Genomic DNA, 72089 nt, shown 5'->3' with positions numbered 1-72089 from the left:
AGATTCTCATATATGGTTTATTAAGGTTAGCAGTTATTTTAAACTGTTGCGATTTGGTAGTTCACATCATCTTGCGAATGATGGTGAGCGTTGGCAAAAATTGCGAGTGTGTAGAAGAATTCAAATATCAGAGATATACTTCTGTAGGTCTTGAACAACAGCACTTTGTCAAACGTACATAACTCATTAACAACAATAACTCAAGCAAGTTTGCAAAGTATACGATTTGTAGAATTAACTTTTGCAAAACATCAAGGTGTTAATTTCCAATAATGTATTGATCTAGATAATGAAAATCGATTTGATTTTATAAGACTTTCTCCTTTATTTGGACGTATATAAGCTTGGGACTTTTACTGTTTGTCGTTTTTATTATTACTGCAACTATATAGCCATTGATTAGTATTTGCCTAGCTTTTTATATGTTATCAATTATTTCACCAAATAAGGAATATTATAACTTTTTATTTCGCTCTTTCCTTGGGGTTTTTCAATCACCGTCTCATTAATGCTCAACCGATTGCAACAAATGAGGTCTTAAATCAGAGCTATTGGGTACAGTTATTGGCTACTGGTATTAAATTTGACATATTCGTTTTTGGTTAGGATATATAGGGGTAAAAGTAGCAGATACATTAATTCTTTAGCAGTCTGTATGTCCGCATGTCAACATATTAAAAAACGGGTAGTGTCTACATATTTATCTTTAATGGTGATAGCACTGGTCAAGCACATTATCATCATTGTTTAAGGACCGTCGTATAGATTCATCGTCCAAATCACTTAATGTTAAAATGAGCAAAGAAAGGAGCCTCTATACATATGTTCTTGCCTGTGGTGAGCTTATCTACATTTGTCATTAGTATTAATGGTGAATCTTGCTCTGTTTAATATCAACCACATTGGAATTAATTGTGGAATGAATGGATCATTATGGTCATAGACGATCTTTGACTAAAAGCATCCGGTATTGAAATGGAGCATTCTAATAATAAATCTTGCCATTTGCCATTGTCCGTATTTTGGGAATCTATCCAGGTTTGCTTCAGTATTACGTTTTACTGTTAAAGATTCCTATCATATTGCTTTACATGCTTAGTTTATGTTACACATATAAAATCTAATACTTGTATTCCAACATTATTTTAATATAATCTTGCACAAGTTTCTGCAGTATGAACATTATTTTGCATAATTGAGTCTATAGCATCGCTACAATAGAATAATGTATTATGTAGTTAATTCTTTTAAAAATTACCAACCGTAAATGCCCATTTTCTCATTTCAAATGAATCTTTATACAAGGGTAAATTAAACAGGAGGAATTTTGCAATTAGCTTGAAAAAGCATGATTCGTCAATATTAACATACTTGATGAGCGCTAATCACAATAGTTTACACAGCTTAAATTCCCCAAGGGTGAGAATAAAAGAAACAATTCACATTTACGCCTAGTTAAATCTTTGAAGGAAACTGTTTCTTTCGTTTTGACTTATTATAATTGCTATCAGAAGTCAGATTGTCTAAATGCCGTACGTGTCTTATTCCAAAGGCGCCGATTCATCTGATGGCATAAAGTGACATTGGATTTATTTAACATTCCTCTTACTAACAAAGTACCCACACCAACGTGTCAGAATGCCTTAAGAATGACTATCACTTCTATATCGTTTTAGTGAATTAAGGGGGTACTACACCCCTGGCCAATTTTGTGCCTATTTTTACATTTTTCTCAAAAATTATAGCGCATTGGTTACAAGAAAGATATGCATATTATAGGGGCAAGGACTATAACTAATGCACTGAAAATTCAGCACCTCACGGCAAGTAGTTATTGATTTATTGATCAAATATTGGTTTTCCCTCATTTTTGACTGTAACTCCACAACAATTGTCTGTGTTGAAACAACATTTTCAAGTGCAGCAGTTGCAGTGCTTGCCCCTATAATATACATATCTTACTTGTCACCAATGCGCTGTAATTTGTGAGAAAAATGCAAATAATTATAGGCACAAAATTGGGCAGGGGTGTAGTACCCCTTTAAAGGCAACACAATGTGGAATATTACGTGTTTGTAGGATTTACATGTGAAAATCAGTGTTTGAGTATTTGTTAATCAGTTAAAACTAACCAAACTAAATTAGACAAAGCAGCGGCTTCTTAATCCATACTACGTGCCCAAATAGCATTGGAAACGCAATTATGGCTACAAGGTAATCCGCGTAAGCAGCCAAATTATCCTAATGCTTGTTTTGCTCTGTTAAGTGTCCTCAATTTTATGTATCCTGCAAGCAAACACGAGAAATAAACATTGTTTCGATCTGCCGTAACAGGTGTAAGTACCAATACAAATCATAGCTTACCGAGTCAAATCGATAGTTATTACCAACTGATTGTTATTTATATGACAATACCAGTGGCTACAGTGTGTCGGCTTCCATGTTTGTGCATTTCCCAGTGTTGCAACTTCGATTTTTGAAACAATTGCCGCAGGCAGGTGGCGGCAGATGCAATATCGCCTTTTTTTGACGTCGCCATTGGATTACTAGTAACACATATAATCATGAAATCTTCAAGCAATTCTAAATATGTTATGTGGTGTCAAAGCAAAATTATGTTATTCTAAAACCGTTGGGGTGCGACAAAATACCCCACCGTAATATGTTGTTTTCTTAATTTGTAACTGCTAACCGTCTATTTTGAACAGGTTGTCAGCCTTGACATTTCGTCAGCCTCGTACGTCACGTGTCGTATGTCCTATACCACCTGACCTTAGGCTACCCTTTGATGCTTAAAAGTTGGCACTAAACTAAAAACCTTTTTGACTCCTGCGGATGATAAAGGATTCTTAAAACTAAATATTGGTTTTTTAGTTGATTTTAGTATCGCATGCGTCATTGTCTTGTTTCCAAACAATAAACAATCTCATATACTCTACCAATTGCTAAAATACAAAATATGTTTACATCCATCGCATTGGAATGACTACCAACAGAATTCTTTAGGGCATAGTTAACGACAGAATGGATCAATATGTACTACAACTGCACGTAACTAGGTCAATACCAATGGCTACAATGTGTCGGCTGTAATTGCTTATAAGCTTAGAAGTTATGGTCCGTATGCACAAAAAAGTTAGACCAGGTCTAACATTAGACATAGTCTAACTATGGAGGTTAGACTTAGGAAGAGGTGTAACACAATGAAGAAAGACGATGGGGCTTACAAGTTTGGAAACATCATCGAGAACAAGAACTTTTGCCAATTCATCACACATCAGATTACTTGAATCTGAAAAAAAACCTGGTCTACTTTAATAAACTATGAATGTGAATTTGTTTCAACAGAAGACATTATATATTGAAATCAATGTATTCGAATGATTGGAACTCGCAACAAAATGTATTAATTAACCTATAATACATGCGTCTTTATCGAAATATCATGTTGACAAAACACAAAACATGTTTGTTTAAATTCAAAACATCAGAATAAACCGACCATAAATCATCAATATATTTATAACGAACTACAGAGTGGTTGGAAATAGCTGCTAGCATTTTACATAATAAACTACTATGTTTTGGTGTGTCAAATGCATGTTTTATCATGTATGAAGAGCTTCGTTGCCTTAAACTATATCTCGACTGATCAGTGGCAGAAATGGGTAAGTGCAATAGCTGCCATGTGTAGATGAGTACAATATAACGTGTGTAAATTGCCAAATGTTCACAGCGAAGCTATTGCACTAACCCACTTCTGGAACTGAGCAGTCAATCTCTACATTATTCAACGACTGTAAAACATATCCTGTATTGGTAATGCCCAGAAGTAATATATAACACTTTGCAGGGGCGTGGTTACGAAGGGCTTTTATATACTTTCGAAGAGACAAAATGATTGGAAATAACAGATGTGTTGTGCACGTTCTGAATTAATTGATGAACTATTTGATTTAATTAGTTTTGCAATCAACAACCATGGGGTGAATTTTATGATCCGAAGTAATGTTTAGATAATATTAATGCTTTTAAAAAAGCTAATAGAAAAATGAGAGTGAAATATTGGAATTCCTTTCAAGATGCACATTTAGAACTGGTTCACTTCTTCTGTTCGCCGCAATGCTCTCGAATAGCGCGGAAGCAGCCAACGAGCCCGTGATGGTGGGAAATTGCTTATAGCCAAGGATGGTTTGTGAGGGTGGGGGTATTTGATTATTGCCAATGATTGTTTGTGAGGGTGGAGGGCAATTGTTTATTGAGAAGGATGGTTTGTGAGGTAGGGGGCACTTGCTTATTGCCAATGATGGTTTGTAAGGGTGGAGCTGGAGGGCAATTGATTATTGCCAAGGATAGTTTGTGAGAATGTGGGTAATTGATTATTGCCAAAGATGGTTTGTAAGGATGGAGGGCAATTGGTTATTGCCAAGGATGGTTCGTGAGGATGGAGGGCAATCGACTATTGCCAAGGATGGTTTGTGAGGGTGGAGGACAATTGGTTATTGCCAAGGATGGTTTGTGAGGGTGGAGGGCAATCGATTATTGCCAAGGATGGTTTGTGAGGGTGGAGGGCAATTGATTATTGCCAAGGATGGTTTGTGAGGGTGGAGGGCAATCGATTATTGTCAAGAATGGTTTGTGAGGGTGGAGGGCAATCGATTATTGCCAAGGATGGTTTGTGAGGGTGGAGGGCAATTGATTATTGCCAAAGATGGTTTGTCTCTTTCCTGGTCACATCCAGCACTCAACCAGTGCTAGATACACGTAACCAGCTTATGTCAGAAATCCGCTTGTAACACCTTTATCAGCAGGGACAGGCGATTTGCGCGGAAAAAAAATAGCAAATTGCGCGGAATTGCGCGGAACTCATTTTTCAGTGCAAATCATGTATACCTGCCTATAGGAAAAAAAATGGCCAATTGAGCGAAATTGCGCGGAAAAAAGTTCCGCGCAAATCGCCTGTCCCTGTTTATCAGTAAGAATGTGACCTGTAAGGCAACAGTATTATAGACGAGGTGGCAAATATGTCCTGCCCTATATCCTGACTTGTTTACATTTTTATACGGTATAGTAAGCAACATGATTGAGAGGTCAAAATAAATACACTAGATTTCGAGCCTGTTAAGTACACAGCGTAAAGAAAATGTGTGTTAATTTATCTTCCTTGTATGGTTGACAGGAGCCAAGTTAATCATGTTAATAAGAAACCAAATCAATAAAAGTTTATTTCATTGGTCATCGCAAGTATAGTAGGGCACTAACTCATCGACAGGACAATGATCCAGATATTCACTTCGCGGGTTGAGAACCAGAAAGTCTTAACTTCGGATATGTTTTAATATTGTTGTTAACTAAACCTATTTACAACTCAAAATGTTAGTGTTAGCGCCAAGGACGCATCATTTTATATTTTAGGTGGGATATACCCGACGGGGACCCAAATATGGCTGCCATTGAGGTGTAGCAATGCGTGAAATTGGATTCGATATGACCAAATTTCACGCATTGCTACACCTCAATGGCAGCCATATTTGGGTCCCCGTCGGGTATATCCCACCTAAAATATAAAATGATGCGTCCTTGGCGAGATTTAAACTGCATTTCATCACCCGTGTTACATGTAGACAATAGAATGATGAAAGTTCACAACACAATGTCGATTTGAAGTGGCTTTAAGGTTATTTTAGACTGTTGCGATTTGGTAGTTCACAGCATCTTGCGAATGGTAGTGAACTTTGGCAAAAATTGCATTGATCAATTCATAGCGAGTTTGTAGAAGAATTCAAATATCATAGATATACTTTTTTAGGTCCTGTGGTTCTTGAGTAATGTTGTAAAGAGGGCTGAAACAACAACATTTTTGTAAAACGTAAACTCATTAACAACCAACAATCAAGCAAGTTTTCAAAGTATATGATTTGTAGAATGAAGTTTTGCAAAACATCAAAGTGTTATCTTTCAATTATATATTGATTAAGATAATGTAAATCGGTTTTTTGTTTGTGTTTTAACATGTCTTGAGTGACTAAGAGAACAGTATTGACCATGAAAAAATCATTGACATGCACATGTATTTAATTTACAGCAGAATGTGAAATATTTATTTATCTTTTAATCTGTTTTAAGTGGAAAAAGAAAATCATTATTCCTACATCATGATAAAACAGTAAAAAAAATTATATCATGTAATTGATGCATTCTTTTGATTTCACGAAGGAACTCTTGATAAACTTGATGCTACCACTGATTTACATGTAAAGCCCTCTTCCCTAGGAAAAGTGGCACACTTGTGATTTTACCATTTCGTCGTTAACTAAACATATTTGAACAGAACAAGCGGCATTTGAGAGTTAAGACTACGCCCTTGACGTTGATGTAAGCATCGTGTCATAACGGTATTTTCCAATTGCCAGAGAGGGCGCTTTTCACTTGCACAATTTTTTTTTGAGACAGGCTGTATGTATGTCTGCGGTTCAACAACAACCATGTATATTTGCTGGTCTGCTTGGTCGTTACATCCTTTTAGGCGAAGCGTCCAAACAAATCCCTTTTGTGAAAAGGAAATCCCTTTGGAGAAATCCCTTATATTTTTTCGAGGAATCCTCAAAATGTGTGTTTGTTGATATGGGTATGGGTAGTGGCTGGAAGGCCTCGAATCCCTTAGCTTGATATTGAGTTGAAGTTATACGACATAATAGCCACTTCAGATGGTCAAGTGGCTGTCTAGCTTTGAATGCTACCGTAACACAATAAAACGTCGTTGAACAGCAACCAACATCTGTTTGAAAATAAATAATTTGATCCAGTTTCTGTTGTACCTGAATCCTTTTCCTGTATTACTTCACGTCTTAAATCCATTTGGTTGTTTTTAGTGTTCTGTAAGTCTTTACCCCCAACACGGTACGCCTATGTAATCCATTTTGTCATTTGCAATGATGAGAATCTAGCCAAGTGGAACGACCTTTTTTCTCGACTGCAAATTGCATTCGATAAACGCTATAGGTCGCGCTACTAATCACACCATTTTAGATAACATGCAGTTGCAGTTATAGCCTTGTTCAAGGCCCTCTAAGTCTCCCTCATGACCGCACTTGAATCCTATCACTTTTGAGCTCGCCATGCCTATGATATGAGGGCCATAGACTGCGGCTGCTTATAATCATGCGTAAGTTGAACGTAGGGTGAGAAGAGGCGTTTTGGCGGTTCGTAAACTCAGTCCGAGCTCAATTTTTCAACGTACGCACGGTCATTAGTAGCCGTAATCTGTGGCCCTTACTGACTTGGCGAGCCCGAAAATGGATTCAAGTGATGATCATGAGGGATGGGAGTAAATCTTAGAAGGCCTTGAACAAGACTATTGCAGTTTTAGTCTAGAGTTCAATAAAGAACATCACATTGCTTCACTACCCTTATAGCCATCTTCTATAAATCATGACTAAAGTAATCATAAATTAATTTCTTCAGGCTCTGAAGTTGGTAACGACGGACTTTTATAAAGGTGGAAAACGAGCAATCCTATTATACATTTAGGAAATAAAACAATGCTTAGAATATTACTTCACACCTTCGCACTGCCTTTAAAATGTATAGCTTCGGCCTGGAGTCTAATCCATTTTAATGTATAATACGTAGCCCTAATGCATATGGTCTACCTCTGATATGGAATACACATCAGGACGACAGTGCAGTAAGCCATTTTACTAACATTTTTTAACACCGAGTGCATGTAGAGTAATGTATCTTCGAACTACCCATCCCATAGTGTACAGGTGTGTCTATAAAGTACCTGAGGTGTCCCCTCATAGGATGTGTAAAGTACCGAAGAGGGTTTACCTAGGCAGATAATATTGACATTCACGTATTTATTGAACTCAATTCTTGTTTGAAGAAAAACACAATTATTTTATCATTATCATTTTATACGGAAGCCCTGCAGGAGTTCGTGTGATAGAGAATGCAAAAAGAAAACATTATGACGTCCAAATAATTAAACTATTTTGTGTCCGGTCATGTCTTTGCAAAGGTCGGTAAAAGGACAATGTATGTCATCTGTCATATAAATTTTCATGGTGATTCTTTATTCTTTATTTTTGAATCATATTTCATATCATATCTACAGGGAAAAGTAAGACTTTTATGCATACGATTTTCAAGGAACTATAATAAAGTGATAAAACATCATGACACAATGCCAACATTTTGCCTTTGGTCACTAAAGATAATTGCGTTTGTGCCATTAATGCACCTTTGGTAGTACAGTGGCCGGAGTCAATGACCATCAGATTAATATTCTTCTACTATTTGAGGCTGTTCATACTCTATAGATAATGTATTGTTTTCTGTTAATTGTTTGTTTCAGCAATTCTAATGGGAAATATTGTCCATTACGATGGTCATTTTGTTTGTGCAAAGTTTTAACAAGTGTTATGCTATGCCACTTAATAACGATTACCTGCCCGCAGAAGACAATAAATAATAATAACAATAATGATAATAATAATAATAACACTTATAATAATAACTAATTGAGTCGACAACAATAATCAATCGTTTCGGCATCATTAGACAGAAGACGGTTATTGAAATAATAACAATAATTATTGATAATAATAATGATAATAATAATAATAATAATAATGCTAATACTACTACTACTACTACTACTACTACTACTACTAATAATAATAATAATAATAATAATAATACTGCATCATAACTCCTCAAAGTTGCTATTTTCATTATTTAAATCAATATATTTGATTAAAAAATAACACTTTGATGTTTTGCAAAAGTTCACTCTACAAACGAACGTTTTTCAAAAGTGTTGTTGTTTCAGCCCTCTTTACAACATAACTCAAGAACCACAAAACCTACAAAAAAGGTATAACTGTGATATTTGAATTCTTCTATACGCTCGCTGTGAAATGATCAATGCAATTTTGCTAAAGCTCACTACCATTCGCAAGATGGTGTGAACTACCAAATCACAACAGTTCAAAATATTGCTAACCTTAACATTCCATACGGGTATCTACTCACTTGTAGAAAAGTGTTATTTGTCTTTCTCGGTTCCTTTTTTCCCTGTATATACGTTTTTTAACAATATAAAAAATAATCCATATGGAACAACTATCAAGGAGTTCATCAAGAAAAATATGTGTGTAAAATTTAAGACTTGGACATTTTTAATTTAATTTTTAAATTTCATTAAAATAAAATGTTTTCAAATGGCATACAGGTAGTTACAATCTAGGAAAGTCAAGTTTCCTCTTTAAAGGCTTTAAAAAGTTCTATTATACCTCACTGCTAAATGTCATTAAACATACAAATGCAAAGGAAAACATCGTTTATTTAAACAGATTGTTGAAAATCAGGATCACAAGTAGATCCGGTTGTTTTTATTACGCCGGACAAAATACGGACTTATTGTTCTTCAAATATTATAGAGTAGTTGACCGATTTTGTTATGAACATTAGCTTGTCTTGTGATGTAAGGGCGACTACTTTTTCCTGCAATGTACGTGCTCGGCTATTTGATTGACTGGCGATCCCGGTTCCGATACCCACGGGTATTCATGCTCGTCGGAAATTTCGGGAAATTAGGGTGTGTTTTCTTTTCAGATAATTATAAAGAAACGCGATTCGCGAAACACAAAAATCACTTTTTTTGCGAAATTGAAAGAATGGTGCTCTTCATTCACCAATCACATGTGTAAATCATCGTAGTTTCATTATTCAGTTCATTAAGGGGGTACTACACCCCTGTGGTAAATTTGTGACTATTTTTGCATTTTTCTCAAAAATAATAACACACTGGCAACAAAAGTTATGTATATTATTGGGGAAAGGAATCCAACTACTACACTGAAATTTCAGTGATTCAAGACAAGTGGTTCAGTATTATATGATGGGAAATGAGGTACATCCTAGCGGTACCTTATTTCTTATCATAAATAACAAACCGCTTGTCTTGGGTCACTGAAATTCCAGTGCAGTAATTGGCTTCCTTGCCCCTATAATATACATAACTTTTGCTACCACTGTGTTTTTAGTTTTCGAGAAAAATGCAAAAATAGACACAAATTTATCGAAGGGTGTAGTACCCCCTTAATACAAATCCCAGTTTCATTCCGTTCGGCGCACATTACCATGGTTACACATGTTACATAAGCAAAAATAAATTATACGATGCATACAACCACGGTTGCCGTGCATTAATTATTATGCATTTCCATCAGGAAGAGGTATAGAAATATTTGTTCGAGATTTAGCGCAAAAATATGGGCATTGTAGAAGGGCAAAGATTCGCGAAATCGCTAAAAATAGGATTTTTTTATCCTGAAAAGTTCGCGAAATGATATTCAAAAGGCCGACGAGCAGGTGTACCCGCGGATACACGGAATGCCGGAACCGGGCTGGCGATATCAATTACTTAGCGTACTGCATTGCATGCCAACGCGCTACATAAACGCGCCTCGACCAACATGTTCCGCGACGACGTGGTCACTGTGTCGCCTCATAGACGATACCCAGATGGAGCCAATCACATATACCTCTTAGAAGCTAAACCAAGCTCATTGAATAAAAATACATTACTAGTATAATAATTAAAATCGTCTACGCGAAGTATCAAGTGTGTCTCACATAAGCTGGGAGTTGAAAACCGCACCTAATGTACGCTCGGCCACTTGCCTATTCCCATCTCTTATACGTGGGTTTCATTAGCCAACTTCTAACGCGCACACACACACCAACTGAACAAGCGCCGTTTGATGGTGATCTTCCCAATAATTAATGGACATAAACACGAGAGATGTGATGCTACCAATGTCATGAAATATTGTCGTAATTTAAATTTGCTTTTGACACACAGAGGATATTTTAGGTTTCACGAACCATTTGCGTCTTTCAAAGAGATAAAGTGGTATCAATGTTTTAAATCGCCTGACAGATTTTACATTGCCGTGGAGACAAAGTGTGTTAAATTATTGGCATTTGGATCGTTCTATGTGTACATTTGAACAGGCTTGGTTTGAGTAATATAACTAGGCTAAATATCGGATATGGCAAAATAACATTCTGGATCACCTTTATTGAGACCCTTTCCTACAGATAAAGGCTGCATGCCTTCAGTTATTGAGACTCATAATATCTTTACGGGGTTGTATTTATTGAAGCACACACCGTCAAAGTATATTTTGATGTCTATTTGAAGTAAAGTCTGCACAAAAAGTAAAGCAGCTGCTATAAATACACCTATAGCTTCAGAACTAATAATTGTTTTCACAATATTTTAACATAAAAAGACGGATGATTTATTTCCTCGTATTGTGATACCCAGTTTGTCCAATTTTGTTCAATATTAACAATACAGCAGTGTTTTGAAAGAAAAATACCCGAATTTAAAAGTTGCGGTTATTTGTATTGATTTGAAGTAAGCGCGAAGATAATGGCGAGCTTTACGTGTAACAGTGCTGGCATAATAACTATTGATCGCTGTAAACTGCAACTTTTAAATTCTGGTATTTGCTTCAAAGCACTATTGTGTTGTTAATATTGAACGACATTTGACAAATGGGGTATCAAAATGCGCGTAAATAAATCATCCTTATCTCTATGTTGAAATATTGTGAAAACAATTATTAGTTCTGAAGCTATAGGCGTATTTATAACAGCTGCGTTACTTTTTGAGCAGACTTTATATAGCTTTACAGTTAATTATTACGTAGCTTGTTTTATTGCTTTACTGATACCCGTATCTTCAATTTCAAGAAAAAAGATTGTCGTAAATACTACAAGTATTATATGTAAACATTTGCAAGCAATTAACGAATAATTACAGTTAATTATTTCGTAGCTTGTTTTGTTGCTTTACTGATACTCGTAAATACTTCATCAAGTATTACATGTAAACATTTGCAAGCAATTAATGAATAATTACATTTCGTCTCGTCTCCACTAAGAAAATGACTGCCATGTTAATCTAGATTGTTTGTCATGTTTCAAACATCAATATTTTCTATATCGAACATAATCTGTGCAATATTTTTTGATTATTATTTGTCCCCCACAATTAAAGTCATTTTAGGTTTCACGAACCATTTGCGTCTTGCAATGAGATAAAATGGTATTAATGTTATAAATCGCCTTGCAGATTTTACTTTGCCGTGGAGACAAAGTGTATCAAATTATTGGCGTTTGGATCGTTCCATGTGTACATTTGTACAGGCTTGGTTTGAGTAATACAACTAGGCTAAATATCGGATATGGTAAAATAACATTCTGGACCGCCTTTATTGAGACCCTTTCCTATTGACAAAATCTGCATGCCTTCAGTTATTGAGACTCATAATATCTTTACGGGTTCTTTAAATTATTGAAGCACACTCCGTCAAAGTATGTTTTGCTGTCTATTTGAAGTAGCTTTACAGTTAATTATTTCGTAGCTTGTTTTATTGCTTTACTGATATCCGTATCTTCAATTTTAAAAGAAAAGATTGTCGTAAATACTTCAAGTATTACATGTAAACATTTGCAAGTAATTAATGAATAATTACATTTCGTCTCCACTTCCAGAACGTCTTCACTAAGAAAATGATTGTTTGTCACGTTTCCCACCTCAATATTTAGACAATGTCTGCAATTGTAATGTTCTATATCGAGCAAAATCTATGCAATTATTATTAGTCCCCCGCAATTAGTATTAAACTTTAATGTTGGTATAATGTTATATGCAATATGTTTCAATTGCTTTTATTTGTTTATTATGTTTATTCATTTGAATCAGGATAAACCTTTTTCATTGCCTTATTTTGATAGCGCTACAAATTAATGCTCAACTTGTTATATAGCAGTCTAGTTATCATACTCAGCTACTTATATAGCATATATTGCAGTCTAGTTAGTCGTGTTCGACTATGGTGCAAGAGGTTACAGGCTCGAACCCTGGCGGTGGTTAATACGCTCCTGAGTTAAACATTTAGTTGGCTTGCTCCTGGACAAGTAATTTACGGCTAATTGTCTCGTTGTAACCCGTACGAAACTTGGGTTGCTGATCCTGGCTGCGAAGATCAATTGTAGAATGTCTAGGGTATGCGCTTCTTAGCTGCAAGTCCTTGTATTGTTTTTAATGGTTTATGGAATGATATGAGGCCGTAGTGCTCAGTGATAACCTGTTAAGTGTGCTGAGGCTTGTGGATCAATATCTAGGCGTTGTACCTGTGCGTAGCACACTATCAATCACAGCGCTTATTTTATATATCGTCAGCCTGCTACGATAATTGCCTAAGTATTTTTTAAGTTTGATAACTAAGTACAAAATAGGGTTCAAGCATGCATTAAAACTTATTTATTCACCAATCTTGTGCACAAAAACAAATAATAATGAGACAAATTAAAGGGAATAATAAGCAATAATTCGGGTGATTACATAACTGATGCATGCTAGAGCCATATTTTGTTCTTTGTTCTCAAAATTACAAAAACTGACTCTGACAATTATCATAGCAGGATGACGATTTTTCTTTAGTTTCATGTTTTGTATTTTAAGGTAATTGGAAATGCAATGCCATGTTGTTGAAATTTTTTTTTCAAAATACTGTCAAACATCTCTATTGTATGCCTAGATGTGATACTAAAATAGATTAAATCAGGATCAGTTTAGTGGGAATTCACCTTCTGTGCATATGAAGCCAAAACAGTTTGTAAGCACAGCCTCTGAAGTGATTAGTTTGGCTCATTATCACCCCCGAGAAGCAAGTTTGTAGCTTACTAAGCACGTCTTTGGCTTTATCAATAAATTCAAGACCATTTCCCCCTCGGGTGTTATCTACATTATTTAAATAAACCGGGCAGTTTTTCTGTCACATAGCAAGATAGGATGGTACAATAAACAGCCCAGGAGATTTTTCATGCGAGCCCTAGCATTGCGCTATTCCAATTAAAATCCACACTACCCCTGTGGAAGATTTAGTCTTCCATAGAGGGAGTATGACTTTTGAATACAATAGACAATTGAGTAACTTGTGGAAGGTATAGGTACAGCTATAATACAGGGGAGTAGGGGATTCAAAATGATTAACCCTGGCCAATTACATTTGAAAAACATGCTCCCTCTGTAGAAGGTACTTCAAAAATCTTCCACAGGGGTAGTGTGGATTTCAACTGGAATAGCCCATTTGGACAGCCAGGTTGCATACACCTATTTCCTCAAGACGTGTCATTTCGGATTAAATACGGGAAAAATAGACAGAGAACTTACGTCGTATTTTATTAATGCCAATACTGACACTGGATATTCATATTGGTTGAGTTGTAGACTAAGGCAATTTTTCATACCTTATTAATCGAATTTTCTGAGACAGAATTGTCAATAGTTTCTTCATTTTTTTTTTTTTGCCAGACAACAGATGATCAAATTTTATTTACCCACATCTGTCGTGTCAAAGAACCTTTACACCTTTTTATAACAACCTACTTCTATGGTGAAGGACGAAATATTGTAGTGAGTAAAAATTCACTTGGTTTTGTCAAGCACAAATGTTAGCTCGTCTACTTCTATGGCTTATACTTATTCAGGTAACTCTTTTGGCAACTTTTTATGCTGACCTGTATGCAGTTGATGTATTTTTCAAGAGAAGTGGGTTCCAGTGTATGACTAGGGTATACATTGTATACACAACAACAATAGATTAGGACCAGACTTAAAAGCTTTAATCGAATCTCTGGAAGTGTATACATACTTGGTCAACAGTCTATAATATCGAATTGATTAATTCGAATTAAACAATTCATCGAGTGGCCATGGGCAGCAGCGCCATTAGACATGTTACAAGACTACCAAGTGACAGGTGATGGACCGTATCCACACAATTGAATAGGCACTTTTCATCAAGGTTACTCAAAACTTGCCTAGCTAATTTATTATACATCAAGGGTCTCTGTCTTTTTAATATGTTATGAAAAACTTAATTTTAAAAATATCTACCGACGGAAATAAAAATCCATTGACGGATAGTCTTGTTATGCTCTCACAAACTCACAAAAATCCAAAATTTTAGTCTAAAACATGCCCAAGGTTACTGCTGTCCCATTCAAAAGTACAGGAAGACCACCTACAGCGTTGAGGTCAACTTTCTAGACTTCCTGTCTACTGGCAGTAATGGCTACTACCCAGTGCTAACATCAATGAATTGTTTAATTCGAATTAATCAATTCGATATTATAGACTGGTCAAGCAGATGTAGTTTGTGGACTAAAGGCAAAATGTATACAAACTTTTGAATATTTCTTTTTTCAAACATGCATTTTGGTATATTTGTTATGTCTCACTTTAATACACTTAATTGGAATCAGTCAACTTTGTTGTGAAGGGCAGATACTATCCCTCTCCAGATTTGTGTAATGTCGCCATTTAAACGTTAAAAAAGAACTACCAAACGTCTCTATGTAATTATCCGACAATCCTTTGCTCTGAATAATGAGTAATGTTGAAGACCAAGTACATTTTTGTCGTCTATTTTTGTATGGGTATGGGATTTCCTATTTTGGTATAATTTGTAGTGGTTTAGTGGTAAACTTTAGATTGTCAAACCACATATATCAATCTGACATAAGAATAATAGTGATATTAATCAACTTTGAGATATTTTCACAAAGTATCAAGAGCTATGAACTAATGAACTTATACTGGGTGTGTTTGTACTTATTTTAATGCTAATTTCAAATATACTGAAAAATATTCGATTTTCAAGAACAAATTAAAACGTACCGTCTGCAGTCGACACCGCGTGGAGAGAGTTTAGGATTTACAACTACTGGATAATAAAATTCCTCTTAAGTGGTCATGTACCAAAATACAGATTAGCCAAGTGACTGACGATACTATTGCATTCAAAAGAGACCATAAATCAACTTTTAAAGTCATTAAGACAATTATATTAAGACAATACATTACTTTGAATATGTTAATTCAGATGGAATCTGAAAAAGCAAAGATAATTCTACTCCCATCAATTTGATTAGGATATGATATGATATGATATGATATGATATGATATGATATGATATGATATGATATGATATTATATGATATGATATGATATGATATGATATGATACAGGGTGTATCAAAATGATTGGTACCGAAGACTTCTCATTATTTGCCGAATTTTTTAACTATTTTTTGTGCCAGTTTGGGGTTAATTGTTTAAATATTTGTAATTATGGTAGTTTTATCTTCTCTAAGAATTTTAAATCATAAAGATAGCACATTCTATTCAGAAGTTACATGATTCTAAAGGAAAGTAGGTGTTTTTACACTTTTCATCGTAACGCTGGATCAGTAACGAACCATTTTCAAAGCTCTATTTTACTGCAAATACCTTGTGAGCATGATATGTTGAAAATCATGGGAAAGTTTAATATTTTCCTTGCCTATTTCTTTATTCATAATATATATAAATGTTATAATCAATATTTATTGCTAGAGAGTAATATTATTGACTTGAATAATTTAGGTGGGGTGAAAGAAGTTTGTGTATCAACACCATCCAGGGCGGTAATTTAAATTGTATTATTGAGATTACTAAGTAGATGGTGTGGCAGAATGGCTATAGACTGTATACAGTGTAGGTTAGTTTAGACCTGGTAAAAGTTATTGGAATGGCTTCACGGTATTCCACACTTCAGTGTGCATTCATAGTTAAGAATCACTGGTCGACAGGAAGCTATGGAGAAGTGCAGAGAATATTTAGGAGACAGTTTCTAAGAGCAGGGAGTATCCCATGCAAACATGCTATAACTTGCAATGCTTCAAAATTTGTTATGGGCAGTAACAGAATGGACCCATCCCAGGTGATAAGTTCATTCAAGATAGGGCTTCACCTCACACTCCCAGAGTCGTAAAGCATGGACTTCAGGCACTATCTTTCTGAAAGCATGTGTAAAGCAATTTTATGTTATGTATACTGAGTTTAGATATTGAAGAGTATGTATGCAATAAATGGTTCAAGCAGTGAACATCTTGTGTTGTGTAAGTCAAACCACGATTGCGTTGATCTTCGTTTAAATGACAATAGCTCCCAGATGCATCAACCTATCAACTTCAGATTAATAGATCAATAAGTTAGCATATGCCCCTTTCTATTTATAGTACAAAAACTATATCAATTAGCAATTTTATATTTTTGATACATTTTTGAAAATGTCATATAGCCCGGTACCAATCATTTTGATACACCCTGTATGATATGATATGATATGATATGATATGACAGAGTACAATGGTCCTCCTGTTAATCTCTCAATGTGGCGTAGCGAGGGGGGCTGGGCACCACTTTTAAGGGGAAGCCGAATTGACAAATTCATCATCGATTCTGCGGCCTCCCCCAAGCGATGAACTCAAAATGTTTACTGAATTTCATTATAACCAAAATTAATTAGTGGCATTCGCGCAATCGCGCGTAATTGTTTCTAGAATAGGTGGGGGACATTATGTATTATTTGCCCCGGGCGTCACAACTCATAGCTACTGGTTATAATTTATCTTAACAAAAACTAGATCCAAATATTAAATTGGGAAAAGAAACTTGAGAAGTTCAAGGTCTTCCCTTAGTTTGGAGGAAAAGATATTTAACAATTTATAGTAGAGCTGTGAAGTGCTTTCTCTATCACAAATATTTTATATTGCGAGTGTAATTGACACACCGGATTGTGCAATGAAATTGAAACTACTTTCATGATTTTAAAAAGAAACAAGACAAAATCAAAAGATTTGTACAGTTAGTGATTATGATAAAGGTGGTATTAGTCTGCCAGATATTCAATCAAAATTGAATGTTAGTTTGGTTAAAAGACGGTACGGCGGATGCGATATCGCCATTCTGATGTCGCCATTGGATTAACCTATTATCATGAAATCTTCACAAACAATTATAAATGTGTTGTTACGAGTCCTACTGACTCAAGGCCAAAATCACCTTTTACCCGAACTCACAGGAATGCACAACACAAATACACTGTTTGATTTTAAGCTAACAAAATCTAAATCTTTAATTGAAAACAAAGTATGCTTGGTACATATAACAACAATTACCATAAAATCACATACTCAGTTTTATTATATAGGTACTTAACCAGCGGTCTTCTTGTTGGTGATTCTAGAGTTCTTGCAATGTTCTGGACGACTGATGTAATATATCCTTATTCACTTGTCCTGCGAAAATCAGCGAAGTCCAGTGTACACTTGCGTTTATAAATATCCTTGCGTATGAAATCCTCACACGGAAATGATGCTGCTTGCTCCTATTACTTGTCTTCTTGCGCTGCTTTCTTCACAATATATCTCCTTGCGCTGCTTTCTCTAATAATGGTGTTTCTTTCACCAATCACTCTTTTTCCAGGGAACATGTTTCTTTAAGACAGCTCCGCTGTTCTTTGACAGATGCGTGGCCTTCACAAACCCAGCAAACTCCAGCAATTCGACAGAAGAACTTTAATCCTTGGATGAGGAAGAGCACATTTGTTTGCTCGCTATCTCCTTCGTTGCTGTATTAAAATAGCTCAATTATTGGCTATATAAACTGGTTAAAATGTACTTCTTTTTTGAAGCACGAAGACCATCACACACATGTGGAGTTTCTCAATCTCCCATGGCATTCTGTAAAGTCAAAATTCAAGCCTCCAGCTTTTTATATCAGTACTCATGCAAAAAAAACCGTCATCTATTAATAAACCATTACTTCAATCACATTTTCACAGCATTGCTGCAATCTTGGGATTTCCCAAGATTAATTATACACATTCACCTTTCACATTACATCACTTCCTGGGGGGTTTTCCTGATGGTGCAATAATGAACTGGGGATTTCCAAGCTCCAAACATAAATCTGACTTTGTTTACAATAATTTGGGGGAATTCCAAAATGACTTTCCACACCATTATCTTGCACGTACAAGGGGTTTCCCATCTCATGACATACTTTCAGCTTGTAAACAAAGTTAAATAATTAAATTAAATCAAATTACTCAGGGCACATCACAGTGTTACGTGGTGTTAAAGCAAAATTATTAGTTGGCTGTTGACAGAGCATTTTCTATCATTGCCCCTGTTTATGGAATGGCTTGCCTTCTCATATTCCTGACTCTGCCAATTCCTGACTCTGACTTCACCTAATGTTTCCTCCCTCTTGTATTTTGTCCTTTTCCGTAGCGCTTTTTTTCTTCATTTAAAAGCGCTCACGAAGTCTGTGTATTATTATTATTATTATTCTAAAACCATCTATTTTAATCTAACCGTCTATTTTGAACGGGCCGTCAGCCTTGTAGACCTAGCTTCGTCTGCCTCGTACGTCACGTGTCGCGTGTCCTATACCGCCTGGAATTTGCAATAATGATGAAACGCAATTTGGTAATTTTCAAAATGAATTTTAACAAAACATCTTTCTAATGCAAAATCTTTAAATTAAGGTACAAAATTCTAAAAGAGACCAACCCATTGGTATCAAAATGACAGACATCGGATGTTTTATAGCAAAAACCCAGAGGCGGGTTGCAATAACTCGCCGCCACCCGTCGTCAGTCGTATAACAAAAGTGCCTTGATGTTGTTTGCAGTTAGATTATGATTAAGGCTTCCACTCATTTTGCATACATCTCATTATTTTCTGTTATTTTTTTCTCTTTACGTCCAGGTACAACATATTACGTATTCTCTTCATATATCTGGTACCATTGTTAATAATGGCAGTATGCTATTCTATTATGGGTGTCAAATTATGGGGAAATGACGTCATCGGTGAACAGGTACAAAACAGAAGTCGACAGATAAAGGCAAAACGAAAGGTAAGTAAAGAACTTGACTTTTTGATTTTTACGACATTTTCCGCTTTCTCTTTTGTATGCCTATAAACACCTTTCCTTATTTGCACCGCCGTAGATGGGGTAATTAGGTGCTGATTGTAACAACCAAAACCAAGATCGAAGGATATCCACAAAATATGTGACGTGTCATGTCAAAAGCAGACACTTTGGGTTTGTTGCAAATTTGTGATGTTATTAATGTTAAAATTATTGTCTGATAGTTTCAGACCGGAATATAACTGGCATCTTGTATTTTTGAGACATTTTTCAAGGTAATTCCTACTCTCAACATTGTCAATAATATTTTTAAGGCCGATATCTCAATTTCCAATTTTATATTACCATAACTTACGAACTCAATATCTTCGCTTAGGAATGTCCGATTTCATTGGGGAAAATGGCGGTATGGAGCAAAATATCTCTACATTTTTAATATATGTAAAAACCTCAAAATTTATTACCTGCCCAAAAGTGTCTGATTTTGACATGACACGTCACATATAAAGACTACTCTACCAAAGTTTAATATCTTAAATCTTAAAACATGGTCCGTTTCTACAAGACACACACTTTCAAACAATAATTCGCTGCGACAGGCATTGGGCCGGAATTGAAACTCTTGCTTTTTGTGTAAATATGAATTGCATTGCGTTTTTGATAACCATATATTAAAGGCTGAAATCATGTTACGGATCCAATGACCTTAATTAGGTTGACAATGAAAGCATATAATACATTTTGATACATAAAAGATTATCTTTATCCCTGCAGTAAGAAAAGACCTAAATCACTCAGAGTTTCTTACTAGTACTGTTGTGGCAAATTCCCCCACAGGAGATTTTTCCACTTATTCGATGTATAATGTGTTACTTTTGTAAGGATCAAACCACGAGAATTTGGGTAATGTGGTAATACAATGGCGGGTGAAAGAACATCACAAATGTTTATTTTTATGAGCCTAGTATACTATGGCCCTATTTGGGAGAGTATTATCCCAAAATGTCGAGCTATAATAGCTCGACATTTTGCCTGTGTTGTGCAGCAAGAGAATTAACAAAGCAGCGAAGAGTGCATAATGTAGCATTTGGATACGAAGAAACAAGCTTTAAATGCCATATATATGTATACTGGTCATTATCGATTAGAGAAGTGGTATGGCGTCAGCGGGAATTCCTCCAAGTGCATAGAGTCCTGCATGTGTGATAGTCACCGTTGGCAAAGTAATATCATCAAGCATCTATTACGTAATGGAGTTCCACAGGGATCCAAAATTGAACCCACGTTTTTCAGCCAAGCTACAACCATAACCGAATTTGTTTGTACACACGTCTACCATCGACTTTGATTACTGTCGGTTGCCTCTGAGTGGAGTCAGCAAGCTACATCGCACTCAGAATGCTACAGCACATCTTTTGTTGGTCCTCGGAAGTAAGATGAACATGTATTCTGGTTAATTATATATTACATTGCTAGTCTATAAGCTATTTAATAGATTTGAAGCCACATATTGACGAGCTTTGACCCGAGAATTTCCGTCCCGCACTTTGTGTTCAAGCTCTCGTCGTAGAATCTTGTAAAATTCACTCATGTCCTTTTTGTCCAGTGCTTACATTTGTATTCAAATCATGAAATTCAAATCATGAAATCATTTGCATTCAAATCATGGTTTTGTCAGAACGGGTCACATATATATGTATAATTCATACCACGGTGACACTAAACATTTATAACCGACTTGTTCTTGCATTCCGTAGTGCACACTTTCAGTTGCGGCTGAAAGCACACCTTGACGCTGACTGCAAATTAACTTAATTTGTTATTCGCATGCGCAATGTATTAAATTATATATGTACTGTATATTTGTTACATGCTGTGCAGCTTCCTGGCCTACATTAATTGAAACTAAGTTGTACGGGCAAGAGAGTGTTATAAACATCTCAAAAAAAGTAACTAACCCCCCCTTAAATAATGACCATTATTCAAAAACGGACGATTGTATTACAAATCTGTAAAATGCGTTGGAAGCAGAATTTATGTCTGCGCATTTTGACACCTCATTTGATACGATATCCCAGAAAACAATAAAACACGGGTCATTTTAATGTAGTAAGGTCCAGATTTGAAATTTGCACTTACATGCAAATTTTTACAATACAAAAACACTCAGATATCATTGCACAGATTTCCTTCCATTATACTAAATGAAAAATCAATAGAATTTACTGCAACTTTCAAATCTTGGGCTACATTGATTTAAATGTACGCTGTGATGTCAATATTTTGTCAATTGCTACAAATGAGGTGTCAAAATATGCAGAAATAAATTCTGCTTCCAACGCATTTTACAGATTTATAGTACAATCACCCGTTTTTGAGTAATGGTCATTATTTAAGGGGGTTAGTTACTTTCTTGAGATGTTTACAATGACACAATCTGGTGTTTACATCATGTCTGGGCATTGTTTCCATGACAAAATAATGAATGTGTTCATCTTGGGCAAAGCTTCTAAATATCCAAAGCTGCACGAACACACGGTTCTATTGAATGGAATTTATACAAATGATAATAAATTGTTTCATTAACTTGAGAACCGTGTTGGTGTGGAAACATATTGATGTTTACTACTACGCTTGTAATCTTTGCTATTACGCTTCCGTATACAGCCTCTATTCTTTAATTTGCACGTTCTGTCTTCTCTACCTTTTACCCCATCGCTGAAATATGGAGAGAACTAACGTGTTTGTTTGTTTTTGTTTTGTTTTTGTGTGTGTTTTTCGTTTTATTATTATTATTATTATTATTATTATTATTATTATTATTATTATTATTATTATTATTATTATTATTATTATTATTATTATTATTATTATTATTATTTTATAAAATTGTTCAAATCTCAAAACAAATCTTCAAACTAATTAGAATACATGTAGTTAAATGTTATCTGTAAATACAAACTATGACATTTGAGTTATAATTTGATCTACTGATCTAGTGGCAATATTTCACATTCCTCGGATGCATCATCAGGCAATTGATGTTAAAGCGGCAACAGTTCGTTGACCTATGAAGAGGATGTTACGTCACAGGTCGAAGATGGGCCAGACCTGAGGGATCTTCTTTATCGCTGAACAACCTTCTTTATCGTTGTTCAGCGATAAAGAAGATCCCTCAGGTTTCGCTCAAATCAAACGTTAAAAAGATGTTACCATTCCTTTAAGACATATATTCCATTTTATGTGGCTTATGACTTGGCCTTTCTTGAAACATAACATTAACACCTGTATCCACTGATCCTGTCTAGCATTAAATCGTAAATGCATCAAATGTGACATTAACTTAAATGTCATTGAAGACAGATGAACTTATCTTCTTCTAAGTTCACGTCAGTATCAGTGGTAATCGGTGTCATTATTCGGTGGATACAAGCAATTTTGGTATCGATAATAAAATATAAATAGCCACAAATGAATGTAAGTGGTTATTATATATATTCAGTAGAAGTAAATAGTTCTCCAAACAGAGTATCATAGTGCTCGATGGCTTTACCCAGCATGCCCAGAGTGTATTTATTTAAAATAAAAATGTAATAGTTTCGATCAGGCAAACTTGGAACTAGTTGATAAAAAAAAGTAACTATATACTTATTACCACACAACTGTCAGATAACAGTTCTATAGTTCAAGTTGATATTGCTCAGAGGAAATTTGGCATTATTTTCACTTCTGCTTAGAATTTGTTACAATTTTCATAAATCAAATTATCTTATTTATTTGCATTCATAATTCAATTGAATGAATTAGATTGAAAACTAAAACAAGACGCGTTAAGAAGGTATTTTCTTATTTTACTTCAGTAATCTGTGGTTGAGGTCAAACTCAATCTTTTATGCAGGGACACTTTTGACAATAAAAGACGCATACGACCCAGCACGGTATATTTGTTCAAGCCACTGCGGTCAACCAGAATTAGCCGTAAATAAATAATACGCATAAGTAAATAAAAGCTCTTCTGTTTCTCAATTGGTGTTGACCAATGTGCCGTAATAACTTAACGATATGATCAGTCTCTTTCTTTTTATTGCAAGTTGTTGGTAAGCTATAAACTCTACATATTACAGACATGTAATTAAATCAGATTTACGAAGAGCAGTCCGATGACCACTCTACGCTTCTTTTTTATGTACGTACGTCACAGGTTCTGGGTTTGAGGGCAATTGACAGGTGCGACCTTCAATGGTCAAGTTGGCCGTTGGTTTAATTAAAAGATGATAAATAATTACGAACACGTTGGGAAAGTTAACATTTGTTCATCCAATTAACTCGGATATTATTAAGTATGATAATTTTATTTCTATTTGAGTTCGTATAATTGTTACGAGTATTCAATCGGTAGTTCTGATACCTCAGCTAGGAAAGTAAGGAATATTATTTGAAACTAATACCACTCTTCTCCGGCCTGCCTCTCTGGCTCAATTGGGTAGAGCACCGTGCTAGTAATGCGCAGATTTCAGGTTCGAATCCGGCTAGATGCACTTGGTTTTTTTTAACATTGATTTCTGACTCTGGGAAAAGATTGAAATTAATTTTGTTCATCCGTATCAGAGACATACGTACATGTATTATAATTTCAGTTATCAACATAGCTTGCAGTTTGAATGACCTGATCTGATTCATTCTATCCAATGTTGAATCTTGAGTTATGACACTCGTGTTTATTATTATTATTGCTACTTCATAACACCTGCAAACCTGTTATTTCTAGTGGTCATGAAAATAATTCATTTATCTATTTTGTTGTATTTTCATGTTTTATCTGCCTTTTTTGGTCTTTTGCTTTTGTTATTTTTGAATTTAAAAATGTATCGACATTTGTCTAAGTGGATCAGATTGCATAAAATATAAATAATTCTTATGACTCGAAGATATAAAGACAGTTATCTTCTTGTTTTCTCTCTTTTTTGGTGTATTGATTAATATTTTGATCATTTCTTCCGTCAGCAATAAGGTCACTTACCTATGCTTCCAGAAATAAAACCTTCCGTCCGAGTTCATCGTTAATATTTAATGCCTATAAATAATTAAAATGCGTCAAATTTAATTAATCATCAAGATAAAAATGACGATATTTTAAGGGCTCTTGAATTTTCAATATTAGAGTGACTTAAATGCGGTAGAAAAAATTACACATGAACTTTTATAATAATTCCCTCATTTCTATAAACTAACAGCAAAACAGTTTAAAGAAGCTCTCACAATATTTTATGTATTCTTACTTTTCTAAGCTATATTCAATTTCTTAATGTCAATTAATGCAAATCAAACTGGACAAATTTTTTTGAACATCTTCTATTTATTTTACCTGAATCCGTTAGAACAACCCTCCAGAAATGTTATGTAAATTAAGCCAAATTAATCGATGCATAAAAAATCTAATTATTACAAGTGTGCATGTCCTGGTATTTATGATCGCCAGAAGCCTGAAAGGATTATGGCAGGTGGTGGCCGCATTGCATTCTCTAAATTCAGTAAATTTTCATCGTCAACCGTGTAATTGAATGGGATTATTTTGAAATTTTAAAACGCTTGAAATATCACAAACAAATAGGCCTATGTTGATAAATAATATAAATACAAGCTAAAACCGTTGGGGTTCGATAATGAACCCCACAACACTAACCGAGTATATTGGAAAATGCCATACGGCCGGGCGGTTTCACAAGTTGCCGGCTCGATCATGTCATCCGCCACCTGGATTATGCAGCGAATATGAAATCAGTGAAGACGTACGTTGATTTCATTAGATATTAAAATAAATAAAGGCTTGAGGTCATGATCGACCAACTAATTATAGGTTGTACTAACACAGAGGTTGTTTTAACAAATCTAGGTCAAACTTCACACCTGCACTACGCATGTAACACGTGTAAACCATATAAACATATGGTCACATAATTGGCACTATGGTGCTTAAACATTTTAAATGAGACGCATGTTCAGTAATCGTAAAATCTGTCAGTTAAATGCATGTTTTGAAGATAACAAGAACAACAATAAAAATCCATATAGCTCCAATCTACAAAAAATTTATTGTTCAATTATTTGGCAGACGAAAGAAATCAAATCTGGTAGGCTTATTGGAATATATAGCATTTTAGCAGATTCTTGAAAATGCCAACATTCCCAATATGGAAGGGAAGTTTATTCGATTTGCTTGGACCAAAGCATGAGAAAGTTCTGTCTGCGCATGACACACTATGGGTTCTGAGTTCAAGAAACTGAGGAGATGATATTGATGACCACAGCTTTCTAAGATCAAAATGGCCACTTGCTTATTTAAAAAGTCGAATTCAATGATAGTCATGATAGTCATGCACAATAAATAGTTGATCATGACTTATCAGCAACAGGCAACTTTTCTACCCCAAAAGTGCCTCACGCCCTATTTAACAAGTCGGGGTTTATTGCGTGACTTGAAAATCGAATGTTTCGCCTGCAGTAATGATCTCACAAGAACAGTCATCAGTGACCACATTTAAGTGGAGATCCTGCATTTCAAAAGGTTGTACGAGGGTCATTTTGTTTCATTCATCATGTTTCAATCATAATGCTTCGTTTTGATCGTGTTGACGCACTGGGTGATATATTCCTCTAATATGCAATTAAAAGGTACGGACTTCATAAATAAAGATATTCCTTAACCCTTGAGCTCTACCTGCCAATCTAACATTTCATCTGATTGGTCAATTACATGATATCTTCACTTTAATCACCAATCAGAATGGAGCTTTGTAAGTAATTCACCCCAATATTTTTTGTTTGGTGAAATTATTCTAACAATGTTGTTGATTGGTCCAATTGATAATGAAAACTTCTTTTTGGCCAATCGGCAGGTAGTTCTCATAGATAAGTGTAAAATTTAAGTGTGAAAATCATGACCTATCCTGCTTTCCATTTAATGCTATCTTATCTCTTCGTTTCAAAAACTCGCTAGTGTGTAAATCGCTCTAGGGATGTGTCAGTCTGTCTTGAGATGAGACAGACTATAGTAACTAAAGTCTGATGACTTCAGCCTATTTAATGCTACACTGCAGAAACTTAATTTCTAATATAATGAAATCCATATCGATACCTTTATTATTTGCACACTGTCTTTTGAAACTGAATGTTACCTCTTAAGCCATATTATAACATGTAACATAAAATTGTACTTTTTTTCACAAAATGTTGGTTTTCACTGTCAGATCTGTCCAGATTGAGGCAATAGTACAACAAAATCGCTAATTAATACCATTGCACATGTCGCCAATGCGAGCCAGGTTGGCCTTTTGGCTGTGTTATGACCGTCCCGTGCGTCATGTACGTACTGTGTTATGAACATCGCGTACGCGTTCGCCTAATACATGTATGTCGATCGTAATAATCAAACGACGTATTCCGTAATTTTATTCAAAATCTCACATTTTTTCACAACTACGGCACATAAAGCCTTGATTTTTGCAGGGTATATAAATTCACTAAAGTACATTACATTTGTGCAAAAAAGCAGGATTCTGAAAAACATTGAGGGCATACTCATCAGCAAATGTTACAATATGCCTTTTATGGCTGTCTGAACACTAAAAATGCTAAGACCAAACACCTTTAACCCAAGTTCACAACAAAACAGACTGTTTGTTGGAAGTAAACAAAATCCGAATCTTTAACGTCAAGTATAATAATATGATTGATAGTGATTTTGCACATACACTTACATGAATGGATACACTTTAACTCTGTTCAGCGAAGTCGACTGTAGACTTGAATTTATATATCCTTCCGTATAATATCCTCGCACAGATTACAATCTCCAAAATGGTGCTGCTTTCACCAATTACTCACTTCCTCCACGAAACCGGCTTTTCCGCACGTTTCATTTTATATATTGACAGATGTGTTATTTCACAAACCAGACTTCAGCAAGTCCAAAGAAGAAAACATTCCCTTTTGGGAAGAAAAGAACACTTGCTGGAATAATAGCATATCATTGGCTATGCAAATGGACTGGTTCACAGGTACCTCTCCGTGAAGGCACGTAAACTACAAAACACATTAGAAAGACTATTACAGATTAAATATCTGCAACGGGAAACACTACCTCCAGTCTGTCAGTAGTAGTAGAGCTGGAAATTCCCTAGCTACGATAATTCATTTATGCTGCAACATTCACTTTATTACAGCAACCGGGATTTTCCTTTTCTGATACAATACAACATTCTGGAAAACTGCTGACATCCCATGATCTAAAAACAATATGATTGATTTTGTTTTTCTGATTAAAACGGGATTCTCCCAAAAATTTCTTATACGCAAACTCTTGCATGATTACTTGAAAGTGCTTCCCGTCTCTCTCATGAATTAACTTTAAATTTTATACAATAAATAATCAAAACAAATTACTCAGGATCGTCATAACACGTATAGTTCATATCGCGGTGACACAAAACATTTAGAACCAACTTTTTCTTACTATTCATAGCTCCCAGTTTGAGTTGCGGTACTGTGCAAATTAAGTTTAAACTTCATTGAATGAAATGCGTAAGTATATAACAGCTTAAAATCTGTTATATACATACGCATTTCATTCAATTTTATATGTACTATAATATGCTGCGCAGCTTCCAAGCCAACATTAATCGAATGGAGAGGTCGTGTTTTACAAGGTGTAAATTTCAGTATCCGTCGAAATTAAGTTTACAGCAGATGAGAGTGTTACAAATGACACAATCTGGTGTTTGCCTCATGTCTGGGCATTGTTTCCATCACAAAGTAATGAATGTGATCATCTTGGGTAAAGCTCTAAATACCCAAAGTTGCACGAATATACACAATGTTCTATCCAATGGAATTGATAACATCGATAATACCTCTTTTAGTTAGTTTGAAACCTGTATTTGTATAGAAACAGGGATGTGTACTAGTATCATGCTTAAAGGGTACCTGACCATCAATTTCATTCCGGGCGTGTTTAAAAAGCAAACAAAGACTAGAGATATTTAAGAATTCTATAGACATAGGTAGAAGCTTATTATCCTCTTCAACAATAGGACTATTGATTTGGCTTAAAAGGTGTTTGATTAGCGCTATCAAAATGAGATACATGTCACTAACTTGAGGTGCCTATGAACACGACCTTCAGGCACATTTTACACTGTAACTCAGAATACAATTTAGATTACCCTTAATACGCATTCTCTTTTCTTGAATTGTAAGAATTGGTTTACACATTCCGTTCTTGTACCTTTTACCTGACCCTCATCACTGATTTTTTGCTTCGGAATTATTACATTTTTATTAAAACATTAATGTAAAATGGCAAAATATCAGACTTTGAAAACTGATTAGGATACGTGTATTTGAATATCCTCAGTGAGTACAAACATATTCTCATACTATCTTAATGAACATTGTTGTGACATGCTGTTTTATTTTTGACATTTCTTTCCAAAATAAATTAACTTTACCATAACGGTACATCGTACCTGCTAGCACTGTAATTCAAATCAAGGTAAAATATTAATAAACATTACAATAAAATTGTCTGTATTTAATATTAACGTCCGTCTTTTTAAAGACCTAAAATTCCATTTCAAAAGGCTTACAACTTGCCCTTTTTCAATGTTTTTTGTAACAGAAAACATCTGTGCTCACAGATCTGTCTGCCATTAAATCGTTAATGCATCAAATGTGACATTAACTTAAAATGTCATTGGCAACAGATAAACTTTATCATCTTCGAAATTCACGCCAGTATCTGTATTATTGCTGTCATTATTCGGTGGATGCAGCAATTTGGATACCAATCGTAAAGCATATTTTGTAACTTTTCCAAATTTGGCTTCTAAGACGCCCTGAGAGATAAGCTACTTTGTAATACGAGGAACTGTTGTGTAACAAGAAAAGTGAAAAAATGTATAAATAAATAAATAACTAAATAAATAAATAAATAAATAGATATTGTTCACAAAATAGGGAACTTTCAAAACCTATATTTTATACTGATCTTTTATTTTAGTTAGTTAGTTAGTTTTAATCATTATTGGAACGCTAAAATCAAGTTAATTTTTGACAAAATTGCACGACACGTAAACATGTAAATAGCCTTGATAACGGTATTTCTAATAGGGGCTCTTTGATATAAAGGAATCTTAATAAAATTGAAATTCTGCACATTATATTGTTACGAGTCGTTAATTAATCAAGGCCAAATTCACTTCAGAATGCAGTATTCAGAACACTATTTTATAAGTTAACAATATCTGAATCTTCAATCACTTAATGTTCTTTATGTATATCCTGATTTACTTATCCTGCGAAGGATATTCTTCAGCGAAGTCCACTGAAGACTTTTATATCCTCTGCGTATAAAATATCGCACAGATGACAATCTCCAAAATGGTTCTCTTTTCACCTTTCACAAAATTTCTAATGGAAACATGCCTTTCTTGCATCCCCTCCAAGGTCGTGCGTTCGCGTTGTAGTTTGAAATACGATCGCTGTTGGGTCGAATACATGTTATGTTAAAAGCTGTGTTCATTCAATTGAAATTCCCAGAATAAGATAGTAAGACAGTTTATTATTATTTTGGGGGCATACATTTTAATTGTCTGCGGGCAATTAAATGGTACTATATTCTTTAACAACAAAAATCTGTGATATCGTACATTCATGCTCCATTTCTTCGTCAGGGATACTTGCCATGAGGTCACTTATCAGTGCTTCCAGCTATTACGTTAATAAATAAAACCTTCCGCCGAGCTCATCATTAATATTGAATGCATATAAATCATGAAGTTATTTTATTTGTATGGAGTAAAATCAGTAAATGGTTTCGGCTCGAGTCAAATTAAGAAACGTCAAGTTTAATTTATTCATCAAAATAGCAATGACAATGTTTTTAAGGGTTTTATGTATTACTTAAACAAGTAAATCTCATTTAACTATAACGGTATTTAACTATTTCAGGACAGATGTTGATTTTATTAGATAGTAAAGTGGTTACGATTGACCACTAAATGAAATCATAGCTTGTACTAACACATTGCTTATTTGAACAAAGCTAGGTCAAATGTTGACATCTACTGCGCATATAACACATGGTTATCAAATGAAATAAGATCATTGCCTTTATTTTTACCAAGAATGTTTAGATACCTGTTTCGTTTCTGTCGGAAGTATGTTCTATAATCATCCTGAATACTGCATACTGACGATTGTCATCTAACTTTAAACCGTCCACAACCGCACGCGTTTATAATATATTACTACAAAGGGCGACCGACGCTACCGATTTGTATTGTGCAAAGTCAATGTTGCAATGGTTACTACCCCTTTCCGTAAATCGCGTAAGGAAGTTCACTGTTTTTATAAGGTCGGTTTGGTGTTAACTCTTATTCTTCATTACGATACGTCTTAACTTAAGGTTGTGAACTTACGATCCGTCGTAACTTAAGGTTGTGAACGTACGATGCGTCGTTACTTAAGGTTGTGAACGTACGATGCGTCGTAACTTAAGGTTGTGAACTTGAGATGCGTCGTAACTTGGGGTTGTGAACTTACGATACGTCGTAACTTAAAGGCTTAATGTACGATTTCCTTCAAATTTTGAATTTGTCATTATATAATCAAAATGCTGAAATAATACTAGTAATAATTATCGGGAATAGTTTCTGTCCATTTTGAGCTGAAATAACAAGGTAAAGTGAAAGAAACACTGGTTGTTATTTTGACCGTTTAACACGCAGTTCTATGGGAGGACATAAAGTCATAATTCTTTAAATTATGACTTTATGTCGAACTTTGCTCTGTTTACCTAAAAAAACAACAAATTTGGCTGATTCCATTTAGGTGCAAGTTGTGACATGTGTAAACATTACAAATATGCCAAAAATCAGGTTTGAAAAAAAAATTAACCAAATTCATATTATAAGATCGTACATTATGACTTTAAGGTTGTGAACTTACAATGCGTCGTAACTTAAGGTTGTCAACTTACGATGCGTCGTAACTTAATGTTGTCAACTTACGATGCGTCGTAATATATGGTTGTCAACTTACGATGCGTCGTAACTTTAAGGTTGTGAACTTACAATGCGTCGTAACTTAAGGTTGTCAACTTACAATGCGTCGTATCTTAATGTTGTCAGCTTACGATCCGTGTTAACTTATGGTTGTGAACTTACGATGCGTCGTAACTTAAGGTTGTGAACTTACGATGCGTCGTAAATGACTACAGAGAGTGACGCTACTGAGTTTCATTGTGCATTAATTGTGATAATTGCTGTAACGGGTCACATATATTCACTACCCGAAGAAACAGACCGTTTGAAGATCAAGATGGCCACTTGCTGAGAAAGTTACATAGGGCCTGCACTTTGGCTCGACATTTGAAAGGGGCGTGAATTCATTTTTGGATACGCCCCTATTATAATTAGGTAATACTCGCACACATTCCCTATATGTATATACATGTACCACATGTAGTAAATCTGTCTGCTTTGTCTGCATTGTGCCGTTCTTAAGCAAATAGTTAAACACGATTTCATCAAACATTATAACAATAGCTCTTTTTACAGTGTGCAATCATCCCGGGCAATAATTGGGCAATAATAGAGGATGTGCGTGAAATTATTGATTGGCTCCATACAAAGGATTTGAACCGGTGTCCTTCATCATGGCGCAATGCAGTTCAATCAAACGTTGTCGTCAACCGTTTTGATCGTATAGTGCATTTGTTATGTGTGTGAGACGAGCTGTCGCGGTAGATTGCAATAGCTTGTAATCATGGTTTTGTTGAATGAATTTGAGTACTCCGCCATATTTACAGTATGATATACAGTAAGACCAAACACCTTTAACCCAAGTTCACAACAAAACAGACTGTTTGTTTGAAGTAAACAAAATCTGAATCTTTAACGTAAAGTATAATAATATGATTGATAGTGATTTTGCACATACACTTACATGAATGGATGCACTTTAACTCTGTTCAGCGAAGTCGACTGTAGACTTGAATTTATATATCCTTCCGTATAATAATAAATGAATTATGACTTTATGTCGAACTTTGCTCTGTTTACCTACAAACACAACAAATTTGGCTGATTCCATTTAGGTGCAAGTTGTGACATGTGTAAACATTACAAATATGCCAAAAAATCAGGTTTGAAAAAATTTAACCAAATTCATATTATAAGATCGTACATTATGACTTTAAGGTTGTGAACTTACAATGCGTCGTAACTTAAGGTTGTCAACTTACGATGCGTCGTAACTTAATGTTGTCAACTTACGATGCGTCGTAACTTATGGTTGTCAACTTACGATGCGTCGTAACTTAAGGTTGTGAACTTGAGATGCGTCGTAACTTGGGGTTGTGAACTTACGATACGTCGTAACTTAAGGTTGTGAACTTACAATGCGTCGTAAGTTAAGGTTGCCAACTTACGATGCGTCGTAACTTAATGTTGTCAACTTACGATCCGTCGTAACTTATGGTTGTGAACTTACGATGCGTCGTAACTTAAGGTTGTGAACTTACGATGCGTCGTAAATGACTACAGAGAGTGACGCTACTGAGTTTCATTGTGCATTAATTGTGATAATTGCTGTAACGGGTCACATATATTCACTACCCGAAGAAACAGACCGTTTGAAGATCTAGATGGCCACTTGCTGAGAAAGTTAACATCGAATTAACGGTATGGTCATACACAATAAAGGGTCGATCATGCATTTCTTTAACTGGTCAGCAATAAGCATGATTGGACCTCTGTGGTAGTATCTTTTCTACCCCAAAAGTGCCTCAAGCCCTACTAACAACTCGGGTTTTATTACGTTAGTTGAACATCGAATGCTTCACGTCTGGTAATAATCACGCAAGAACAGTGTAAAAACATTACATTACACGACGAGGAGGTTCTGCTTTTCAAAGGTTATACGAAAGTCATTTTCATCGTGTGTCAATCATAAAGCCTTCTGTGATGTATTCCTCAATCATGCGGTTAAAAATACATACTTTATACACTGGCGAAGTAATGTAATAATTGAACCATATCATGCTAATCACTCGCACATGTAAGATTAGTATCTTTAAAAAGACCGATATTGTATTCAATCTATGATTGCAGACATACACGGGTGATGAGTGCAACCTGCTTGTAGTGCAGCGCGATGTATTCAAAAAATGTTTTCACCTATTGCTATGAACACCGAATTCTTTCATTTCGGATGTAATTAAATCCACTTTTTTTTTTAAACTTCAAAGAAATTCATGAAGATATTCATCAGGACTGTTCATGATAAACTGGTATTTGTAATTTCTTACAACTAGTCCAAAGATTTCCACTTACTTGCAGACGTTTCGAAAACTGACAGTTTTCTTTATCGATGCTATTGTTGCAATGACGATCTATTGTTGCAATGACGATCTTAACTCACATTAAGGGGGCTCTCCAAAAATGCGGATACCCAGATTGGACCATTGAAAAAGTGAAACACCAGATGGCTACGCCTAAGCCCAAGAAAGACAGATCTAAGAAAGACGATTCTGCTAAATCGAAAGGTCTTGTTGTCATTCCCTATGTGGAGGGAGTATCAGAGCGTGTCTCGAGAGTGTTCAAATCTTATAACATCTCCACCGCGATGAAGCCCCATTGTACGTTGCGCAACCTCCTTGTCCACCCAAAGGACAAACGGGATCCCCATCATTCTACGGACGTCGTCTATTCTACACTCTTTCCCTACAGAACTGTGATTTGGCATATATCGGGGAGACAGGAAGGAAATTCGGCAAACGTTTGGAGGAGCACAAAACTGAGGCTGAGAAAATTGGTGATAATATAAAAACCAGAGCCACCAGAAAAGCATTCATTCATTCATTCATTCACTTTATTTATACACGGTTACATGTTCAAAAATATTTGTTCTTCCACACGTCCCAATCAGTTGTTCACAAATCGGCTATCACCGATCATGTAGTAGAAAACAATCATGTCATCGATTGGGAGGAGGCTAGGATCGTCGGCAAAGAGAGTAATAGATATAAGAGATGGATTAAGGAGGCGATCACCATCAGAAAGCGGGGCAATACCATGAACAGAGACGAGGGCAATACAACTTGAGTCACATCTTTGACGATCTGATAAGTGAAAATCAACTGGCAACTCCGTTGCCAAGCAGCAGAAATCATCAGCTGTACACAGATCGTCATTGCAACAATAGCATCGATAAAGAAAACTGTCAGTTTTCGAAACGTCTGCAAGTAAGTGGAAATCTTTGGACTAGTTGTAAGAAATTACAAATACCAGTTCAAAGAAATTCACTTTGTGTTGGAAATATGATTTTGAATTTCCAAATCATTATCTAAAACAAATTTGTTTTTAAATGGACTGTAAATAGTTCACTTTATTTTTATTTGAGCCTTATCTGGTAGTTGATATTTTTGGTGGCAAACTAGGCTCGAAGTTTAAAAACGTGATTTAAGAAATGTATTCCTTTGACAATGGTAGTGATGATGATGATTATGGTGATGATGGTGATGATAATGATGATGATGATGGTGATAATGTTAATGATGACGACGAATCACTGTCAATTTTTTATTTATTTTTAAATGTCATTACCATCGGAAAGGAAATTGTAAACAAAACGCAAAGTACGGAAACTAGTCTTGGGACACTTGAGGACCACGCACAATATTCGACCCCTCCTCCCCCGTAACAATGTTGATTTGGGTCTTATGAATAGCCTCCGTGTTCGGACTCTGCAATTTTGAATCCTAATTTGTTTGGTCACGGGAGCCTAATAGAACCCAACATTGATTGGTGGGGAAGGGGGAGGGGGAGGGATGGGGTGTTAGGAAAATGCTTAGGTTTGAGCACTTCATTTGCATTCTTTATAAACAAGTAGTAACCTTCAAATTAAATGACGTTTAGTCAAGTGTTTGCTTAAACATTGATATGGAGGGGGAAGGAATGTGAAACATTAATGTTACATTATTGTTTTGCCTGTCTTGCCCGCGTGTTATGTACAACCAGACGCACGTTTTTCTCGCTTCATAATATTTTGCAATGGTAGCCTGTTTTAACACACAGATGCATAGCGAAGCATATATAGCTGTCTCTCTCGAGGACAACATTAGAACTTTTACAATGAAACAATTCCCAGTTCATTTCATTAAGATCCACAACATTCTCATCTATCAGGGGAAGTTCTTATACCCCAATACATGTGTACATTCATTGAATGACCTTTGAAGATTTGGGTACAAAAACTCGTACTCTGCAACTTGAGGTCAAATTTTGCACTATGATTATGTAATTGAGGTTATTGGACTGTGCCATTGGACCAGGCTCTTGTGGTCCATAGTGTTTGCTTTGAAAGGATACCTTACGTAACCGAATTAAATCGGCATACTCCCCTCAAACATGTTGAAGGACGAGCAAGGTCTGCTGACCTTTTATAACGAGAGGCTAATTATGTACTACGCATGTTTGTGCGTAAGCACACTTGTTTGTCATATACGCGTACTGTGTTCGCACACGTATCGCATTTTGAATAGTATGCGTATAATGCGCAATGCGTTTTGGGCGTTTAAACATTACTAGTAAAATGTACTGGAGATGTTTGTGCGTATGTGTATGATTTGGAAATTCAAAATCATAATTGCCAAACAAAGTGAATTTCTTTGAAGTTTAAAAAAAAAAACTGGATAAAATTACATCCGAAATGAAAGAATTCAATGTTCATGGTAGTTACTCCGATTATCCGACATCACTTCGCCAGCGTATACATAAAGATACTTCTCAAATTTTCAGTGTATAGACGAATGCAATTTCACGCATTCCTACACCTCAATGGCAGCCATTGCTGGTTCCCCTCTTAGGTCTATTCCACCTAAAATGTGAAATGATGTGGCCTTGGTGGGATACTAAACCGCATTCCATCACTCGTGTTACACGTAGGCAAAATAATGATGAAAGTTTACAACACAGTATAATTCAGCATCGATTTTTAAGCGGATTTAACCACCCAATTGGGCAGTAACAACACCAGTTTGGTGCAGTAATGGCCGCCTGAATTCTGACCATCACTTGACTTGTTGGATTCGTCTATACTTAAAATATTGTCAATGACCCAATTCCCTGTAATAGTTTTCTTCATTATTGATATTTCCATTTTAATGGGTAAATTGCATGTAATCACCATGCTTTCTCCAGTTTCGTACATGTCGTTCAATTACTTGTACTTGTAAAACTTACCTGAAAGCTATATATTTACTGGAATTTAGGACCAATTATATGGGTCCAATTACTTTTGCTACACTAACCACGATATGGGTTACGGAGCTAAATAGATTATACGCTTATTTGGCAAGAAGTCATACTTTACCAAACTAGATTTTGAGTTGTATTTATAAATTATAGATAATAAATCGGTTTCGCATTCCGAGAGTGTACGAGATTATGTAATTTAATAGAAAAATATAAGTATGACCTCATAAGTGTTTATCTACTGTCTCGTTTTGAGATATTGGACATGAGTAAATTGACAAAAGATTCCTGGCCCGTTCTAACAAAACACGGAACATTTCAATATTTGTGACGTGTCATGTCAAAAGGAGACACTTCTAGGCAGAATCGTAAATGGAGAAATAACCAAAAATCTGCCCGGGGTGATATTTTCACAATTTGGGTTTGTTGGGAATTTGTGATGTTATTAATGTTTAAAATATTGTCTGATAGTTTCAGACCGGAATATAACGGGCATCTTGTATTTTTTTAAGGTAATTCCTTCTCTCCACATTGTCAATAATATTTATAAAGGCCGATATCTCAATTTCCACTTTTATTATACCATAACTTACGAACTCAATATCTTCGCTTAGGTATGTAAAAACCTCAAAATTGATAACCTGCCCAATAGTGTCTCCTTGTGACATGACACGTCCAATTTATGATATTTTGATACAGGGTGTCCAAAAAAAAAAAAAAAGAATCCTCATTGCGCCCTCTTTTTTCCTATTTTAGAAGAAAAGTTTTGGATTGTAATTCTTTTTTCTTGGTTATTTATGCCTTTTTGTTATTAATGCCTTATTATGTTTCTTACTTTCCTACTTTGTTGTTTCTTGCTTTCTTTTTATTTACATTAAGAGTCATTTCTCTTTTGGGATAAAAGGTATCCCTGAAAGGGTCGTTTGGTTTGTCTTTGTTTCTTTTGAAGTGAGTTTACTATGCTGCTCTGCCCTCTACCTGGTTGCCTCCTTGGTGAATACAGGTTTCAGCCCTGGTCCTCATTGCATCCATTGCGTTGCGTACCATTCTTGTGCGCTGGATACTTGCGAATGCAGCAGTAATACGTTTGGGATGGGAAGATCTTGGAGGCTAGCTGGTGGTCCTCGCTCATAGACGTCGCTTTGGAAGTAATAAAGTAGTGTGAGGTATGGTGATCTTGCAGGCCACTCCACAGTATGACCCATCCCAACCACTCTGTTTGCTATCCGTGGACAGAGTGAAAAACGGGTACATTACTTTAAAAGGGCATATCTTCACAAGTTGTGAGCCGATTGAAATATTTGCTTTGGTTTATGAAGCCAATGATTAAAGGTTTCTTTACGTATCAAAATATATTTGATCGCCTTTTCAAAAATAGGAGAAAAAAGGGTGCAATGGGGGTTCTGTATTTTAATATACGTGCAGCTTTTCAATTTGGCTCTTTCGATATTGATATATAATGCAATTCTGGGAAAATATTACGTAATTTAATTATGATTAACATGTGTAAATGGGCCATTATTGATTTAATAATCGTCCTTTTATACTTACGTGTGTTTGATAATTAATAATGAAATAATATGGTATAATATTTTCAAGAACTTAATCTCAATAGTAAGTCTATTAGTATATTCCGTGTTTTGTGGAAACAGGTCACATGGGCATATTATTGAAAATGTCCTTCACATCTACTTTGCAATTGAAGACCTGAACGCAAGAAGACCGTAAGTCCACTTGGCCCCTCAACATGTATACACTAAAGTTACGTATAGTTTCTTAGGGTTTTATAATGTTTAATACATGTTCCAGGGTGAAAACATCATGAAAGGTTGTGAAAGATTTGTTTCAGCCCCTGAACATGTATAAAACATTACCAAACCATACGAAACTATACGCAACTTTAGTGTATACATGTTGAGGGGCCAAGTGGACTTACGGTTTTCTTGCGCTCAGGTCTTCAATTGATGATCGAATTGTATCTCTTTTTTTGTCTAAGGGCTAATGTCCTACGCTTTGCAATGTAATATCGACCGTTTTACGATTTCAGATGTCAGCTTCATCATATTCACCTATCATTTTTTATTAACGGTCAAGGCTACTCCCAGAGGCTAAACTGTATGCTCTTATCCGGCATATAATCTCATTAGCTGATTAACCTGTTTATCCGATAATCCCAGATTTAGTTACAACTCGTGGTAGAGAGTTATCGGGATTAGGTGTTGTGATTATGTATTTTTGTCTAAATTAAATAAGTTAAGTAAGCGTCAGGGAGTAAAGGTAGATGACCGGAAGAAATAGGGTAATTGATGTTAAAAATATGTGGGGATGTGTACGTGTGCTTCTCGATCTGTCTATCTGTAGGAGTGTTCAATTATTGTTTTTAAGGGTAGATGCGGTAATGTTGGTCGAAGCAGCCAAAAAGCGATTTTCATTGTCTAAATCAATATATTATTGAAAATTAACACTTTGATGTTTTGTTCATTCTACAAATCATATACTTTGAAAACTTGCTTGATTTATTGTTGTTAATGAGTTATGAACGTTTTACAAAAGTGTTGTTGTTTCAGCCTTCTTTGCAACAGAACTCAAGAACCGCAGGATCTACAAAAGTATATTCAAGATATTTGAATCCTTCTACACATTCGCAATAAAATGATCAATGCAATTTTTGTTAAGAATCACTACCATTCGCAAGATGCTGTGAAATACCAAATCGCAACAGTTTAAAATAGTTGCTAACCTTAATGCGAAACCTTACGTGGAACAGTCATTTTGTGAGGAATTCCAGAAGCAGAAAAGTCTGCTATTGCTATGGTTTTGTGTTTACAGGGAATTAATAATTAATAATTGCTGCAAAATATTCCAAATATTCCATCATAATCTTATTCAAATGTTGATCAGATATTTTGCAAAAATATTTGTCAAAATAGTTTACAATAACATTTTGAAAAAATTTAAAAAATGTTTTTGTAGTTTATGTTCATACAAAATGTTTTCATGACCTTTATAAAACCCGACATTTTAATGTTATCAAAACGCTTTTACCAAAACCAAAACCCAAAAAAATAACCCGTTTAAAACGTTTTTAAAACATTTCGTGTTTGCTGTGATATTTTTGCTTAGGCACTACATCGAATTTGGTCCTACAGGGTGTTATCAAAATGATTGGTACCGACGACTTTTCATTTTTTGCCGATTTTTTTACTATTTTTGTGCCAGTTTGGGGTAAATTGTTAAAATATTTGTAATTATAGCAGTTTTATCTTCTCTAAGAATTTTAGATCATAAAGATAGCACATTTTTGTTCAAAAGATACATGATTTTAAAGCAAAGTAGGTTTTATTACACTTTTCATCGCAACGCTGGATCAGTAGCACACCAATTTTAAAAGCTCTATTTTACTGCAAATACCTTGTGAGAATGATATGTAGAAAATCATGGAAATGTTTCATATTTTCCTTACATATTCTTCATTCATAATATATATAATGTCCTAATCAATTGGTTGAGAGTAATATTATTGACTTGAATGGGGTGAAAGAAGTTTGTGTATCAACACCTTCCAGGGCGGTAATTTAAATTTTAGTATTGAGATTACTAAGTAGGTGGTGTGGCAGAATGGCTATTAGACTGTAAACAGTGTAGGTTAGTTTGGACCTGGTAAAAGGTATTGAAATGGCTCCACAGTATTCCACACTTAAGTGTGCACTCATAGCTAAGAATCGTTGGTTGACACGAAGCTATGGATAAGTGCAGAGAAGATTTAAAAGACAGTTTCCAAGAGCAAGGCGTATCCCATGCCAACACGCTATAACAGCTTATAACTTGTAATGTTTCAAAATTGGATATGGGCATTTACAGAATGGGTCTATCCCAGGTGTTAAGTTCATTCAAGATAGGGCTTCACCTCACACCGCCAGAGTCGTAAGGCAGGGACATCAGGAACTATCTTTCTAAAAACATGTGTAAAACAATTTTATGTTATGTAGACTTTGGTTAGATATTGAAGAGCATGTATGCAATAAATGGTTCAAACAGTAAACCTATTCATTTAGTGCTGTGTAAGTAAAAACATGATTGCGTCGATCTTCGTTTAAATGACAATAGCTTCCAAATGCTTCAACATATCAACTTCAGATTTTTAGATCAATAAGTTAATATATGCCCCTTTCTATTTATAGTACAAAAACTATATTAATTAGCAATTTCATATTTTTGATATATTTTTGAAAATGTCACATAGCCCGGTACCAATCATTTTGATACACCCTGTATAGAACTACCGATAACTCTTATCCTCACTCCCTTGGGGAATAATAAAAATTGTATCGAGTATAATAATTAACAGTTGCATAGTATTATTGGTTTTTTTTTACTAAAATGAAAAACGAATGCACAGTACAAATGCTCAGGGTACGATAAAAGTGCCATCGGTACCTCTTCGGTCACCGATAGCGCTATAGGACCAAAAAAGATGTTGTGCCTTAAAACAATAAACTGATTTTAGAGGGTAATTATTGTTAATTCAGTTATTATTATGGTTTTCTTTTCATACTATTACAGGTTGTGAAAATGATAGTAGTGGTGACCATTACATTTGCCGTATGTTGGCTACCACTTCACGTGTACAACCTGCTGGGGATACTATACCCGGAAGCACACATGCAGCCATACAGTCTTAACCTCTATCTGGCCATATGGTGCCTAGCTATGACCAGTTCCATGTACAACCCCATCATATATTGCTGGATGAATGACAGGTAAGATACATATCGGTCAAAAAATATCAACAAAGTCGTAAGCGGTAATATCTATCTATATATGGATTCGATCTTATCGAATTAAATGTTACCACAGCTAGTCCAAAGCCAGTCTAGACAGTAGACTGCCCATAACGGTCTTTAGGATAAGAGTCGGGGTTAATGAACACAGTACCAAGCGATCTAGTTTCTATATTGGTTTCTATATTGAGGGTTTTAGGTTAAGTATAGTGCTCGTGATATTAATGATACTGATACTATTCCTGGTAGATCAGAGACCTTACGATCCTTCCGAAAGTTCTGATTTGTCTAATTCTATAACATCCATGAAATGTTCAGCCTTGTTTCGTGTTTGTAGTCCATAAATAAACACCTCAAATAAAGAACGCCCGCAGTTATGTAACCTGAGCTTTTTATGACAATTTGATTAATAAGGTCGTGTCCAAAAGAGAAGCAAAAGTGTCATTTGAGTCATTTCATATACTGGTATCAATCTTTGTCAATTTAGAGTGTTTGGAAGCAAATTTGGCAAATTCGTTTTGATTGCAACTTTTGAAAATGCACCAACTTTCATAAACTGGTAATCAATCTTTGTCAATTTAGAGTGTTTGGTAGCAAATTTGGTATCAAATTGGAGCTTACATTGTTCTGCTGACGACTTTATCAATCAAATTGTCGTAAACAAGATCAGAATTTGGTGTAGGATGGGTTACATAACTGCGGACGTTCTTTATTTGAAGTGGGATCACAACAGGCACTGAACACGAATCTATTTACAGAGGTGTAAATATTCCAAACAACCCGCATGGATTCCCACAAAAGTTGCTGACAATCTGCAAACAGTTTGACCAGTGGTTGATCTAATTGTTCTTGTACTACGCGTGTAACCTTTGTCATGAGTCTGGCTTTGGAAAACAGTAGCTAAGTATAGCCCGCGGTTAGGGCTTTATCGTTGAAATTGTTCTTTTTCTGCAACAGCGTCGTGTCTACAAGTTGAGGCGACAGAAAGCCCTAGTGCAATTAATACCTTTCATTATATACAACGAAGGCGTCTTTTTTATGATACAAAAGAAGACTTTCAAGCAGGTTGACCTTATTGGTAAAATAAATAGATGACACTTTGGATACTTGAATTAAGAAAACAAGATTTTCACTTTAAAGTTACATATGAGGCTGTCTTTTGTTGCATGAATTTAACAAGATCTCAAGAACCATTGACCTGAGAGGAGTATAAACAATGATTTAACAAAAGCAGCCAAGGTCATGTAAATTCCTGTTAGTAGCGAAGGGGATTCCACGTTACCCGCCGGCCGCTATCCCTTTCAAAGAACCACCTTTCCATCGGCCTTTGCTAACCACTAGTGGAAAATTCAAAATGAGAATTCTTTCAAAACGATGAGAATTGGACAAAAGTATGAGAATTTAAAATTTTCTCATTCATTTAAAAATTTCTCATTCAAATGAATGAGAAATACCAATTAACGTGTCAACCACCTGTTACATTGTTTTAAATGTGAAAATTAACCACTTGTGACAGGTTGTTGACACGGTAATTAATATTTCTCATTCATTTTGATGAAAAAATTTTATATGAATGAGAAAATTTTAAATTCTCATACTTTTGTCCAATTCTCATCGTTTTGAAAGAATTCTCATTTTGAATTTTCCACTAGTGAACGTAGCTTACACCACATTTCTTCCATACGAGTCAATGTGTTCGTACATGTACTTCTATTAAAAATAACCTTCTAGCCAACATATACAAAGCTTACTGGATTAATTAGTATTTAATTATGTTTAATTACATTGACCCTAACGAGATTTCAGCTTTTTTGGCGAAGGGGGAGGGGAAAAAGAATGAAGATGAAAATGAAAAGGTGTTTTATCCGGTCTGATTTTTTACACGATATAGGTGACAAGACCGGGGATAGCAAGCCATGGGTGTCTATAATAATTGAAGACCGAATTGAAAAGACTAGTTTGCGTATGACGTTCTGTCAACCAGACCAAAAATGTCGTACTGCGCAGGTCAGCAACCAATCACGCCGCACCTTTGCCCTTACGTCAGACGTAAACTAGTCTTTTTAATTCGGTCTTCAATTATACGCTACCCGGCCAACGTATATGTATTTTCGGATAATTGCTCAATCAGGTCAGTCATTTGTTGCATAATCGGGGTTGGAAAATATATATGTACTCGCTTTTCACAAATGTAAAAATCTCAGTTAATTTAGCCAAATTTTTGTATATTGCATTTTGTATAAAGTCCTCCAAGGGCAACACTGTATAATTTTTGTTTTTTCTCCATGGGCCGGTGGCCTAAAGAGTTTGTTTAATAAACCTCACTGAGCATGTTTTGCTCAGCAAATTTAAATATATGGTCGAATCCAACGAAAAGTGTACACGGCATGTTCAGGGCCATAACTTAAAAGTATTAATCAATTGGCATTCATTTTTGTATTGTGTTTATCCGCCTTGATCATACGCTTTGCGCCATATATAATAAGACCCCTTCTGTGAAAAACTTAGACACAGAGACCCCAAAACATGCTATTTTTACCCATTTTTCAAAATATTTCTTAAAGTATTTTTAAAACGTCTAAATCAGTTATGAAAAGAAGTCATTGGATTGAATCTAAATTGATTTCCTGAAAGGCGTGTATTCAAAGATTGCCTGTTCAATTTTTCACATATTTGTACATAATTATGATTTTTTTGTGATCATTTTTTTTTTGTTTTTTTTTTACATTACCTACGAATACAATTTTTCATAGCACTAGATATATCTTTAAAAATGGAAATCACTAATAAATGCGCAATTGATACAAGCTTTGATATGTCCAATACTGAAATGCATTGCATTCAGGCATCTTTATTATTGTGTTTAGCTGCCAGAATTCTAAATGGCACAAAGGTAGGTTTGGTAAAAAATATGCATTACCTCCGAATACATGTTAAAAGCTGTGTCATTTCCACAAAGTGAGAGAATAGTAAACAATAGTTAAGCAATAGGTGCAGGGTAATACACTCTTTATTTCTACCAAGTTTCAATAGCCTGCGTTTAAATATTTCTGAGATGTCAACAATAAAAGCAAGTATTCGTAGGTAAATTTCGGTAACCGAATGTTACCTACGAATACAATTTGACATCATGACAGTATTGTGAAACACTGCCATTCATGCCAATGCCCATATTGGTACATAACGAAGGCCTGTATGTTTGCTATCAAATCATATGTCAATGAAAGTTGCGAATTCACATACATGCCCACCATGCAAAACTGAATACGGCTTAATTGTTGAAAAATATGTACTGAAATAGACGACGGTCTGCTCATTTGAAAGAAAAATCAGATTCAAAGAAGATTAGAAGGGGATAAATACTTGGATTTGTCAACTGTCATGTGTGCTTCATTTTAAATGTTTACCGACCTTCTAGTGTCTGAGTAATTTGTGTCCAAATTGATTTATTCGAAGGTAACTTTTGACGTTTTCGCTAAGGTTACCTACGAATACCATGGAAAAAACGACTGTTCTCATTGTCTCATGATCTAGACAACATAATGATGGACCCTGGTATAAAGCTAATTGTAGTTGCCCTCAAACGAAAGGCCACAAGACGTAACTGACTCCAAGATGGACTTCACAAGTCTGCAATAACGGTTTTAAGCGAGTTGTGTGCAATTAAGCAAATTAAAGTCACTTTAGTGCCTTTGTTTCTTACTTTAATACTCTTTCAACCGCTGTGAACCGACATTATTAATACATGATAGGGTCTAAAGTATCAATAAACGCACATAAAGAAAATGATACATTCAAAGTGCTTTATAAAATGAAGTTTTGATTGGGATATCCACCGAAAGTCTAATTCTTACCTACAAATACTGAAATGTTACTTACGAATACAGCATAATACATGACACGTGTAATGAAGTGTCGCTACCAATGGAAATTAATTGTCAAAAACTTTAAGCGGTACCCCAGGACACTATTATTACCCATATACGGATTCATTCAACAATTATTTATTATGTAAAATTGCTGATTAACTACTTGTATATCAAAATGAAGTGGTCAAAATCTTGCTAAAAGCATCAAAAAATTGTGATCTAAGGTAATAGCATTTATTCATTTGGACGTACCATCTGAAAGAGATCTAAAACTACCATTTTATTAATTCATTACCATAATAGCAAACTTTAAACCTCTAAACTCAATATAGATATTGTTAAATCGCTCATGTTACCTACGAATACCCGGGTTTGTTCATCTTTTCATTGTATAAAGCGTTAGGTGTATGCTTATAATTCTTAATATTCTTGAAAACATATATCCTACTCGTTCTTATACAATGTGTAAATTGATTCATACTCATTTGATAAATAAAATACAGAAACTGACCTAAACTTCATTTTCAAAAATAAACTAGCATAAATTGACTAAGATCATATTGATCGCGTTATAAAAATAAAAACAAATATTTTCTGGTTGAGCTAGCATTTTCCTGACACCCTGTGGTCTACATTACACGAAAAAAGCGTTAATGGGAATATTCCATTTGTTTTAGGTTGATTAGTATTGCGATAGTGAAAGCATCCTAGTGGTATTCGTAGGTAACATTGGGTTTTTATATCACATTTACTATCACACGTCCTGGATTTATTTTTCAAGATTAGTAATGGCACTTTTGGTTCCTATAAGGCCAATATGTCATCAATCAATGGGCAAAAGGAAAAAATTGTGGAGACATTTTTATTTCGGACTTTTAATTTTGGCCCGTGGACACTTTTGGTTGGATTCGACCATATATGTATATGAGCAGAAAAATCATCACCATCTTTAATTACATTTGAATAATGCGATGTAATTTAGTTATCCCTCTTTAATAATTTTAGCTTAATAATTTTGTTTAAACATCTATATCTGTCAAGGAAGGGGTTTGACTTTTTTTGTACCTGTGTGGTTATTACATTTATTATATTATATTTTCTAACGATTTTGTTGCATCTAAATTTGTGACCTGCTACCACGAAATAAGCATAGAGTAGCAAGTTGGCAGTTTCGAGACGCGCGGCCCTAATTTGGTAAAACGATCTAACTTGAAATTTGGACATTTTGAGATAAATCCATATCTCGGGTAATGTGAAGGCGCTCTTTCCATTGGTGACATCCTCAAATCACACCGTGCTTCATTTTGAAGATAGCAGAACCTATCTTGACACTTTTTGTCAGTTTTCGCGTAATGTGGTAAAATGAGCTATCTCAATTATTTTATTCAAGAAGAAAAACGTCGAGTTTTCAAACTAAAAAAGCTCTTTTTCATGAAACAGCGATTTTCAAGTTAGATCATTTCAGGGCACCTGTTCAAGCCATTATCCTTTATAAATGGGGGCAAATAGGCCATTCACGAAGAGCACACTACTGGCTTGTACAGGTGCGCGGCAAACAAAGAACATCAGATCAGTCAGCCAGAATGTCTCGAGACTACCCACTTTACGCTCATTACGTGGTAGCAATTGTAATAAAGTTGTTTGGTTAAGAATTACCGAATATTACATCGTTGTCGTTTGATCAAAAGAGCTTGATTTTAAATCCGAAAAACATCCATAACGTTAAGACATACAAATATAGGACATTATTTGATTATGCTCATTGTGCCACATATTAAAGCAAAATATGCAAAAACATATGCACTAGGGAACATAATTCTCAAAACTAATCCCGTATAATAATATTCATATAATTTTCCGAGGTGCCATTTGCGGTATTATTTTAAATAACGAAATGGAAATTTGGTTTACCTAACCTAATTAAAGCACTAAAAGCAGTATTGTAACAGTTGCTGAGGAGGACGTCATCAATATTTTTCCAAATTCTGATTTTTACAAGATTATAATATACTTTAATAAACTAACATACCCTGCAATAATCAAGACATTAGGTGCTGTATTTGTGACAAAATCTGAGATTTTGAATAGAACGTCTTAATAATCCGTTTAAGGTGAGACGATGCGGTGCCTGAGCTAGCGGTGTTTGCTCTCAAATATTGAGAAAAAATAAAGCCCACACTCATAGAAAAAGGTATGGGTTCAATACGTGAGATTCATTGTAATGGGTTTCATTTTCCCCGTATCCATGCTTTTCACTGGGGGGTAATAGCAACAACTTCGGTTTTGACCTATTATAACTGTAATACATGTGGAAATATGTGTCCAGTGGCTTCGTTAACTCATTTCCTATAAGGTCAATGTATTACTCTGCAAAAAAAATCTGTTTTATTTAAACAAAATAACCAATATCTAGACCGTTGACCATTTTGCTTGTAACTTTTAGAACTGTACATCGCAGATAGGTCAAACTATACTTTTTCTAACTTCTGAACAGGGATTGCTTTGGTGTAAGTTTTAACAGATCTGAGATATTCAAATTTTGACCCCCTTTTAAACTCTAATGACAGTTTTGTAATGACATTTTAATACATTTTTTGGATTGTGCACCGCAGGGTATTATACTGTATAGACCCCACTGGCTACCTTCATACCCACCAACATTTTATAACATTTCAGTTGAGGTAAATTTGCATTTTCCTAGATAAACAGCTTTATTAGAAACTCACCACATAATAATTTCATATTCAAGCACAATGACCTGGAAATGTTTATATATTTAGCAATTCCTGTTCTTTATTGTCAAATAGTTGACTTATAATACGAGACAAAAACTGATTCCACCAAATCTTCATTTTACTCTTGCAATTGTAATTTACTTCTAACTGTGTAAATAATTGTTACCACACAAATGTTTACTTTATCCAGGGGCGTAGCCAGGAATGATTTTGGTCTTTTTTGACCAAGAAAGCAAAAAGAACCTAGTTTTTTGCTCGCAAATGTTCAAAGTTAGACCTTTTTTGGACCACAAAAGTGTGAAATACCTTTATATTTTTGGTCGCTCATGTGGTCCTTTTTGGCCTTTAGTGATTTTTAGAGGTAGAGACCGTCAATTCCTACGCCCCAGATTCTAACTGTTTTTCAATTACTTTACATGGCGTGCTTTTAGAAGTAAAACACTTTTCATAAAAATCACAATGAAATATGTTTGCGGCTTAGGCACTACATCTAATTTGGTCCTATAGAACTATCGGTGCCCGGTTAGGTACCGATGACTCTTAACATCACTCCCTGCATAATAATTGACAGTTGCATAGTGTTATTGTTTTTCATTTAAATAAAAAACGAATGTACTGTACAAATGTTCAGGGTACGATAAAAAGTGCCATCGGTACCTCTTTGGTCACCGATAGTGCTATAGGACCAAAAAGATGTTGTGCCTTAGATCGTAGACGATTAGTTTGATTAAAGGCCGTACATATCCCAACCGCCCTCGTGCGTCTTCCGCTGAAACTTGGATTCTTGCTATTTATATGCTGTTGAATTGTACGTATAGAATATAATAGAATATATAGTGAAGAATGTAGAATGCATTTTAAATGTACCGTTAGTAAACGCACGGAAGAGGTCGGAATTACCATACCGGCCTTTACAAATAAAGTCGTATATCAAATATTTCACTTTCACAAAGTGCACGTCATTTGTCATTGTTTGTGTTGTCTTGTGACCCCGTATGAACCATACACAATTTAGCTTATGTAGGTTTCACACTAATGCATTACTTTTTTTGTTTCCAACACATGAAACATGCAATACTTGTTGATGTTGTTTAACTAACCCTCACCAATTCCGTTATGTTCTGTATGATTGTCTATGGCCGTATTCCCTCACGTTCTCTCCCTAAACTGTTTAACCCCATGAAAACTACCTGCCGATTGGCCAAAATGAAGTTTTCATTATCAATTGGCCCAATCAGCAACATTTTTAGATTAATCTCATCACACAAAAAATTGGGGTGAATTATTTGCAAACCTCCATTCTGATTGGTGATTTAAGTAAAAATATCATGTAATTAACCAATCAGAGGCAGTGTTGGATCCCACGCATGTGAAACAATTCACAGGCGTGAAATGTTTCATTTTGAATTACAAAAAATTATAACAAATGCACTTAATATTAATATTTTATCATTTTGGTGAAACTGACAAAGATTTTAAATGCTTACAAAAAGATAATTTCAGTGGTTTAACTTTTGCTACTGAAAATAACAAGTGATTTTGTTCACCCAAAGTCATAACCATGCCATTGTAATTAATGATGCTTCGGTGATACTTGTATGTCGGGTTTAAAGACCGGATATCCTTCTTCCATGTCTGGCTAGCCACTGCACTGAGACTTGGCCTCATTTTTTTCACATATTGACGGTTTGAATCGAAATGAAAGAGGGTAAAGACGTATCAGCCGATTAGTAGGAATATTGTTTACACGACTAGTGGACGAAAATTATAATTTATGTGGAAAGCAATCGAATTACATATTCAATTAATTTTTGAACCCCTGCAGTTGTTTTCTATATTATACTCTGAACGTGCTGGCAAACGGCCCTTGTGTATTTTTGTGTGATGCAAGCACTGTCATAAATGTTATATTAGATGGCTTTAATGAATAAATGGCCTGTACACGAATGGTAAGACTCTTTTTTACAAAGCTGTTCCGTGTTAACGTTACACTATTGTGAGACGTTTTTTGTAATACAGGGTGAGTCAAAAAAGTGCAATAGGGCAAATGATCGATATTTACGTTTGAACCAAGTTGAATTTCCCCTTTTGTTGAAAGTTTCTATAAATGCCACATTTAATGGTCACCTTTCGTGAAAACATGAAGCGAATCGCAACTACCGTTCAATTTTATGAGTCATTGTACTACGATACCCAATTTTTGATTTTTTTTTGTCCACGAGGCACTATGTATTTTGAATGAGAGAACATAATGCGCAATAAAGACACCAGATCTGAAACTGACTTTAACTTATATATAAAATCAAGATTGATTTTTGCGTTCTTTCAATTCTTTATTTTTTCTGTTCAAACAAACTTTCTAACGTTATCTCACCCGACTCCAACTCAAGTTTTTCTATTCCCAATATGCGCAACTTACTGGATATTTTGTAATTCACTCCACTTTGCATTTCCTTTCGACATTTGAAAATCCCGCCTAAAAATTTGCATGTTACTTATACTGAAAATGAACATCTTTAAAGTAAAGGTTAATAAAGATAATGACAACAAATATTGTTTCTTCTCCTTAATCAAGACCAGGGGCAATAACATTTCAAGTGCTCCATTCTATTTCAGTGCCAATGAGGTTGAGAAATGGCAGTTGTTATCAATCTACCTTATCATGCTTATATAGAGTCAACATTTTGATGTCTATTTTACAAACATTAAAATTGGGTATCGCTGTAAAATGTACAATAAAAACAGAACGGTAAATGCTAATTAATTCATTTTTCACACAAGGTCACTAAAGGAAAATATCATATACATACCGTATTAAAACCCATAAAATTCAACCTGGTTCTAAAATAAATATGGATTATTTGCCCTGTTGCAATTTTTTGACACACCCTCTATTTGTGAGACACATTTGTGATGTTGCCATCCATCCATCCATCCATTCACACACTGCAGGTTTCGGCAGGGTTTTTCTCAAGTGATCCACTGCAGATCGGCCAACAAACAAATGACAATGCAGGGCCAAATTAGCATGTGGAGAGCCCCAACCAACACGCGATTTGGAGGACATACTGTTACTGTCTGTAGAAAGACTGAAAATGGCTTAGCCGCAGATATGGTGCGTTACGCGACAGTTGATAAGCCCTCTTAATGTCAAACATGCCTTAACCCCATGAGAACTACCTGCCGATTGGCCAAAAAGAAGTTTTCATTATCAATTGGACCAATCATCAACATTGTTAGAATAATTTAACCACGCAAAAAAATTGGGGTGAATTATTTTCAAAGCTCCATTCTGATTGGTGATTAAAGTGAAGATATCATGTAATTGACCAATCAGAGGCAATGTTATATCGGCAGGTAGCGATCAGTGGCTTAAAGGAGAATGGTCCGTTATATTACATGCAGTGTTCACTTTGCTTGTAAGTTCTCCACGCCCCTCCTGTGGAGTATAATTGAAGTATTATATTAAAGTCTCCAGTCTCTTTTAATTTTATAAGCAAGTTTGGCGTAAGGCAACACCACCATGTATATTGATGCTGATTCGGAATAAGAATGATGTAGGAATGAGACTATACCATTCGGACCATTTTCCTTTAATGTGTTTATACTTCCTAAGATTTGAACTATGAAGTTATTCTCTTTGTTTAAAGTGCATTTCGTGATCCAGATTCTCATCCCCCTACTTTTCTCAAACCAATTTGAGATTTTCATACCACTGGAAAACATTAGAATTATGTTATGGTACACCAGAACGAAATTACAACACTGGTCCATGGAGCAGTGGAATACATCATGCAGAAGTCGCAAACACAAAACCGGAATCAACTGAAATTTGGAAATACGTTTTTTCGATGATATCTACTGAGAAATGTCATAAAAGAGGATGCTGGGATCACGAAATACTCCTTTAATACAACATTTTTCAAATAAATAGCGTACCGTATGTGTGAGTATTACTTCTACCAGAGAATATCACGCACTTTTGCTATGTGACTTCATTACATACATATTTGTGCACTTCATACTTCAATTCGGACACTATACTTGTAGTAATTGTGTTAAATAATGTTAATAGTCTGTGTTAGATATGTTAAATACTTTATTAGTATGAGTAAATTAATGTCGAATGTAGTTCATGTTTTGTTTTGTAAACCTTTGTGTTGAAAGAAAGTACCTAAAGCATGACTACAGCACACAGACACACACCTTTAAATGTGAATATGTTGGAAGTGCAACATTAAATAGAAATGTATCTCCCTACGGTAAACAGTGAATTATATTTAGTTACTATATGTGTGAGCAATCTATGTGGGCACATGTATCGAAATACATAACGGAACAATCTCCAACGCGTTTCCTTCAAATCTATTCTATTCAAAAACACTACTCAAATGTCCATCCAGTCTCATAGTTTTACCCTTGCAGGCCACAAATTTTCAAAAGCTGCCATGAGGCACAAATTTCTGAGTTTTTTTTACAGACTTGATATTAAGTATGGAATTTATTTCGCGAAGTATCCAAACAAATCTGAAAGGAGTCTGCTTAAAAACCACATGGTCTAAATATTAATTGGGATATGGTGTCAAATATTCTTTTATTAAATGTGCGTTCCAAGAGTTTACATTATGATGTTCATAATGTAGTGAATTACCTGAAATGGGGGATTTAAGAGGGCTAAATTTGTGCTTTGCGGGAAGCGGGAAGGAAAAAATTTCTTATTTTGGGCAACATTGTTCTATTATCATCAAATTTACTGAGGTTTAAGGTGATATTTCCATAATTCAAACACCATACCAGTTTAGAAAATGATGGAGCTTTGAAATATGACTCTTACGGCTCTGAGGTGAAATGCAACATCGACTTTCTGTACACAAAGAAACAATTTTTAATTTTCATTGGACGACCAGAACTCCACGCAGTTGTTTTTGTTCTGTACGTTTATACCATTTGACCCGGCCCAGGGGTCATTTTTTCTTATCTTTCTGAGTACGTACCACTGACTTTTAAGAGTTTTAAGCTCCTCCTCCGATTTTCAAAACTGATACATTATAAGTGCATTTCATCTCTGACGAACCTCAATTGCAAGCCCAAAAAAATTTGATAATAACAAAACAATGCTACATAAATTCCTAAATTTTGCCTACCCCCCCCCCCTCCCCATCCTCCACAAAGTAACAAAGCACTAATTCAGCCTCCTCAAATACTACATTATGAACACCATAGTGTAACCTCATGAAAATCACTTTCTGGCGTATATTGACGCCGTCTCCTACACACAACCCGAGTTACGAAAAAAAGGCACAAATATCTTGCAGCAGCTTTCACATTTTGCACATAATACTAGTACACCTCTCTTGTACTTGCATAATGGTCGGAATCCAGACAGGTGCAATCAAGGTTTGTTGATTGAATTACACGAAACTCCTTCTCCAGTAACGGAAGGGACATAAAAGCGTTGTTCGCAGGTAAAACTACCACGATTCCGGAAAGACTCTAGTCGGACCCTTAGACCCTCAGACATTTCCTGGTCATTTTAGTTGTATTCGGTTACAGGTCACTACATTAATTTCATGTCCTGAAAGGCACCTCGTCTCAGCATTGGATTTCTTCCCAGAATTCATTGCGTTACAACTTTTATTAGGGGTACTTAGGTAACAACATTAAAATACGGTAATACAGTAATCAGAATACGTACAATTGTTTTCTTTGTGTAGTTATGGTAATAATATACATATCAACACTTTGCCTCACACAGGCAGCTGAACAGACACACACTGTTTTTGTGAAAATTATGAGACTCTGTGTGATGTTTAAAGCACTTTGTAGAACAATATCGTACAAATGGAGCACAACATACACTAAGGATAGCGTTACTCACACTTGAATTCATTTGAGGTAATTCAATAGCTTTTTTGATTACTGTTGAGTAAAAAATTACTCAACATTGAGTAATTTTTTACTCATTTGTTGAGTTCTGACCTATATTAGCTCAATGTTGAGTAATTTTGTTACTCAACTGTTGAGCTGTGACCTTTTTACTCAGTGTTGAGTAAAATAATTTTTACAGTTGATGTTAATGTGTACGATCCACGTCGACTGAGACTTATTTACAGTTTACATTCGCTAAAGCCTTTCTTTCTTATTCAAGAAAGGCTTTGTTGAATTTACATTGTGATAATTGTATCAAAAAAGCTATTGAATTTCCTCAAATGAATTCAAGTGTGAGTAACGCTATCCTTAGTGTATGTTGTGCTCCATTTGTACGATATTGTTCTTTAAACATCACACAGAGTCTCATAATTTTCACAAAACCCAACATTTACTTTTACATAATGTTCTCTAACCACGATATGTTATCTTAGCATTTGAATATATGAATACAAAAGCCACCTAAGTCCATACTTTGGCCAAATTGAGTTAAGCATGGGAAATTGTTGCTATACATAGGCCTGTCATATGCATGAAAGAACAACTCAAATTCATTCTCTGTGTCTATTGGGCATGTGAAAAATAGCATGTATGAAAGAATCATCCAATTCCATGATTTGAGTCTTGTAACACATTGATTGAAATCCAGTATGTATAAAAGTCCACTTGTAACACATTCATTGCTAGAGAATGACTTTTGAACAAAAATGGGTTTAATAAAGGAAAGTGTGTGGTTTATATTACATGGCAGAATGCTTATCAACATTATACATACCTGTGTGCTTTATTTTGTATTATTTACTAGTGGTAATCTCATTCTAACATTGTTGTCTTTGTATATGATTCAAAAAAAACCACCAAAATTTAAAATGAACCCCACGAAGTCCCTGAAATGCTAATCGTCATACCTAATACAGGTTAATCCACTCATTTGCACGTAAAACTTACCATATTGACCAGGTAAATCTAACTGAAGGAATTAAAATGATACACGGGTTTTTCTCTCTAAATAACTTCGCATGGACTTAGGTGGCTTTTATATTCATGTATTCATTTGTACATGTATCTCATCAATTTGTTTTTGTTCACAAAAGCACAAGTATTGTCATTCACGCGCACAGCCATGCTTAAATACAGTTTTGTTCACGCATACTATTACCATGCTCGCATTTTATAGTATTTCCATGTTACCGATGTAAATTTGCAACATGCTCTCATTTCAGCCCGAAAGATAAATCCATTATGTACAGCGTGATGTATGGGAGTGCTTAAAAGTGGTTTAATTGCCTATGGTAGTGTAGGATTACCAGAAGTTAAACGACTTACCGGTGTGGAACGATGGTTGTCGTCTTCCATCAATTTGAAAGTATCCTGATGTGTATTGCTTTGCTTTTACGTATTATATCATAGTTTTGTTTTATTTCGGTGTAATCATAAGGATAATTTTTAAATACATTTTTTGTACATCACAATTCATTTAAATTTTTAGGTCAATACAATAATGGAACTAAGAAAATACCCCCTTCCCCATATTCTTGGTGTGCAAAAATGTACTTTCGATGCGCTAAAAACATCCCTCCAACACATGCCAAATGTTTATGAACCCAAATTTCAAACCTTAAAATGATCTAACTATGCTACGTTTCCGAACTGTTTTTGAAAGCCATTTTAGAATGTAACTTTGAGAACTTTCCATAAATGTGGCCAAAATTTACTTGCTACCTGCCGACCTGCTTGATTTCCCTTCCCCTTTTTGGCTTGCTGAAAATTCCTTACTTCCCCCTTCCCCCATTATCCGCCATCGGGAGCTAATAATTATTAACAGGGCTCTTAATTTGATTTACCATTCAAAGAAAGCATCTTTTATCAGATAATCAAGTAATAGAAGTTTTCTATCCCATTTATTTGAGCATTTCATGTTAAAATTATCATACTTGCTAATGTCATGTAGCATTGCATTTTAAATATTAAACTCACACACAAGATAAGCTTTACATTCAGAGATTGCTTCGTAGGAAGAACATATGTTTTATTCTCTTTAATTAAAGAATAATACAGCCTGGGATATAAAATAATCCATGAAATCTTCTGCATCAACTTCTAAAATTCCTTTAATTGTTCAAGTTCATTGACATTTAGAGAAACGGCCTGTTCAAACTAAAGAAGTTAAAGCAATATTATATCGTTAAGCGTCACAAATACAACTCAAATAAACTAACAAAAATAACGAGAGAAATCGTTATTTTAAAAATTATTTTAAATCCTATATAAATTAGAATTACTATCCTAGTAGTAATCAGTGTAGAGTATCGAAAGCTCCGAATCGGAACGGCAAAAAGCATTTTATCGTGGCACTGGCAGTCACCTTTAGTGCATGCCATTTTCTCTGATCTATTTTCACACATGTGCACGTACGCACAACGACGTCACATTGATGCGTGTGTGTTTTATAGCTAAACATTAATACCAAATACATGCATAACGGTATATAACCAATCACCCCTCGCGTTTGATGTTAAAAATGTATCAGGACAAATGCACGTGGTGTGAACAGGCAAAATGTGTGCTACTAATTTTATCTAAATAATAAACAGAGCATAAACCTTTGTTTTGATAATATTTAAGAATCAATTTGGGCGGCATTCTACCACATCTCTCTAAATCAGTTTAAACATATATATCGGCGTTTATATAATTATATCGTGAATAATTATTGTAATTGGCAGTAAAAAGACGTCAGTGTTATTTTGTGATCATACATTATGAAATATTTCAAGACTTAAGTTGGTATATGAATGCGTGAAGACTGGAGATTTCATAACAGAGAAAACCATAATACCGCTGTAAGGTATACTTTCCCTTACACAGTGTCGACATCAGAATTTTTTGCGGTGGGCATGGGGTGGCAAAGTGAACTTTAGGGGGGGTGACAAAATCAACAAAAGATGACATTTGTGTAATTTTGAAGTTTTTGCCATAAAAGTAGGGGGGGAACAGGGGGAAAGAAAATGCCCCATTGCCCCCCGTAATTCGCCACTGCCCATACAATGAGGTGCAAATGTTTGTTTTATGAACACAAATGTCATTTCAAAAGCTTATAAATTTTGCCCCTTTTGCACCTTTTCAATCATTTTCTGATGAAAATTGAATGGCTCAGATTGTTTCTTTTCTCCCGATGGCCGATAGGGATTTACCATCTTCTCAAGTCTGTGAAACTCCAGATGGCGTGAATGTAACTTATTATATGTAGCAATCTGCGTTGCGGATCGCATCGTATTTTTAAGTCAACACCGCGTGTAATTGTGTATAACGTAAAGAAGAGAGTCAACACTATCTGACTTGGTGTTTTATTACGCTCACGTAACACCGATCACTTTATTTATATAATTTAACTTTACGACAACGTTAGTCAAGTTACTTTCCTTCACTACAAGTGATTGTAACAATCCAATAATTGCAAAAGTTACCCTTTGCTGCTAATTTGTCATATATTGACGGAGCTGTTGGGTTTTACAGGTGCAACCCGTTGGCTTGGTCCTAAGTAACAACCTCAAAAATATATAGGGTACCAAAATATGATGGTGAAAATTATACTCTACTGCCGCTTTTTTATCTACTACGATTTTGCACTTTAGATTTTTCTCTCTGCTTTTATACGATAGGGTGCATTTATTTGCTCTTCGATCTTCTTCAAACAAGCAATTAAGTCGAGCTGCTTGTTAGGTGAATCGAAAGTGACAAAACTATTGAACTTAGTTGAAAAGTTAATGTCCTACTAAATTTGTTTTATTTCAATAAACAAGTCAAATGCAATCCATGATTAAGAATTGATACGAGTAGTATATTAAGTGGCGACAGACATACATTGTTTAGTTTCTTAAATGTGTAGCAAATACTAGAGGTGTGTAAAACCTGTGGCAAATTTTTAAATTGCCGCAGGAAATCATACAAGTAATATACCTAATTGTGACAGGCATCCGTTAAAATTGCTGAAGTTATTCGTAAATAAATCAGAAACCTAATATTATGGATACTTCTCTGTGCATGTTTAACCCTTTTGAAAGGATGACGTTGACAAAGATTCGCTATAAGTGGAACAACATACCTTTAGGATACCAAAAATATGTTGAAAAATTGCATGCGCCAAACCTAATGATTAGACGAATTGGCATTTTGTCAAATTTAATCAAGCTAAAACGACTATATTTGAATGAGTTTCAACTCTGCTTACTGCAAATCTGATGACGGAAAAGTGACTTAATATGATATTTACAGAAAGGCTTGAAGCTTAGTGGTAACGTGAGAATGATCGTGGTACTTCCAGAGTCAAATTGGTTGGCGTTGGTATCAACCTTAAATTAAGTACCAATATTACCTTTTTAATGGCTTACATTTTAGGATATAGTCCATCTTACGTATAAGTTTTGCCGTTGCGCTTGTTTCCGCTGTGGCATAAAAAAAAGTGCAAAATAAACCTGGAAAACGATTATCATTTGGGCGGCAAATCCTAGCAGAGATGAAGTGTTCGTTGCGACGGAAAATCGCACGGAAAAACGTTCGACTCTATTTAGGCACCGCTTTGTTCGACGTCACAGCGCGATTGAAATGATATTATCAGCAAGTCCAAGAACAAACTGCGTGCACGAGCATAGACTATGCATGTACAAAATAAAAAGAACAATAGAAATGACAGAGATATATTTGAAGTAAAGGTACTTTTCTTGCATATACTAATAAAGATACTAACCCCCTGAGCACTACCTGCCGATCTAACATTGTCTCTGATTGGTCAATTACATGATATCTTCACTTTAATCACCAATCAGAATGGAGCTTTGCCATTAATAATTCATCCCATTTTTGTGTGTTCAAATTATTCTAACAATATTGCTGATTAGTCCAATTGATAATAAAGATTTCTTTTTGGCCAATCGGCAGGTAGTTCTCATGGGTTAACAATGAAAAACTCTATCAATTCGATTTGCTTGATAAGGAATATGAAGTCATTATGCGAGGTTTAACCTGGGGTTAGAATTAAGAATCAAGTATTTTAGAATCGCTAGCTATCAGTATTGTTAACATAATGAATTATTCTCTGAATTATGTAGAAAGTCAATTTGTACCTGGTAATTTGTTTACCTAGTTATTTACATAATAGCCCGCCATATACAAAACGCTTTTAACTGTAAATATTAAATTGTTGATATCCAAATCCACGCATTTTCTCGTCGTATAAAATAAATACAAAATATCAACAATTACTTGCAATGTTAATTTTTCTCATATTTTATTTAACTATTTGATTTATATAGTGCGTACCAGTTACCAGCAAATTAAAATCAAATATATTTAAAAAAAAAATTATGCTGCCTTGCACCTTCCAGTTATACATCTCTTCAAAAAAGACAGGTGTTAGCTAGATCAATTTTCCACGAGATAATGCCGCGAGGGGGTCGCGCTCGTTCCGTGTAGAGTCTAGAGCCTTAACGATTGCACTAACTGGACTACTAATAAAACAATACCAAATTTAGTCCAACCTTTTCAAGCGGCAAGCCTGTGCCCAGGTCTCCTATCTTGTAACCAGGAGACGCAACAGCAGAACCACATCCCTGTGGAAGACAAAGCGAAGTGTATCAGAATGATTTATACCCGGCTTCTTCATGATGCAGTCATGTCTACAGTAGAAAGCATCTCGACCTTTGCAGGACTTAACCCCATTAAAAGCTATTAAACCAAGATAACACTCATTGAAACAGCTCAACTGATTAAATCGGATCTTCTCTGGTTGTGCACAAGTGACTGTTTTCATCTGCGATATCGCAATAAAGCTGGTATTCATAGCTTCAGTTGGGTAACCGATTATAAAGGAAACGAAAGGAAACAATGTTATATGTGGCTTTGTTCACGAAATCAGACAATGGCGTGCTTTTTGTAAACCAGCATTCTTAAAAATGAGCAACATAATGATTTTTGACTTAACACGGTTTGGAAATAATTTCTTCATATTTTTGGTGTTATCTGTCGTTTACATGTCCTTCCTAAAACACAAAAGTACGACCCTCTCCAAACACCTAAATTAGCTAAAAATTTAGGACATGTTACAAAACTATATTGTCTAGAATTTTAGAAGAGTACTTTTAATATTGGCCGGTTATTTTTCACACAGCGACGTTAACTAGGCAATGTACTATTACCTATAACATTAACTAAAACACCAAAGTACGAATATTTCCAAACATCTAAATTAGCTAAAATTTAGGACATGTTAAAAACTATATTTTCTAGAACTTTAGAAGAGTACTTTTAATATTGGCCGGTTATTTTTCACACAGCGACGTTAACTAGTCATATCCCCATACTGTTAACGTAGGGCTATTTGTAAAGGTCACGCGTCAATGGGAAAGAGCACTGTGTATTGTGTATAGGAAAACGGACAGTAACTGCAGTATGTCCCAAATGCATCTTTGGGTCCTCTTGAAATGACCATATTTTATTGTTATATTACTGTGTATTACATCAACAAATTTTGCAGAATTTGATGTGGCAGTCATGTCCAATATCTTGTATGCTTAATTTGTTACAGGATTGTGCACACCATGACTGACTCTAGCTATGCTAACTATAAAAAAAAATTAAGACATTTCTCTGATTTTGTGCTCTTAAAATAACACCTCGATTGTTTTCATTTTTCTTTTGAATACGTTCACAGGTTCCGGGACGGCTTCAAGAAAGTTTTCCGTTGCATGAAGCCCACAATCGATTCCAAACCTGATCACTTCCGGGGCGGGGTCACGGCAACATCAGGAGGACCACCAACCACTACATCATGTCAGATGAACAACTACCAAAAGCAGATCATCGACGGAAAGTCGACTAACTGTAATAATACAGTTGTATCTAACAGCGAATTCGTCGACGACACGACATGCTAATTGTCCAAGTCTTGATAGCTATGTTTGTCCAATAAGCTGTAGCCGTTCATTTTGGGCTGTAAGTTTGATGCGCCGCCGAGTACATCTCCGCACAAATCTACGGTTGCAAGTGATACTAAAAGCGCCCGTTTAATTGCAGGATATACGATGACAAGTATATCTTATTACGGCAATTTCTGGTTGCTAAGATTGCAGTCTCATCGCGCTTGGCGAATGAGTTATCATCTGCTACTGCGGTTACAAGCATGTAAGAGTGTTCAGGGGAAAACATAAAGAACAAGTTACGCTTTTCCGTCTAGTTCTAATACATGTAGTCTGCAAAACAGAGAAACACACGTTTTCTCTAAAGAATGAAAGTTATGAAATATTTTTGTCTACAAGCATGACAAGTAAGACAAAAATGTCTTTCTTTTGTCATTGTAAATTTGGAATGACATACTAGTACTAGTAATCGCTGGCAAGACATAATAAATACATTATATAAAACTATCATCCTATTTCAAATACGGTCGTTACCAAAAAAACCAATCATAACAATAGAAGAAAGAGACGGCGAATCCAGCGAAATCTCGTACAGGGTGACCTATAGTTGTAATTGCTGACACTGCCAGATGGACGACAGAAAAGAGGAACATGTCATACTGTGTGTCAATTGTTCCTCAAAATGCCTATAAAGTCTATGACTAGTGCACATTTTTGACTCTTCATTAACTGTATATTTCTGACACGTAGAAACGGAGTTCTTGGACTCTATGCGCTTATGTATATGACGTATTTTGACGTGTGTTCATGGAGATGTATGTTGTGCTGTAAATTTTGTAGATGATGTATACAATGTAGAAGTACATCATGGCACATGTACAATGTACATTTACATACATGTCAATACATGATGTACATGTACATGTACATGTATGTATACATTTACATACATGTATGTACACACATTGGTACATCATGGTACATGTTCTATACAACTGCATTGTATACATACAAATGCTGTAATTGTATTTCTACTTAAAATGACATGATGACGATGTTAATGTTACGTTTTTAATGAATTTGAAGACATTTCACACACTACAGATTCAGTAGTTTGCATTTTAGCACATTCGAATACAGAAGTAGAAATACTTGCTCATATATTTTCAGTTGTTACATAACCTTGCCATGCAAGGTTTAATCTAAAAGCTCCTATTCTTTCAAATAAATTGGCGTGAAATTGATTGAACAATGACCAACCCCCGGGACCAACCTTCCCGCTTATTGTGTCTGCTACTAAACTTGAGTGACCAAAAGGCTCTTTACCATGGTAACAAAAGAATAGTACAAGCAGTATGGAATTTATATTGTATACTATCATGAGCGCACATAAAAATAACAGATGTGGAAATAGGAGTATAAACTGACCATTAGATATCAGTTATAGTCCAACTAATTCATGGCATATTGGATGACCTAGGGGAAAGTTAGCCCATATTTGCAAGACTATCCTTGCCTTCAAGGTGAAACAACCCTACTCATGTTACCCTGGTCATGGTCTGGCCTGCTGTCAGATCTTACCCAGGGAAAGATGCCATTCCAATATTCCCCTTTAAGGCCTGGTCAGTAGGGGCAGTTTTCTTTGCTTCCTAACCAATTGCATTGAATACTGCTCCCCCATTGTTTAAAATTGAGTTATAATTTCGACCATACATGTTCTAGATCTAATAGGGCATTGTGTCATCAATCTCGCGGAGGTATTCAGATTTTGTATCAAGGCGTCGTCTGCGTGTATAAAGGCTTGTGAAATTGTAAATGTTATTGTACTTCAAATAAATTTTCACTATTCTGTTAATATATTTGCCTTGCCTTGAAAGAATCCAATTGTCCAATTGGCAAGGACAACATTAAAGGTATACCATAAAAACTCGATAGTTAGCATATGTGCTTACTATAGAGCGCTTTTAAAACATGCAAACCTGAAAGGGTTTCAGCAAATCATTGATACACATAGTTATATACGAACAAGTAAACCTGCATTTGTGTGGTATGGAACATTGGTACAATTTCATGTTTTCAAAAGCGCTCGATAGTAAGCACATAATATATTAACTATCGAGTTTTTACGGTACCACAGTATAACTGTTCGAGTATAACTTTTTATAGCTAAGTGCCTTTTGGACCTAAGACAATTATATTAAAATATTCATCCCCAGGGTGTGCAGTTGTTTGCAGTAGCTGATCGTATACATACATTGAAACAAGTTAATTGTCTGTCCAAAGATATCCTCATGGGTAGCGCGAACGGAGCGCGTAATGAAAATAACTAAAAATGTTTTAAAATGTTAATTGCAAATTACCAATAATAACAAAACTGTGGAGGATATGATAGCAAAACATCTGACCAAAATATTATAGAGTACAACTTTTACATGTAGTTTAGAGTCAGTCCATATGCTTGTTTCGACTTATGACCAGGACTACGCACTACCTGATTTACATTACATTATTTTGAATGACTTAGTATTCTGCATTAATAAGGCAGGCTGACGGCTCCCATCTTTAAGCCATGAGTCTCCTCTGTTCAGCTTTTCTCTTTTATATTGACCAAATGTATTCTCTTTTTCATCAAGCATTCCTACTTTCCTCTTCCTCTAGGCCTTTTTCATCCTTCTTTCTATCACGATTCAAAATCCTTAATATATGACCAAGTGACCTGAACTGAACTGACCAGTCTAGTTCTTGATGGTTCTTATTATTTACCTCTCTTTCCCAAAAGCATTTTTAAAACACTTCCTCGTTTGTTTATTTATTTTTGCAACTCACTTTTTCCATTCTTTATCAAATGTACATTTCAAAAGCTTCCAGACTATGCACATCATCTTTCAATAAGATTACACTTTAAACTGCTGACTTTGGAATGCTCTAATTTATGTCTTTGTTTAGTCCTTTAATAAGAATATAGAACTGTGCTACCTTTACCATGATGTCAATTATTGCTATTATCTCTGTTCGACTCATTCAATTCTCTATAAGCATGCGGACAACTAAGATATTTTAACTGCTGCTTCACATGTTTCACCTTTTGTCCATTTGTAGTGATGTTTAAAATCTGACCCTCCTTTCTGAATCTTACTACTTTTTTCTCCTTTACGTGAACCTTTCTTTAATATTCTTTTGGTCTTTCATTCAATATGCCCATCAATCTTTGTAGACCTGGTTCAGCACTTGCCACCATTACTTGGTTCTCGCACATCCTTAATAACGCCTAGACGCCAAGACTACCTTGTACATCAAGTGATATTATGTGGTCCCACAATACGTTAAGTCATTTGGTACTTTAACTCGGAGATAGGAGATATGTTACACCTTATGCAGTCACTATTATCATAGCCCATCCACAAAACTTTCGTTTAAGATGAGGTTTTACTGGAGGTGCCTTGCTCAAGGGGATGCACCCTGGGTGTAAGATTTTGTTGGATCCGACGGGGGACATGATATAAAGCTCAATCCCCATGCCTGGACATGGGGTAAACATTGAGGGCGCATGAGCCGCAAGCGTTTTCAGGGCATGGTTTTTAATTCCACAATGTCGTCTTTACGGTTGTCTTGTACATTCGAAAGTGATATATAAATCACTTACTTAATAAACTTACCTGCGTTTTCACGGTATTCACCTTTGTTGCCGTTATGAGAAACTTGAAAAAAATGTAAAGGTTATTACTGTTTTTAAACGAGTAGGCCCTATATTGATAAGGATATATGTTTTATAGAATGTTTACTATGTAAAATACATCACATAAGCAGAGGTGTCTCCAGTCTACTTCTCTATTATCTTTAGAAAAAGAACTCTTACATATTAATAATCGCCTATGCCGACCGAGCTTCAGAGTGTAAGCAGTAATATGTCTCGAATAAATCTTCACAATACAAACCCCAAGTTTACATATAAAAAGATAATAATAAAAAAACCTCCTCATATTGTCACGTCGCAAAATGCAATCATTCCGTTTCGTTTTATATTCTAATCTTTCTTCAAAAATTGTCAAGCCTTTTAAGAAAAATATTGACAATAAGTTTTATTTCTTTACGTAGCAACACGAATTTGACTCCAGAAACATATCTCTCAGCTTAAATTGCGTATTATTATTTGTGAATATCAACAAACGGTTATTTTCATACAACATACAAAAATCACGTTGACTGTCGTGATATTTGCCCAGGGTATTCTATTATGCGTGCTGCTTTGAAAAGGATGTAGAGATAATACGAAGACGTGTCTTTCATATTTTGTTACAAATTTCTTTTGAATTAGGGAAACCAAACCAGTGGCAAAACCATGTGGCATTTCCTTTTGTCTTGTTATGATTACAATAAATACAGAAGGGACGCGGTGTTGACCTAGTTTAGCCTATATTAGCCTTGTTCTAACACAGAACCGTCCTAAAAAGCTTTCATCTGTGTAACACTCATTTTATGCGATTTTCGTTATTCTTTTCCTTAAGAGTCGTCCTTTTTCTTCTTTTTCTTTCCTGAACTTTCTTCCTTAGTTTCCGACTTTCGTTTCGTCTGCTAGCTTTTTACTTGATTATATTTTGTTACCTTTAACTGTATAAGAGCATAGTCAGCCTCAATGCTCCAAGTAGCCGAGATAAAGTAAATTTTCGAAACATTTTTTAATCCCCATCTCTCTCCTCTTTTTTTTCTCCTTCTTTTCACTCTTGCATATATTTTCTTCCTCTTCCCTTTTTCTCCTTTCTTTTTTTTTTTCTCTTCCGGGTGCCCGAAAAACCCTGCTTTTCCACTGGTCCACTCTCATCCAATCACATGTTGAAACGGTCAAGAATAATAGACAGACAGACCGACATACAGGCAGACAGACAGAAATAATACAATTAGAGTAAACTTTATGTTTCTTCATTTACTTATCATTCACAAAATACAAAAATTATCAACAGTGTCACTTTATTTCTTCAAACTTTTCCTCGAAACAAACACACTTTAACTGAATTTGATAAGACTTATTAATAAAACTTCGTCCTTGCAATATCTTGAATGCGTGGCCATTCCGTGAAACTGCTTAGAGTATAATTATTAGCTACGTGACCCATCCGTCGTTCATGGCAAAGTTCTCATGGCGATCAAAACTATATTATTGTCTGAGAGGATATTAATATTGATCTCATGGATCTATTTGCCTTTGGAAATTTTACGGATGTGATTTCTTTGGGATTTTTTGCAATTTTTGCAACGGTGCTACTTTGAGAATAATTATACTGCACGGAAAGAAAAGGACACGATATTCTTAACTATTAAAGAAGTTTATAATCTGAACAATAGGATTCCCGCTTGTGAAATATTCAGATTATTCTGAAGTATAAAGCACATTGTACAAGTGCAGAACCAACTGATATTGTTTTGCACTCCTGTTCACGCATATGCGCGTATAATGCTGTGGATAATGCCCATCCATGTAAGGCATAACATCTTTTTTGGTCCCATAGCGCTATCGGTGCCCGAAGAGGTACCGATGACACTTTTTATTGTACCCTGAACAATTGTGCAGTGCATTTGGGGTTTTTTTAATGAAAAACAATACACTATGATTATTATGCTTGATACCATTTATTATATCTCCAGGGAGTGATGTTATGCGTCATCGGTACCTAACCGGGCACCATTAGTTCTATAGGACCAAATTGGATGTGGTGCCTAAATGATTTGCATGGATTTTAAAATCAGTGCCGAGTATCTAAATGAAAGATATCTGTAACAGGCACCGGTCACAATACTTTTTGCAAAATTGTTTATCTTAATAATAACGGTATACCTAGCCTCAGTTGGGACAAATAATTACGACGCTTCTAAAAAAACATAGATAATGTAAGACGACTCGAGAGACACGCTAGCTATTGTGACTGCTCTATAACAGGTACTTTGCTCTGATTAAAACTCAAGCGCTACAATCCGAATACACACGGGAGGTTATGAAACATTGTGTCCTGCTTTTGAGGTGACGTCGATTATTGTAGCTTTGTACCAAAAATAAATCAAGGGAATAAATTTCTAATTTAAGTAAATTGGATGAGTTGTTGACCTCAAAGATTATGAACTTGATTAAGATCACAAGTCTGCTTAAGAACTCAATTTTGAGAAACGGTCAAAAGAAGCGTCTTGTATTTTCATTGTTTTCTTCAACATAAGATGTCGTTAGTTTTGGGGCCTGTTACTATGAGCCAATGAAAAGATCATTATAATTAGCATACCGTTTTTATCTGGCAACCAGGAAATGACCAAACATTGACCAAAGTATTCACAACCGACATTGACCAAATTATTATGGCGCCCTCAAACATTGACCAACGAGATGAATGATAGTTTACAGACCAATGGTATGACTTGTCTCGACCAATTAAAACATTTTATAATTGTTTTACCTGGTACATTCTTCGACAATTGACACAACATGTGGACGCAGTGAATGGACGTTTGACCGTCAATTTGATGTAATTCAAGTGTGCCGATTTAAATACGCATGTGACCACCTCCGCGCTGCCATAACGGCTTGTAGACAGTAAGTCTCGAAGTGACCTCCTACATAGCGGGTGGTTTTCCTGTACATTTGAATGCAAAGGCGGTAATTAACACGAGACTACTGTAGGGCAAAATTGTCTATTTTGTTCGTATTTGTGATTATATTGTAAACGTTTCCGTCGATAAATATTTCTCCGTCTGCAAATACTTTCAAAATGTTGTTTTTAATAACATACTACAAATTCGGAATCCCACATGTGTAATAACTCAATTAATACTTAAATTTGATGATATTCATCTAAAGAGTTCTTATCCTTTGCAATGGCATGAGGATTTGGCCAAGCTTGCTGGTCTTGATATGTCGTGCCCATGGTTCACGTGCGTATTTATAAATACGTGTTTATAGGTGACCCCGGAGGTGACGTCACAAGCCGTTGACCTCCGTTGACAACAAATCCAATTCAGAAGTCAAATTTGTAGTTTTCTGTGGTTTGTCCCTTTTCAAAATACTACCATTTCTATAACTTCTCGACATGGGGCCTCCAGCCAACAACAAAAATAAAGACTCTCCTCTACATGTTCATGTGTTCAGCTTTACATAAAATGCAATTTTTGCCAAGTATTTAACCTTTATTTTACCGAAATCGGCCCAGAATTTGCTCGATTCGAGGTCAAAACAAAATGTAAACAGAGTGAACAAACTCTGCTACAAGTCTTCAACTAGTCGCACTGCTCCACAGTCTATTTGTGGGTTGAAAAGCGTAAGTGTAGGCACTGTAGCATCATGTAAAATAAGTATCCGGATGCCCGGGGTCACCTATACATATAGTCGAAGGTAGCTGAAAAGAATAAGGAGACTTAAGTTGTACCACTGATTTTAAACATCGGTATCACTGTGGATGTTTTATTCCATAATAATCTGCATCTGACGTAATGTCTCCAAAAGTTCAATAAGATTTACGCCCTTGTATTTTCTTATAAGATCGCTTTCAGTCAAATACACACATTAACATGTCCAATCTGGAATTTGAAAACTTTATAAGTAAGGATTTATGCAGTGCTTATTCAAAATGTGTTTGTTATCACATAATTCTATAAATGTAATCAATATGGAAATCCAAGTAGAATGTAAAAGATGTAACGAAAAAACAACCTGAGGGCTTGAGTAATTCACGACCTTGGAATTTCTGTTCACAATTATATTGAACTTAAGACGAGGTGTGAGGCTATGTGTTGTACGTTATCATCACTGATGCTGCTACCTCCTACTCCTCCTCTTCCTTTCATTCGCTTCTTCATTTTCATCTTCCTCCTTACTCGCCTACCCCTCCTCCTCTTCACTAATACGTCTAATAATATATTAGTCGATTACTGTATGTACTTCTACTTCTACTACTGCTAACGCTATATGAGATTTCTTTAAAAAGCTATGAGAATTGGACAAAACTATGAGAATTAAAAATTTGCTCATTTCTTTGAAACTTTCAACCCTGTAGGACGCTTTTTCATCCAAGTGAATTCAATGAAAAATACTAATTAATGTGTAAACCACGTGTCACATCGTATTAAGCGAGAAGAGAAATTTTAACACGATAATTAGTATAGAATGCCCCGATCAGTCCCACAGGGCTGTAAGTTTCAAAGAAATGAGAAAATGTTCAATTCTCATAGTTTTATCTTAAATTCTCATTTTAAATTTCCACTAGTAACTACTAGTGTAATGGGACTGCAACTGCAGCTGTATAATATTTTTCTTTTTCTCTTCTTCCTGTTAACGATATTGTTGTCTCAGACTTAAAATTGAAGAAGTTTGCAAAAGATATTATCACGGCATCGGGATTTAGATAAACATTCACAATTTTAAAGTTCACATGCGAAAAAGAGTCGTGTTTTGAGTGTAGTGAAGACATGGTTGCAATCACTGCCACTTGGTGTTGTATACGTAAGGTTAGCATCCGGGACCGACATTGTCAACATTCGAAGTTTGTCGACATGTCGACATTCGAAGTTTTTGTATGTGTTATGCCGTGACGAAGGTTAGCGATACAAAGTTCAATAGAACAGAGACCTGAGCAAAGATGAAAGCGGAAGGTCACAATCTTTTTGAGCTTTTACAAGTTCTATGAATAGGTTGTATTTAAGCATAGATCTGCAAGAAAGACCATCACAATACCAGTAATTCAAATTGCCCTACATTTTAACAATAGACTTTTTTTATTCTTCAGTAAAATCAAAAGCAAATGTGTCAAGGCCGCTTTTTCACTTTCAGGAATTCATCGATCTTAAAATAGCAGATTTATCACGCATGTGCTGATTTTCAAGTTGGTTATCGTCTTGTATCTTATCCTTGTTATTATGCAAACGAGACAAGAATCGATATCCTGTCCGAACAAAGCATAACTATTCAAATCACAATTTCTTCTGTTTGATTTACATTTATTTATATAACATACTATGAGTAACCCTACTCCGATGAAGTTTGCTTGTTGCCAATCGCTCCTAAGGTTTTTTATCCAGCATAAAAACGCGCGTTTTCGCACAAATGACTTAAGCGGACAAACACCACCTCCAACAGAAACAAATACCCCCAACACACCACAACCCCAACACACCAACCACACACAAACGTTAATCAGAAATCAAGTACAGACTAGGTTGACCTCGCCATCCTACAAAATGCATTTTGACACAAACAAAAATATAGTCATCGTCATAATTGCAATCATCATCATCATCATTAAACTCGAATGCACAATACTCCACGCACTTTATAAAACCAAAAGTCATAGACTTGTGACCTGCAGCCTTTTCCATATGTTGACCGTTCAAAATTTGAAATATCGCAATAACAGGAAAAACGAGAAGCGTGCACGCATGGACCCTCACACACCTACACATATGACCAGATAAGGAAATGAATTGCTTCACACGGTTACTGACCATTACGGTCTGACCACGATCTGTGATTTGACGATAACGCTACTGACGAAAATATGTGCTATCTCTTGGGAAATATATTAAATGTGTAAGACTCTTGAATTAATCTCCTGCAAGTTTTATCGTCCGTCCCGCTTGCTTTTTTAAAGATTCTGTATCTTATTTTGCTCCTATTTCAGGCACAACTTGTTTTTGTATAGCTGTTTTAGATTTTGCATACTGGCAATAGATTTGTACCTTATAAGCATTGCAAAGCATGTTTTGTCTTGAGCAATCATAATAATAGGACCTCCGCCTTCAAAGTGGAGTCTTTTGTCTTGATCTATTTCAAACTATAGATTAAAGGCTTTTTTCTTATCCATTAGAGATTTATGTGCCATATGCTATGTCTGTGCTAAAGAAAAAGCCTTTATACGATGTATCAAAAAAGGACAGTGTTCTTTAAGGCATGTTTTCAATTAACTACCAAACACTAGTGTTGGTCAAGGGTTGTATGAGTAAGTTGGAGAAAGTAAGGATCAGTAAAATGTCATATTGACCAGAAAGCAATACAATAAGACACCTGTTGTGATTCCCCCTCAACAAGATTGGCTTGATTGCATGTTGTTGTACAATGTTGTAAATATCACAAGACCATGGCGATATGTAAGGAACTTAAGGGTGAATATTAGTTTTGTATAAATGATTTTCAATTCATTTGCAAACTATTGCTTGTATGCACACTTCCCGCGTTCATGTATTACTGCTTTTATTTCTTTAATTTTAAGGTCTCTATTTCTTAAAATGACAAAAAGTAAATATACTAGTATATCAGTCCGTCTAAAGAGTTGATGATGACAACATGACCTTTGACCGATACAACATATCAAATCGCTTGGAAAGACATCTGAAAATGTGGAAGGATTGCTAACCCAGCATATCCAAAGTGAAGCAGGGGTGATTGATCTCTCTTAGGATCCATAATTAACTAGCAGTTTAACAATGGAATCCATGGAGAGTTCGTATATCGCATCAGCCCTCCTGCAGCCCGTCCTGCAGCACCTCCTTTCACTAGGATCCAAAACATACTCAACTGCCAGTACGCAGTTGTTTTTTTAACCCAATAGGCTGCAAAAGAATGACCTTTGAGTATGTTGGGTACAAAAACTCATACTCCACAACTTGAGGTCAAATTTTGAGCTATGTTTGGTAATGGAGGTCATTTGGCTATGTCATTAGGGA

At 35.4% G+C, this 72089-nt stretch overlaps 1 protein-coding gene across 1 annotated transcript; it reads left to right on the top strand.

Moving 5' to 3' along the window:
* The first annotated feature begins 19694 nt into the window (after positions 1–19694).
* Positions 19695–61673, top strand: LOC140171840 (tachykinin-like peptides receptor 99D). The gene is made up of 3 exons (XM_072195170.1): positions 19695–19840; positions 41734–41930; positions 61193–61673. Exons 1-3 carry the CDS (start codon positions 19739–19741, stop codon positions 61413–61415), a joined length of 522 nt encoding a protein of 173 aa, XP_072051271.1. The 5' UTR covers positions 19695–19738; the 3' UTR covers positions 61416–61673.
* Positions 61674–72089: the final 10416 nt, after the last annotated feature.

Source organism: Amphiura filiformis, chromosome 15 (genome assembly GCF_039555335.1).
Source record: "Amphiura filiformis chromosome 15, Afil_fr2py, whole genome shotgun sequence".
Taxonomy (NCBI): domain Eukaryota; kingdom Metazoa; phylum Echinodermata; class Ophiuroidea; order Amphilepidida; family Amphiuridae; genus Amphiura; species Amphiura filiformis.
The sequence above is the reverse complement of the archived record's forward strand: the minus strand, read 5'-3'. Positions and strand labels throughout refer to the sequence as shown.

What these genes read in the sequence shown, in the direction of transcription:
- LOC140171840 (XM_072195170.1), top strand. Translation starts at nt 19,739, where the DNA reads ATGGCAGTATGCTATTCTATTATGGGTGTCAAATTATGGGGAAATGAC. An exon ending in AGATAAAGGCAAAACGAAAG is followed by an intron (nt 19,841 to 41,733) that starts GTAAGTAAAGAA and finishes ATACTATTACAG; the next exon opens with GTTGTGAAAATGATAGTAGT. An exon ending in TATTGCTGGATGAATGACAG is followed by an intron (nt 41,931 to 61,192) that starts GTAAGATACATA and finishes ATACGTTCACAG; the next exon opens with GTTCCGGGACGGCTTCAAGA.